Source organism: Hirundo rustica, chromosome 6 (genome assembly GCF_015227805.2).
Source record: "Hirundo rustica isolate bHirRus1 chromosome 6, bHirRus1.pri.v3, whole genome shotgun sequence".
Classification (NCBI taxonomy): domain Eukaryota; kingdom Metazoa; phylum Chordata; class Aves; order Passeriformes; family Hirundinidae; genus Hirundo; species Hirundo rustica.
The window spans coordinates 25,921,346-25,993,434 of NC_053455.1; the positions used below are offsets into that span (position 1 = coordinate 25,921,346).

General features: G+C 39.8%; 1 long non-coding RNA gene across 1 annotated transcript; it reads left to right on the plus strand.

The window, feature by feature from the left end:
• The first annotated feature begins 22,324 nt into the window (after positions 1-22,324).
• On the plus strand, positions 22,325-33,554 carry LOC120754179 (uncharacterized). Its single transcript, XR_005701335.2, has 3 exons — positions 22,325-22,415; positions 29,721-29,838; positions 30,221-33,554. It is a non-coding gene; the product is annotated as an uncharacterized LOC120754179 (long non-coding RNA).
• Positions 33,555-72,089: the final 38,535 nt, after the last annotated feature.

A 72,089-nucleotide genomic window follows, 5' to 3' on the forward strand; every position in this document is an offset into this window, starting at 1 on the left:
CACTTTGAGAGAGGAGTCTCTCTAGAGTCTTATGGAGACATTTGCCACAAGACAAAAACAGTCTTGTGGCTCCCAATGTCACAAATCTGCAACTGCCTGGAGTTTTTTGCAGATTGTGCAGTCCCACCTAGTAGCAGCCTTTCCCTCGGCTACTCATGGGCTTCTCAGTGTATTTGGGGTACTATTTTAGAATGCTTCTTCTAGTACAAAATAAGGATTCTCTTCTATCTCCAAAATTGTCTCTATCTCAAAAGAAATAGAGACCTCCTTTTACCCCAGGAGCCAAGGGCTTCAAATCACTTTGTCTTTAAAATCATCTTTGTCTCAAAGGCTGAGACCTCCTTTTACCCTAGGAGCGAGGGGCTTTGAGATTCTCACTTAAATCTCAATCATAAAAATCCCTAATTTGATTAGAACCAGCATTACCCCAAACAACATAAAGATGTTACAAGAAACAGTCCATTTCTCCATAGTTTACCTGAGAGAAGTCCAGTTAAAAATGTCCACATCCTCAATCCCTTTTCTAATAATCTTATCAGTTCTTTCACTCTTGCTCCACTGACTTCATGCAGTGTCGTTTCTACGTCCACTCTGTCTCTTTCTCTTCTCTCTCAGGGAAGGGTTAGGCCTTGGAAGCTTCATGTTGCCAGGAAGGAGTTGAATCTGCCCAGGCCTGCAGTGGCCATGTGGTACTATTTTTGCCAGGCAGGTGCAGCAGTCTCTCTCCCCGGCTGCATCTCAGATTGCCGGAGCTTTTCCCTTCCACGCCTTTCTTCTCTGCCTGGGAATCACTGGAGGGGGCGGGCAGGGGGGTGAAAGCTCTGCCCACCCCTCGGTGACAATCGGGGCGGCCTCGGTCCAACCGGGCCCATGGCTGCTATCAGGGGCCCGGCAGAGATCCCTCCCTGCTCCAGGGGCTCCGGGGAGGGTTTTTCCAAAGTAGTTGCTGTTAAGCTGCAATCTCTCCTCCCCTGACGGGAGCCGGTGGAGCCCGGCTGGGCCTTGGAGCAGCTCCCCACCCAGGAGGAGGGGGCAGAAGCGGAAAACCCGACTCAGTGTTACCTGCTCAGCGGACCAGGAGGAAGAAGACTGACCTGAACAACATTAGGATTTATATGGGTACTTCCCAAAGTTGCATTCAACATTCTCAGTGGTCAAAGCAGATGCCAGTATTTCAAACTGGCTTCTGATAGGTCCCTGTCCTTCCTAAAACAATTTCCAGGGTCCTGACAGGGTAATACTTTACCTTCCTCCCTAAATAAAAACCAAACTGTGCCAACCCATGACAGAAGGTATGAGATCCATGTGATAACCACAGAAAAGTAATAGACTAAGAGTAAAGAAGTTATGAGAGAAAATAGAAGGATAATAATTAAAAAGTAATTTTTGTTTAGTATGCTAAAGGTAGGTTCAAAAGTGCATTGTGCTCTAGTTTGTCCTCTCCACACTGCTGGCAAGTGGAAAGTAGTTTTTAAAGGGAATGCTGCCAGATCAACACTGAGCACCTTTGGAAATTCTCTAAGTCATATCTGGATCCTGTGAACTGAAAACACATCTCATTTTGCCAGAAACATGACTGTGACCTAGGAAGATGGTAAGTAAGGGGGATTTAGATTAACCTACCTATACAAGCATACTGAAAATGCAGCAGGTGCAACTCTACGTTAAAAAAATTTTTTTGTTGTCTCTTCTCAAGAAAAACTCTTTAAACCAACAAAGAAACAACCCTCAAACAGAACTGCAGGTCAAAATGGTAAAATGGAACAAAATGGAGGGAAGCTATAGATTTATGAGACATTTATCAGATGTCTGCTGAGACAAATTCAAGACTTCTGTTTTCTGCTCAAAATTTAAAAATAAATTATAAAATGTATGGCTGGATAACATTATACTAAAAACACATCAAAATTTTTTACTTGACATTAGAGTTGCTCTACACTAGAGCTGATCCATGGAAACCAACAGAACTTATATAAATCCCCCTCCAAAATGTTGTGTGCTAAGTTGATATAAGGTTGATTCATAAGGTTGATTCCAATTATTGTGGTTTTCCAATCTTCCATACCAGAAACTGTTTAAACCCAGGGATATTACTACCGCCATTAATGTTCATAGCTACAAGCTGAATCAAATTGCTGATGGACTTCAAATATTATTCCTACCCATTTTATTTCTTTGTATCTCCATCCACAGATCATAACAAAGACCTGTTAGAAAACACTGGAGAGGGAACTAGAGGGAGTATGGATGTGATAGATTGATTTGTAAATTAATTGCAGTTCTGGACAGTGCATATTTAGAGGCAGGCAGATGAAATATGTGTTGCCTGCAAATAACCTGCTTACCACTCTTCACATTCTCTTTCATACAAAGGCATTGCTGTGGAGAGGGAAACTGGCCACTCCACTGGTGACCAATACCTACCAGTTCCTCCTGGGCTTCTTGGAAGACACTTTATCTGGGGTCTGGCAGCATGATCAATGCAGGAGTGATGATAGGGAGACATGCATTCAAACCAAATCACCTGATTTACTACACTGAAATGGCTGTATACTGCAGACACTCCCTGGAGAAATTATTCAGGATCCTCGTCATCTACAGTGAGTATGTTAAACCATTCTGAATTTTATTTGGGCCATGTTTTACCAGTGGCAGCTCTCCATCACTGCTTTAATTGTCCGTGCTTTACAGTAGCCATGAATTTGTGCATGCATCATCTGTGCTCTGTGAAGTTGTGGTGGCATTTCTGAAGCATGCCTGAATTGAACTTTGCCTGAATCTCTGTGAAAAAGAGACCTGTGTGAAGCATTATGTGCCTTACCAAGTCTCTAAAAAGAAATAAGTACAGTCTCAACCGTAACATATGAAAGCTGACCAGGAAAGAGAGGATTAGTGGTGACTTAGCAACTATTATAGCTCTGCAACCAAATCAGTGATGTAGCAGCACATTTATGAATATGGCTTCTTCAATTATGGTTCTGTGTTTTTTATCTGTGGAGCAGCATCCACACAAGTATAGCTGAAACCCAGCAGAATATGATGCTTGACAAAGCTACCCAGCTGGGGAAAAGCAGTGAGTAATACAGATTCTGTATTGGCATAAACACCACCGCCTCACTTTCAGATTTGAACAATATTTTGACCTTCTCATCACAGAACTTTCATCGATTTCCTTTTTAGCTTTTTCTCTGATTTTTGTTACTTGAGTTACATCTGTGGCAAGAAGAACAGAGCAGAACCCACGATAATGATTTGAACTGGGAATTAAAATATTTTGATGGATAAACATCTAAGTTGAATATGCAAATTGATTTTGCAATTCATGGGGCATTCATGTCCCTACTAATTCTTTAGACAATCAGAAAACTAGTGTAATTCCATGGTTATATTTATGGCTATGTAATGGGTTATACACTTTCCCAGTATATCTAAAACATCATTAGGAAAGTCAACATTTCTGTAGAGTAGAGAAAGATGAATGAGAAAGGAAATGTGCATGTAATTTAAGTTATGTGTTTATATTCAACTTGGTTTTTGGTTGTTGCTAAGAGCTCGCAGAGCTTTTTGAAGCCAATGGGAGATGAAAGTGCTCAGCGGTGCTGTAGCTTCATTTGAGTAATCTGTGAACCTTTCAGGCAGGAAATAAAAAGAAACTTCTTGTTTTGTACAGATCCTAATTGAATTGTGCACTTATGTTTTTTTACCTGACTACAGAACAGGGTTTTAAATGGGCTCAAAAAAAGATCAGACAGTCTTTTAGAGAGGTAGGTCAATTGCTGGTAGTCAAGTACAGTGAGATAAGTGCCACTTCTTAATGCAGAAGTTCCTCACTACCCATCCGCAGAGGCAGAGGTGGTGGTTGGGGATCCAGCAGTGGCCTGCCTCAGCCCCATCAGATCCCTGGTGTCCTGAGGACCCTCTGCTGTCAGTGGTGTCCATGTCTGCCTGCACACTTCCTCCGCAGCTGTGCTCAACAGGTCAGGCGCACGCGGATGAGGAGTGGCTATCAGTGCCCATCAGCTGTAGCGGAATTCACCATGGAAAGGGCAGAGCTCAGGCAAGAAGTGAAAGCAGGTACCTTCAGATGGCTTCTTTGAGCACTGTTGGAATAAATGCTGCAAACAGCTGTAAAGTTGGGCCCTACCGCTTGACCCAACATTGCTGTTAACTCTGACAAGGAAAATGGTTTCTTGGTTCTATTTTTAACTTGGTAATTAGTTCATATAAGAGCTTTTCAAAAAACAACTTTATATTAAAATATCTGTGGATATATGTTAGAAATTTATCTGAGAAATATTCTTTTTTTGGGGGGGGAGGGAAGGGAAAGATTAAATGTTAAACGAAGCCACAGAGGATATCTGCATTGGCATAGATACTGCATATACTGAAAAATTAAACCTTGCCCTTTGTCATTATCAGAGTTTTAAATTCTTTATGTTGGCTTTACTGAAGGATATGTCTTTATAGACAAGGAATTGCCCCTCATATTTTGCCTGGAACAAAGAAAAAAAACCTTTCTGTAAATAACAGTTTTTATGTTGTTGCTATAAAATTCTATACAGCTATCATATTTTAATTTTTATTGACTTTTGACTTGATGAGACATAAAACCTCAAAATGGAAGATACTTTCTGGAACTTAGTGTCTGAGGTGAGTTTACTGTGCAAATTGCATAAGCATCTACAGCATCTGTGTTGAGCCAGAGCACCTTTGAGATGTACAAGCCCACACTTCAGTTTTTAAACCATTTTGAGTTGTCTATCAAAGTGCCCACACAGCCCACCAGACACTTGCTCCTTAGTGCAGAAAAGGGGGATTTCAGGAGCACTGAGATGGTTTTTTATGTCTGCTGGTTACCTTACAGGGACACAGGATTAGAGTGACTGAGCCACCTGATGTTTGAAACCTGTGAAGCTGCCGCAGAGTGCGGGACTGGGGCAGCCTTGTGCCAAAGGAGTCAGGTTTACTGTGGCATGTTTGTGTCCCAGTCATCACGTGCTTGCACATGGCAGCCTGCTAGTGCACTTTCCCATGCTCTGAAAGACACAGCCTGCTTGTGTGTATGCAGCTTCCACTGTGCAGTTTTCTCCAAGTTTCTGTCTTATCTCTATATGTCCATGGGCTTCAGAAACCAACTGGCCCTTTTCTTGTAGCAGCAAGCTCTGCTCCCTCCCCTGGGAATGCTTTTGGCTGCAAACTCAACCAATTTGAATCTGCCTTACAGCGGGGATGTTTTCTAACTCTGTGGGGGCTTGTTTGTCTTTAGCTTTTTGCCTTCTCCAGCATTCAGAAATAATTAACAAGTAATGAACAGAAAATAAAAGGTGCTTGAATAGCACAGCAGATGGGGTAGACTATACCATTTCTTTTCCTGGTTCTCCCTTTATTTTATGATCATGGGGGAGTTGTGCTGTCTCTTTCCCTCCCAGTCTTTATCTTGCCTTATTTGTTCAGATACTGAATATCCCATGTTAAGACCTGCCTCTAATGTTTCAACACAGTGTCTAGATCAAATGAGCTCCAATTTGTAATGGAGTTTTCAGGCTCTGCTAATGGATATACTGGATTCACAGGCTGCACCTGTGCTATCCTGAAAGAATGATCTTGATGGAAGATGATCTTGGCAGAGCTGGCCAAGCAGACAGACATATTTCTATCATGCTTGTTCATGCAGAGGAGACATCTGGCTTCCTGGCTTTCTTAGCACCTGATCTATTAACCCATACACCACCTCTGAAATTAAATTGATAACAAGGAGCCAAACTCCAGTGTCTTTTTATGGACCTTTTGGTTGTGGAGAGAATAACTAATGTGGGATACTGTAAAAGGTGATCAACTGGTTGATGATTACATGGGTACATCTGAAAGCTGCTGGTATTGCTAAGAATATTCTGAAAGGATGTTTCAAGTATGAAAGTTTTACTATTTTTTGTAGCAGAACGAGAGTTGCTGAATTGCTGTTGAATGTCAGGATGGGCATTAGATCTGCAAGAGGTGAATATGGTTTTAGTTATACTTAGCTTTAGCACAGGGGACAAGCCAAAAGCAAATGTCTTAACTGTATTTCTTGACACAAGGGGAAGCACCTGTGCCCGCAAAATCACTCTGCTCCCCTTTGCCTGAATTCTTACCTTGAAGGCCTAGTCCTTCATAACACAGATAACCTTTCTGTGTTGAGGTATCATCACATACAGAAGATTTGCAGATGCACAGCCTTTGTTCACACTTAGAGCACTGGGAGAATTCCAGTCTTTTCATGCCAGTGGTGACAAGAAGATTGCTTTGATTTACCTGTTACCAGTTATGACGTAGGCTGAAACACCTTGTCCCACAGGGTAGCACTTCCATAGCACACAGGCTTTCTCCTTACCATGCTTCTTCATTATATGGCTGCTGCACTCTTTTACTGTTCTCTGGAAAGATTTCTCCCTTGTGGTTTCTTGCAGTCTACAGGTTCTTGCTATCTACAGGACTTTCTCTAGAGCTGCATGCAGTTTGTTTTTAATAAGGAGTAATGTATACTGAAAGGACTTATAAATATTCCAAGCCTGTGATTCTTAATTGTGTTTTGTGTATTTTTTGAAATACTGCTATCGCTCACACCCTTTTTGCTTGCAGAGTTGTAGTGTATTATGTGGTAGCAATAAATGTTAAATAACCTGCCTGCCACCCAACTGCACTTTGTGGCACTTGCATAATTACAGAGGCTTTCAGAAATAACCTTGTAAAGCTCTGATTTGGTGGCAACATATGAACATTTCACTGTAAATACCCTTTCATTACACGAGATTTCGTTACCAGAGGTTTCTACTCTAATATCCTCTCCTTTGAGAATTGGAGCCAACACTACAGTAACCACATTGTTAGCAAGAGCAACATGAGATTAAGACTGTGGACTCCATTGATCTGAGAGCTTCAGAGTAAGGGTGCTAAATACACTTTAATAAGTGGGAGCTCATGTTGGCTCTGTGCATAATGACTGCACAGAAGCAATTGAGTTATGTTGCCTCAAGCATAGTAAAAAAAAAAAAAAAAAAAAAGCACATTGTAAGATTGATATCAGATTATTTGCCATTATCCCTTTTATATGTGGGTAGGCTACTAGTCTCCTGTGGGTGTCTTCCTTGCAGATGCAAGTGTGCACCAGCTGCCCCTCTGCCTGTGCATGGGGCTCCAACTGCCCAGCACCTTAGTGGGCTGAGTGTTACACTTTGAGCTAGTACTCAGGCTGAAAAACAAACGTGTTTTACAGTTTGAAAGATGCAAATGTTTATCAAACACCAGGCATGTGTGAAAAGCACAGAACCCCACAGCTCCCCGTACACCTTGCTAGCAGTTTTAGCAGGGGGCTGGGATATGCAGACAGTGCCAAGTGCCAAAGTCATGGGTTTTATTGAAATTCTGTTTGCACCAGACCAGTGTTGGGTCCACTAGGTGCTGCCTCTTTTACAAAGCTACCAAAACCAGATCTCTTGTCTACTAATAAGACTCTGTTAGTGTCCTTGTCACTCTAACATGTGCAACTTTGTAATTAAGAGCTCTCAGATGCTGTATTTTTTTCATTGATGTTTCACTCCCTTGTATTTTTGCTTTGTTTCCTTTTGTGAGTTGGTGAGGCAGTGCTGAGCTTAGTACTAGCTTCCCCTGAGAGTAAGCATTAAACTGTTGCAAATGTCTCCCTCAAACCATTAATTATCTTAGAATAATTCATCAGTGAATGCACTTGCTTTATGCCAGCTCCATTTCATTGGTGAAACCCCATCTGAGCTGGTGTGCTCTCCCCCAGCCTGCCCGTAGCACCAACCGTCTGTCCCATTTGGTGGAAGCGCCGTTTGGTGGTTTTCGGGTTCCTGCGTTGGAAGGACTCTGGCGCTGGTGCGGGGCAGGTGCCGGCTGCCGCGGTGGGTTGGGGGCAGGCTGGGAAGCACGCAGGGCGTTTCTCTGTGGCCGCCCGTCCCAGGCACAGCGCTGGGCCTTGTGAGTCACACAGCTGCCGTGGCTTAGTTTCTGCACTTCAACTGCTTCAGTACGTTTGTGTATATGGCCCAGCAATACTTAAAGCAACACAGGTTTTTGAAAAGGGTTGAGTGAAAGCTACTGCTAACTCTGGATCAACACAGACTGGACTGCAGATTCTCGTGGGACCACGTTCCACTTTTAAGGGCTGAACTGAGCTTTCTGGGTTTTGATCACAGCATCATTTGTAGTCTTCATACTCATTTCATAGTTTTCTACTTTTTTTTTTTCTTTTTTTTTGTTTTTTTTTTTTCTTTTGCTTGATTCTACATCTCTAGAAGCTACTAAACTGACACTGCCTGGAGTTCGTCTGTCCAATGGGAACACTTTGAGGACGTACCTGAGTCAGAGAAGGAAGAGCTGTGGCGGGTGGCCTCTGAGAAAGAGACTGGGACAAAAGGTCCAAAGAGGTTTGAGACTGTGACTCAGTCTCCACAGATAGCCTTGCACAAAGCTTCGCAGTCACTGTCCCTTTGGAAATATATTTTGATTGTGCAAGGCTATGGGGTGCAGCCTTCCTGCATCCTCCTCAACTTTCTCTTTCCCCTCCCCTTCTTTCTCTCCATCCTCCCAGGATACTGCCAATGACTCAACCTGGTTCCTGCAGCAGGGCTGCTTTCCTGCAAGTCAGAGGAGGGCGTGCAATCTGTTTCACTAGATGCCATACTGGCTTCTAAGGGAGTCTCTCTTTTCATCAGACTCCTCAGTCAGATGTGGTAGGTTCAAAAATTCTTTGTGGTGCCTTGGAACCTCTCTCCTTCCTTCACCTCAGAGCCATCCAATCTTTCTGCAGCCTGCTATCAAACTGCAGTGCTACAAAGGGAGGGAAAAGGGTGGGATGTATTGTACATACAACAATTGCAGCTCAGCTTTTATCCTATATGTGTATATATTGTTTTCAAGTCCGTGTGAATGAGGAAGTTCTAATGAAATCTAAAAATACGAGGGACGTTGACCTTCAAGAGATGTTTCCTATTCCAGCTGTTCAGCTCAGTCTGTGGTTGCTGCTGCTTTTCCTGACTGCAGAGAGAGAGGCTGAAATGAGCAATCAGCTTGTTTATGGCAGGTTTTAGTGCTTCACTGGTATAATAAAAGAGGCTTTTGCAGAAGGAATTTGGTTCTCGTGTACTTCAGTGTTTTCTGCTCCATTTTGCTCCATAAAAGCCAGGCTCTTGTTTACAAGAATTAGCAGCTTCCCGAGGTTTCTGCTGATTTTGAGGAATCAACCCCTTGCAGTTATGTGACACCAGCATGTGGCTTCCACTCCACCCGGTGCTTGCAGAAGGACTGTTCCCTACGTGCGGTTGAGCACTTGGATTAAACACCTGCACAAAACAATTGGCACAACCCAAAGGGCTGTTAGAGGCTCCGTATCCTGTTTGGGAATCACTTCATCTGACATTAATGATTCTTCTCTGTGTGCAGACTTTTAAAAAAGAAATCTGTTTTTATATATGCAATTAATCCGAAGCAGTCGGTGTACACTCTGTGCTGTTATACATCGATAAGACAACAACTTTATGACTTTTAATTCCATAAGATGGGTAGTATTCAAGACAACTGCATTTAGACAACAAAATCCTTGCACAGGTGGTAACTGTGACGTGCATATCCCCCTGACCATTTACTTTTTCTCCATTTTGGAATGAGAGGGAGAATGTCATTTAAAAGGCATTTATGCATGTGGTCCCCACATGACATAGATATTAGAGCTAAATTATTTTCATGGCAGAGATTCAAAAATGGAAAATTTCCAGTAGGCTTGTGTGCTGATTCAAAAAAGTGCTGCCAGCACTTGGGATATTATCATGAGCCTTGTGATAGTTAATATTCTGTCCTAAAGCTTCAGGTTTTCTCTTAATGTGGGTTTTTGAATCTTAAGTTTCCTTTCAAAAAAGAAAAGCCCATTTCTCTCCTAGTTGCAGAGAACACCTTGAAATATCATTTCCCCTCCCAAGAGCCAAAAAATATCAGGAGGAAGGTAGTTTTCCCAGCTCTTTTTTTTTTTTTTTTTTTTTTTTTTCTTTTTTTCTTTTTTTCTTTTTCTTTTTCCTCCCTCAGTCTTTGGAGTTTTTGATTGCCATTTTGCCATTTAGCTCTTAGTTGTTTGGCTCTTTCTTGTGGATTTCAAGCGGTGATAGAAATGACCAGTCTACATTGTGTTTGTGTATTGATGCTTCAGATGAAGACAGAACCACTTTCTGATGGCAGATAAATTTTGCACGAAGAGATGCTATTTTACTACAAATAATTGCTGTTCTGTAGGTTTGCTTCATCACCACCTCCCTTCACATGGAACCAATTCTTATCCTAGGATCTTATAAATGCATAGTGGCAATTAAGTTTCTTTTATTCTGTCATGTAATTTAGCAAATAGTAGTCTCCAGAAAGAGATGAGCCAGATGTCTTGTAGAGAGTTCCACCTGTGTAAAACAGCTAAGATGACAATAATGGATCCTGAACTCTTCTTACTACATTCACAAACGTGGTCCTACATGGTCAGTAATATTTTCACCCTGTACTGGAGAAGTAAAAAACTGTTGTTCCATTTTTAGCTGAAATCTGATTTCTTAATTTTTACTTTTCTCTCTTGCAGTTTTGGTTCAACTGCTCTAAACAGAACTGTATAACTAAAATGCATTTTTAGTTTAATATTTAAAATAAAAATGAATTGATGGACCCTACATTTTGCTTTAGAGTCAAGCTATTGAAATCCAAGGCCACTCACTAATTAGCTACATCTTGTGAAGAAGCAAACCTGTCTGTCATCTATAACCCAACTATTTTCTCAGCCCAGTCTAATGGAATTTTGCCCCACTTACACTAAGCTGGACTGTGCAGTCTGTCACTGCTTTGGACATGGTGCTGAACCACAAAATATTTATACAGATAGTGAAACAACATGTCTGAGGCAAGGTGTCCATCAGGAAAGGCCTGTAGATGGTGCTGTAATATAACTGGAAAAATGCAGTTTTACTGTGAGGCTGGATGGAACTGTATTAGTCCTCAGAAGCTGAACTCAGATCTGTTTTGCTTCATTTCATACCTGCAGGATTTTGAGTTCTAAGTAACCACAGCAAACTCAGTTCACTGGAGATGAAGTGGTACAAGAACCTGCAGATGGGCTCAGGTGCCCTGGCATACCACCTTCACCATCTTCCCCATACTTTGTACAGCCTGAGCTCCACCTCACCAGACTGGCATCATGAAGGTATTGGGGAAAATCGTGCCATTGACTGATCTGCCTGCTTACATCTTGGAAAGGGCTGGATGGCCTAAAATCCAGAGTTCTTGTATAAGGATAGACTTTCTCCAGGTGAAGGAAATGGTCAAAAGAACAGAGATAAAATTATTTGGGTTTCCCACCAGCCTAAATTTTTACCAACTTGGCCCTCCTATGAAGCCTCCCAGCTCTAACCTACAGCTTACACTATGGTGGGTCAGCTGTGGCTGTCCTGACTGCAGGAGCTGGGGAGTGCCAAGTTCAGCAATTAAGGAGATTTTAGGAGAAATAATTTTGCTGAAGAATTGATTCTGTGTTGTTATGAGCTTCCCTCAATAACTGCAGGCTTGGTGTCTCCCTCCCCAACTGTGAGTTATTATTGGATTCTTTACTCTCTTTCATAAACTGCTGATTGGTGGCAGATTGTTTAGCAGCTGCCACCTGCTATAGTGCTTGTTGAATAAATTTCCCTTTTTAGTTCTAGAATAGCCTTGGTCTGCTAACAGCTCTGGAGGCATTTCAGGAGGAAAGGGAAGGATATAATGTTGGGGTTTTTTTTGGCAGGGTTCGGTATTGTTCCAGTGAAATTCTTCTGGGAATCTTGAACCCCCAAAAGAAAAGCATTTTTAAGTGTTTATAACCTCCTCTCTATCCAGGGGTGATTTAGACATGTACCTAAATCCTACTTTTTTTTTTTTCCAGGATGTAAGTGCTTTCCTGGCCTGCAGTTTCTGGTCATCTGGAGTCAGGCTTCAGTTCTCCACTGAAATGGGGCTTTTGTGAATCCTAAATGGCCATTAGAGATTGTTCTGTGATTGAGATGATACTTGAATCCCAGAGAGATTATGTAATGCCTTGTAATTTAAGGAGAAACTGTAAGGAGAAGACTTCTCTTTTGAGAGTATTTATTTTGGGATGGTAAAGTTGTGGAATAAATTCTAGAGGGGATCACTTCTTTGCAGTCCCATCTTGGTACAGGGAGAATTCTTGTGAGCTCTGGTCTTCATGCTCACCTCAGTGGGCATAAAGCTAATTATCATCTGTATCTGCAAACCCATGTATCAGGAAAGATCCTGGTGACTTAGAGTGCAAAGAGAAGTGAGGAAGATGCAGCAGCAGGTGTGTAACGTGTGCTATACATACAGAAGAGTGGCAGGGGTATGGCATGGTTAAGAAGACACCCATTTTTCATCCTGTATCTCTCAGTAAGTCTTGCTCAACAGGGTAATATCTTCCCAGCAGGTTCACCCCACTCAAAGCAGCTCAGGACCCTCATTTTCCAGGAAAAATTAAAGCAGTTCAAGTAAGAAATTTGAATTTTTCCAGCATAATGTCTGAGAGGAAGATGAATATTAGCATGCAGCTTTCCATGTGTAGGTGATTGGCCAGTTTCTTCCTCTTTGCTGTTTGTCTGTGGTAGAAATTGAAGATGTTTAAATCAAGTACGTGGGTGGTGTGAGCAACTGATGGATTCCTCTCTTGTAACAGCTGTTGTTGCTTTTGTCAGGGAGCTTTTTTAAAAACAAGAATAGGAGGGGGTAGTGCCCATTGTTCTGGCCAGAATCCAATTTGGATAATTGCATTCTGCCTACCTAAAATTGTAATGGCATGTTTATGTTTCCCATCTCCATAATGCCTGAGGAGCCTTTGCTTGAAACTTGCTTAAATATGAAGTTATTAGTTGAGTCATCAACATTAATTTTATTCTGTATTTCAATCAACAAATAATGGTTCTTATTTGGTGTAGTACAGTTCTTTCATATTAATACCATTTTAGTGGATCCACACTAATATTTTATTTTAATATTTTTAGTGTAATTTCAAGGTGAATGTCTCTAATGGTCTGGTTTTCAAAGATAGGAACACCCACTGATGTAACTTGTAGTTATTACTGCATGCCTATCTGGAAGTCAGGCCATTCATGTTCAATAGTTCAAAACCACCATGAGCTATCTTGGATTGCTGTGATACAACCACCCTACATTTTCTGTTAAGCTGCTTTTTAAACCACACATATTGCAATTTACTGAGGTAGTGCTAAAACAAACATCTAAATGGGATTTAATCAGTTATTCAATGTCTTGATCAAGATAACTGATTTTAAATCTCTCTGGATTCGAGGAAGGTGTATGGAGCCAAGCTCAGACTCACAGATTGGTTAGTTTATCTCTGAATTTAAACATAAATGAAGTAGCACTGAGCATGTCTTCATTTTAATGTGGGTATATGGAGGGAACTGCGTATGCAAATTTAGAGTTTGCAGGCAGATTTGACACTGATTTAAAGCTTAGATCCAGAGCAATGGATGGATCTTAGTTTTAACAAGTCTCTCTAATGTATCCTGTTGGGGGACTTGTTGGATGAACCATACCTAGACTCGTCCTCCTGGAGTAGATTCAGGTTGCAGACCTCAGTGAAATGCTCTTCAGAATAGCTTCTGTAGAAGATCATTCTTACATCCACTGAGGTCTCCACCAATCTGGGAAGTCCTTGCTGAACAGTAGGTCTGTCTCAAAGGGCCTGACAAGTTTTTTGCTATGTCCTGTCCATATCCTTCTCCTGCAGATAAAGCTTGCATGGTGCTTATCTTGCAGTGTGGCTCTGGGCTGTCCCTCTTGGCACCTGGAGAGACCATCCTCTTGCATCTCTTGCCTTGTGGGGTGGGTGCTAGACACACATTCACATCCTTCTCCAACAGTGGGTGGATTGCAGAGTGTGGAATTGCTCTTCCCAATCCACTTCCAGACTTTCAGCCTCCTCATGCTGGCTGAGATTCAGGCAGTTGGAAAAGCAATCTGCATAAAAGAGCGAGGAAGCCTTTTTAAACCTGTCATCTTCATTCATCGATCAAAGATTATGATCCTACTTTCTCATTGTTTTATGGAGAGCATTTGTTTGTTTACTACTTTGGCAGCTATCAGTACATAAGCAATGCATATACTATAAATATCCCCATTATCCAAAGGCCCAGCTCGGTGAGCACTGCCAGGCACCGCGCTCACTGCCATCAAGTTGATAGAAGCACTCCAGACAGTAAGTGCTGGACTCGACAGGGTATTCATATTTCCATCTTTTTCAGCATGAATGGCAAAAAGATGAAATCTGTCCTACTCAGACACCTAAGAGAGAAGCCAGTCCTCCACTGCTGAAACGTGTTGGTGAAGGACGTGTGGGAGGCATTGCCAAGTGAGGGCATGGAGATCAATGCACTTGGCAGTGGCAGCACTGGGTGGTGTAGGAAGGGGCAGTTGGAGAAGTCAGTACCCTGAGTCAGAAAACAGGCTGTGAGGAGCATGAAAACAGCCGAAACAAAGCTCAGAAAGAAGGTAAGAAAGAGGGGAAGGACACTGGCAGAGGGATCCCTGCAGAGCTGAGTAAGAAAGGGAGTTAGGGCTGGCTGACAGTGGGGAAGATCATGTGGTGAGTGAAAGAGGAGGTGATAGGAAGAAATGAACATCTAGTTCTTTCTTCTTTGCAGGGCTGTGCCCCATTCTGGGGATTGTGAAGTTTGGGGTCCTTGCTACGCAGTGAGCATAGTGGTGATGCCCCTTTCATGGTGAGGTCCCTTTCATGGGGCTGCCAAGGCCAGTGCTGGATTCTTTGAAATGATTCAAACATAGAAAAGCTTAGTTCTTTTTCACACTTGGTATTCTTTGTCAGAGGGATTTTTCAGATGGACATTTTGTTGTTGCATGAAGGAATAAAACCATGCATTGTGCCACAAAGATTAGTAGTCAGACCTGTTTATTCACACAGCCGTCCAACTGCTGTTATTTGCATCCATATAAACAGAAGCTATGCTAAATTCTGGCCAAAAATCAAAGCCATTGTGAGCTGCCTAGAAGGCTTTAGCAGATGGGAACCATATAAATAAAATGTGATGTCGTTATTAACTGGCCCAGCAGTTCAGTGCGTTTCTAACAATGATTATTTGGAATGGCATGAAGACTGTTCTATCTTGAAGGATGAGTTTAACTTATCTGTCAGACTGAGGCATTTTAAAACAAAATGTACACTCTTTCCTCTTCAGGGGCAATGATGCTTTGAACCCCATTGCTTCCCATAGTGTATGGAAAAGGGAATTGCTGCACAGTTTGGATTAACTTCTGTGCCAGTTACATTAGAAAATTCACATTACAACTCTGTATGGCTGCTTTAATTTACTTCCATCCTAGTTCAGCACCTACTCTCTTAGCCCTAGCCCCAATAGTGACAGACTGTTCTTTGCTCCTTTGAGATAAAGATAGCGCTCATTTCAAATGGAGGAAACTTTAGTTGACAGTGATCTGCTTGACTCTTTACAGCAACAGTATGTCCTATATCAGAACAAAATAAAGACTTGAACCCACCAAATGCACCAGCATTTGGGTGTGGAAAACTCAGGCTCTATACATGTGAACCCAATGAGCAGAAAGAAATAAATCCATTTCCTTAGTGTGATCCATGTTTCCTGTCCAGTTCTAAAAGCCCCAGTTAGGAAATACCTCACAGGCTTTTCCTGGGGTGTTGACCAGTCCTTTAAAGTAGGCTGAACCAATGAATGATAGCCTCCAAACAGCTGTTTTCAGTTCTCTCACGCATCACGACTCCCTCTCCTTCAGGTCAGACCTTGCGTTTTCCCCAGGCTTTCTCTTTCCTATTCATGAAGTGGTTGTTGCTCTTCACATTCTCTTCTCTATCTCACTAGCAGGAAAGAGAGCAGTTTTCTTGGGTTTTAACCCATTTTATTGTCTGGGCATAGCTGTTCTTTGTGCTCCATTCTCACATTTTACCAAAGGCAATGCTTTCCATTGCTGATGAGGCCCAGGTTGTGTCAGGTGGCTGCTGCACAATTCTATCATTTAAAGCAGCTGAATTGCCTTTCTGGAAGATTTCACTTTCGTTGAGAGAATTGTCTTGTCAAAACACAGGTTGAGAAAGTGTCAGGAATGGCAGGCTGTAGAGGGAGCCCAGCATAGGGGCTGAATTACTCTTGCCTTTGGTGCCACTGGTTCTCAGGGATTGTTGTTGTGCTTGGAAGTGTGACACTTCCAGATTTTAAAAAGCCATTTTGATGGCTAACGTTAGACAACAACCCAGGAATACAAGTGTGCTCCCACGTGATGACTGTGAACTAAATGATAGCAATATGTGAGCTCAGGAGAAAACACTGCTGAGGGTGGATAAGGAAAGCACCACCTTGGGCTCTGCTGTTCTAATGTCTTTTTATAGAGTGATTATCAGCTGATCAGACGTACTACCAGCTCCTGAACCATTGCCATCAATCCAGAAATGAACTTCATCCAGTCATCTCTGTATACCTTCCATGTATTTCCACATGCTTTTCTCATGGAGCTTAATGTATGTGCAGGTCGAATATTGGGGAAGTGGGTGTGTAGGGACAGCAGAGCAGGACCCAGACTTGGAAAAGGCTGTATTGCATAAATTGCCATATCCTTTAGCCTGTGACTTGACTGGTTTTATCTTTTTTCCAAAAGTGCCTCAGAAATAGAACCAAAAAGACTAGAGCTTCACTGCTAATAAGAAAGCAGGGCTGACTCACTAGTAGTAAAGGTGAGTTATGTAGTTAGGGGATCTATTTATGAGTTACTTTTCCAGTCACAGACACATTAAAGCTCATCCTCACCTCCAAGGCTGTGGAAGGTATCTTGCCATGATCACTGGTCTTGGTGCTGGGATAGCGGCCCGAGCGTGGGCACACACGAGCACATACGCACACATGCACAGACTAGAAAGGGGAAGAATATTTTTATGACATTATTTTTATGGTAATCTATTTCAATGGTTAATTTAGTTTAGGGCACTGATTTATAACAAGTTTATAGATCTCCTTTACTATTCTTTGTTGAATTATGGAGGTGGCATGTGTGAAATGGAAGTACTTGGCCTATTGTTCTGCTTCTCACGCAACCAGTATAGTTGAGACAATAAAAAGACCTATAAAATTAATATATACAGAGAGAAAGGGACAGAGACAGAGAGAATATGTAATGCTCTAGAGTCTGATATCACATTTATCTCTCCCAGAGAGGTTAAGACTCAGAATTTACATATAGAAATACCAGGAAGATCTTACCCTCTTATGTGGAGAGAAATGACTTTGAAGCATCCATGCTATTATCTCCTTTATTTATAAAGCCAATTTTCATGGTGTAATTTTTTGTGGTTTTTTTTTTAGGCTAGAACTAAATTGCTTTGCTTACAGCTTGGAGCTAGGCCATCTATTGCTAAGGACTCACTGACCTGGAGCTATTAGGCAGGCTTTTATGGTGACATAACCACACTAAGATTTCAATTCCCAGTTTTCTTTATACTAGTGCAATATATCATATTTAAATATACCTGAAGGTGAACACATGCACATTGTAATGGGAAAATATTTACACATCTCTCAACAAACCTTACATACTAACATTTATTAATTGTGATAATAGCATTTTTATCTTACCTATGCTTAAGTATATTCAGTGTATACTGCTGACTATGCAGAAGCACTTGACTCCCTATTCTACCTTCTCTAAGGCTCTTTCTGCTATTTCAGGCCATTGAGAAGTGCTTCATTTAAGGTTTGGTATCTCAGGTGTTTTGGGACTTACTGGTTTTCACTTCATATTTATAATAAAGTACTGTTTCCTGGTAGTCTTACTTTTATCTGTAATCGTATGAATAGGAAATTGGGAATTTTTTACCTAATTTTGCTTTAGTGCTTTCTTTAGTAATTATCTGCTATGAGATGGTAAGGAGATGAAAGCAGGTATAAAATACATAAAATAGTACAAAGCACATGTTTTGTAATATTAACAGAGTTCGTTTGAATGACTGACTGTTGATTTGCTCTTATACCAGCAGCAATAGCAGGACTCCTTTTTCTCCCTTGGTCAGAGGGATGCTAAGATAATTCTTAACCAAAATTTTAACACAACCTTGGAATGAAATATGACCAAGGCAATTAATCCATATTAAAATGGTGAAACCACTTCAGAGCTGTGGTTATCTTGTCCAAGATGTGCAAATCTCTCAGCTCTCCAATGATGTATTTGCTAACTGCTGCTATTTTAAACTCTCCTCTTTCCCCAATCTCTCCTCTTTGATTAGTTTTTGCTATGTTAAATTGGGTAAACAAATAGGTACTGGGTTGATAGTTGTGAAGCTGGTTGATGCCTTGTCCTTTTAAGTGCCTAAAGGACAGCAGTCTTCTTTAATAAACCTATTAATGCACCATCATTCCTCCTACAGAGTATAAATATATGGTAATATGAGGTCTGTTTTCTTGTCACTACACATCACCACTTCTATTTGAAGAAAACAGAATAAATGCACCAAATATAATATTACAGTCAAATGGAAAGAAAATTCCTGGTTTCTACTGTCAAAAAGAAAAAGCGGGACAATAATTTGAATAGAATTGCAGTTTATCCTGTTTGGTGTTAAAGAATACCAATTTATCTTATAAACAACAAATAATTTAAAGATTTCAAGAGTTTTATTGAAGTTTAACAATTCTATGAATATTTTTGTCCCCATTTGGTGTATCCTTCGTCCTGCTCAATAGAAGCCTGTGTTGTCCACACAGTCTAGATTGAAGGGTACTGACACTGACAAATTTTCAAAGTGCTTATTTTATATTTAATAAACAATCTCCTAAAGTTTTGTCTCTCCAGAAACAAAAATAATAAACCTACAGAAGCATTATTTTTGGAAATATACCCTAGGAAAGAGAAAGGGGCTTATTTTCCTGACAAAGTCAAAAAGTTGGAGAGAAAGACCAAATAACAGAATCTGGCTCAGTGCTCAGCAAAATTACTGGAGAAGACTATTTGGTAATAAAAAAGAAAATACACTTGGGCTCTACATCATTCACAGATACAGATCAGAACAGCCAAGAATGGCTCTTTTTTTTTTGAGAAGGGGTTGTTAACTAACAGTTCTGTAAGGATATTCACTGATGCAGACAAGTAGAGCTAATAGTGGTACAATAGAACGGCCTAATAACTTTTTTTAAGCCAAGTCAGCTTATTATTTCCATCAGACATTGAACTTCAAATATTTGCAGTAGTAACATCACAGACTACAGGCATAAGTAAGGCAATATTCAGGTAATGCAAAGTTTTATCTGAGGGTAAATACCTGCAGGTAGCATCAAATTGGTACAAAAAGCTTAGATTGTCTTTGCCTGGAATATTTAATTTTATTTGCAAGCACGTGTCAACGGAACAGTTGTGGATTACTTTTCAAACGTATTGTGTCCCACACATTCAAGAAAGCATTTTATTTTATTTTTGAAGCTGCTAGTTGTTGAATGCTAAAAAGAATAGCTGCACTCACATCATATAAGGGAGGATACAGTTTCTCCTATATTCTGCAGATATGGAATTACAGCCTCTGGTAAGGATTGTAGTACCTTCCAGGTGATGCTAGGAAATTTAAGGATACAGAACCAATTAGCTGAATGCCCCATCCAATGATTAGGTTTGTTGACCTTGCATCACGGCAATGTGTTACTGCAAGTGGCTGGAAGCTGGGCAGAATCACTCAATTATCGGAAGGCTGGAGACTCTCCCTATTGCGGAGCCTGTGATAAGTAAAATAAGGGGCCTTCTGTTCAGAGAATGGACTGACTCTGAGCCTCTTACATCCTGGCTGAAGTGGAGATGGGCTCCTACAATTTTTGTGAAGCATTAATACAAGCTAAACTTTCAAGAGTGCTCAAACCTTCATAGGCATGCCTCCAGTTCCTGTGAGGGTCTGCAGTCTGTGTACCTTGGCAGCTGAGTTGTTTGTGTGTCTGCTGAACCCACTCACCACAGGAATGGAACTTTAAATTGTGGCTTGAATCAGCTGTTGGAAGGAGTCATCAGGGAAGATGAATGACCTCACTGTTAGCTGAGATCTTTGCACTTAGGTGTGTCTTTCAAAGTGATACGTACTTGTCTGTCCTCTCTTGCTTTCGTATCTTTTTGCTTCTGAAAGTGTCAAAAGCTATTATTTTATCCTCTGTAAAAGTTTTTGCATGTGCAGTGGGAAGAAGATGGCAAAAGTAAATTGGTTTCACTCTGTCAAGGAAAATGGATTTAAAATATCTATTAGGGCTGAAGAGCACTTATCTGAGCCTCTTATACATTTCATCTTGTAAACAGCTTGATCCAGAAGGGCAACTGACAAGTCTTAATCAGCTGTCTTCTGCAAACCCTTTACAGAGGAACATGGAAGGGTTACAGTCATTTTTGCTTTAGTTCTGGCATCTGTCAACTGCCTTTGGTGCAGTGTCCAAAGTAGCTGTTTATCCCTACCTAGCCATGACAAAAGCTGCCAAAAAGCCTTCCCTCTGGCTAGGTCAGGAGCTTATTTCATTTAGAGTCTGTTATGCTAATTGTGTACTGTGATAACAGACACTGTGAGCTAATCACTGTCCACTTAAGCAGAAAACCACATATTCTTCACACCTATCTGAATTATACTGGAGCGTTCCTTTTTTGTCTGTTGTAACTTTCCTTTGCAGTAGCAGATACAAATGTCTTTCAGGTTGGATGAATGGTGCCTGCAACATGTTTCTTTTGACAGACAGTCTTTGCAGCTGAAATTTGTGTGTATTGTTTCAAATTTCTCCACAGTCTTCTCTGTAGAATTCTTTGCAGAAGCCTTTCGACAAAAACTCTGGCCTGCAAGGGGCAAATAATGTGAACACATTTCTAATGAGTAATAATTACAGGTTTAAATAGCTGGCACAATCAGTGTTCAGTGATTTCATTATTAGATGGCACCGTAATTTATGCTAATCCTGATAACGGTTCCGGATGAGAGAGGTCCAGACACAGGCGATTGCACTGCAATTATTTACACCCTGTATTTCTGAAACAATAGATATGGTAATTTGGAAATCAGATGACTATGATTTCATTTATTCTGGTAGGAAACACATGTAACAAGTTGTGTCAACAACATAAAATTAAATAGGATTATTTGATTTTCAGTTCTAGGTTTATTCCTTGTTAGCTTTCATTGCTCTAGATGACCCATGAATCAAAGGAAGTTTATTTGGGGATACCTGGAATTTTAAAATTTTCTACCCTTTTGCAAGTCTTGCATTTGGATATATGTTCTTAGTGCAAGTGAGAACAGGGGGTTGAACTTCATGAGTGTGCTTTCATGTGGCTATCACCTTGGTAATTACTGCAAACAAAGCCAAACCTTTCAATCTTCTCCAGCCGTTCCTAAGTGACTGGGGTACTCCTTGTACAAGTAAGCCATCAGTAAACTGAATTTTCAGATCAAGTCATGCCAGTGGGGTGGATGGGTGGCAGGACATCAGGGAGTATTTCAGAAGTGTTTCAGAGGGGAAAAGAAGTGGAGGCTGGAGTGATTTCAGTATGCAGAATATCGAGAGAGCCTTTAGTAGGAGAATATCTACTTCAGTCTCAGGTTCATTCCTCAGCACCTCAGCTGAACCAAACAAGTCAGTTATACTGTTCATGTGCTACGTGCTTCATGTGACTGGAAGATCAGGTCTCTGGTGTAAATAAGTGAGGTAATAGTCTGCTGATTGTTGGAAGTTCCTGAACAATCAGGACTCTGGTCTTTCTGCCAAAGTATTATTCACTGTAATTAGGACAATGAGCAGCACTAAAATTCTATTCACTGCACCTCTCATCTGTTCCTCTGGTGAACTTGTGCAGTCTTTCTTATAACTTCAAATCTGAAAATTGCTGTTGATATTAGTGAAATAGATGTGCATGTTTTAGGAAGGAATTTTTAAATCCAAAATGTGGTCAGGATACTAACGACCAGTGTGTATAGCTTGTATTACTTTTCTGGGATTGCTGGGACTTTGCTGAGGGAGGGAGTAGGAGAAGGCACGCCAGTACTGTAGCTATTCATGGAAAAGAGACAGTGAGTGCTGAAGATCTCATCAGTTTGCAATATTTTTATACTGATGCATCTTAAATAGTTGTAGGAGAAGGGAATACAGGTGACCTCATCCCTGATAAGTAACAGCTGTGTTAATTACCCAATACAGCCTCACCCCTGATGAGTAACAGCTATATCCAATAAGGATGAGTGAGATAAAAGAGGGGGGTTAGTGCGTAAGGGGAGAATCCTTAGGGAGGAGGATCTTTGAGGACCACAAAGGAGAGAATAATGAAGCAGACTCCTGGGGAGAGAGAATTATGGATGCAAGGTCAGTCTGGGAGAGAGAATTATGGATGCAAGGTCAGTCTGGGTCTGCAGTTAGAGCCTGTTGTTGGAACCTGCACTCATAGTCTAGCTGGGTGAAAGCCTGCATTTGGAGTCTGCAAACTGATTCCTGCAGTCACAGTTTAGCTGGAAATAGCAAGCAGTGAGAGGCTGCCAGGGAAACGTATGGTAGGGGCTTGCTGCAGCCAGAATCAGTGAATAGTTGGAGTCAGGATGGCTAAGCCATGAAGAAGAATAAACTAGGACACTTTTTATGCTGTGTTTAGCAAGAAGTCTCTGTCTCAGCTCATTTTTATCCTCTTATGAGAGGGCTGTTGCAAAAAATAGTCTCTACTATCAAGTCTTTTTTGTGATGTGGCAGAAGGTCTGGATTGGCCCTTGTCATATGCAGGTGATTGGCAGTGCTACAAGAAATGGGGGGTATTGGGGTAGCTTTGCCTGCAGCTTAGCAGTGTCAGGGCTAACAGGACTACTGTCTGTCTGCTCCCTTATGCTCTTACTGGCTTTCTTTTGCACACATACAGCATCCTCCTGCTGTTCCCAGCGTCCTTAGGCAAGTAGCAAGGTGAGGCTGGCCTGGGTGCTGTACTTTGACGGCTTGGCTGCTCCTGGGAAGCTGAGGATTGCTTTTGTTAAAGTTGAATGCCCATATAACTGTTAACTCCCAGCAGAATGGATGGAAGGTGACTGCTGAACAAGCTAGTGTAATCCACATATCTGAGACTGGATAGTTAGAGAGGCTTTGGTAAACCTTAACTGAACTGCTCAAGGTGTTTAAGCTGAGACATCTCACAAGAAAGGCTCTTGCTGTGGTTTTAGCACTTGCTACTTTCAGCATGACTTGGATTTCTGACAAGACATTCTTTGTGGTATGTAATTTTCTATTTCTGACCATAGCTTACCCTGAGAGGACACAAGAATAGCAGCTGTGAAACAAACAGGTGAAGCCTCTTACCCTAGCTTTTTATTTCTGCCAGCTTTAGTCTTTTAGTATTTTGGACAGGTGAAGCTACAGCTTAATTCCCTCTTTAAATGAAGAAATTTTCTTATGTGTAGTAGAAATACAGCTTGCTAGAGGGAGAGACCTGATGGCAGAATACAATGTGTTGTCAGTGTTAGGATGGTAGCTGTCAAAAGCGGACTTCATTGTAATCAGCTTGTCTTAAGCTTTACATGCAAGACAATTTGCATTCCAACTTTGACTTGTAAGATACCAAACCATACTTAAACAAGGAACAGTCCAGGGTCTTGATGTCTTTCAGGAAAGGTTTTTAATTTATGAGCTTAATTTATAAATACAGAAGTTACACAGAGCTGCATCTTCATTCCACAGGATAATATTCTGTGTTTATGTGCTGAAACCAGTGGATGTAAACCACTTCATGTGGAGACCTAGAGCATGCAACCTGCTTTTGTCATGGTTAAGCTAAACAAAGACTTAACTGGAGGAAGCATCTCCATTCTGGTGTTGTTTTATGTGGAAGTTACAAATAACTTTTTTGCTGTGTAATCTAAGTAGTTTTTCAAAATGCTAGTGTTGCACTATGGATATTTAAGATCACATCGTTAATCATCTTGGGGAGTAACAAAGTTATCTAAGTTCACTTCCTAAAGTGGATATTAATAAAGAGCAGAGAAGAAACAACATTTTAAAATACAATATTAGTAAACCTTTGGACAGGAGTAAAGATTAATTTGAAAGGACTAGGTACATAATAAAAGGGTTTCCTAATGTTGTGGAAATGATCAGGGGTCAGGTGTGCAGTGTGGGGAACAGAAAAGAAATCTTATGGATGCAAGTGGTGGTGAGTGTCATGCAGAAGACTACTCTATGCTAAAACATCACTAGATTATCTTAGTTGTGCACTCATTTGGAGAACCAAGATGGAAAGCAGGATTAGGCTGGCCTCTTGAGCTGTGAGTAAAAAATGTGAAAAGCAAATAATTTTCTTAGGAGGAAAAGTATAAATCTTACCCTTGCTGTCTCTGCTATTTATGTGAATTCTGGCAGGAAAAAGTTGAAAAGAAAGCCAGCTCAAGGAAGTCTAATCTTCCTCAAGCTGAAGAAGACAAGGTAGTTGCTAGGGTTAGAAAAAAGAGCTGATTTCACAGGGAAGCACAGGAGATAGTCAAGAGGCTGTGGAGGCAAAGAGACACGTGGTAGGGAGAAGCAGTAATTTTTCAGTTGTTTGCCTTTGTCTCTTGTGTCACATAAAGATGCCAAAATAAACATCTTTGCCATACACAGTGGTCAAATTTTCCATGTGCATCAGCTCCACTTGGTGTAAGTGCAAACAGCTGTGATGGAGAACTGGGAATATATGTAGATATTTAGGGATGTTCAAGAACTTATGAGAAAGAGAAGGATAAAGTCTACATTAAGAATGGAATAAGTTGCTTGCCTTTGACCCTGAACACCTTTGCAATCTATGAAATTAGTAGTATTGCATTATAATCTCATTTACAAGGTTTCCTCAAAGACAAAATAAAAAGACTACCAAGAGTACGGCCTTCAGAAATGAATAGAGTTTAGCTGAAGCTGAAAGGCCTTTTTTAACTTTTGAAAGAGTGTCATGTACGTTTCTGGCTGTTTGAGTGATGGAAAGGACTTCTTTTTTTTCTCACAGTATTTGAAAGTGAGTCAGGAAAATGCACAATGCATTTTATATGAACAAAAAGTATAATAGGAACTTTTAAAAGAGTGCTCAGGTGTAAGTCATCAAAAATGTATGTTTATATATTTTTGGGTGAATTTTATTAAAAGAAGACAACTGTTTGCTCAAGTGCCATCTGCAGTGGGTGAAGTAGAAGGAAGAAGTGAAAATAAATATTTTGTCTCTCTATTTTCTGATCATTTTATGAGAGAAGAGCTGCTATTTGTGGAAGACTATCTAAGTCTCCATGTCTGAAATGCACATCAGAACCCAAGCTATTTCTACTGTGGACATCCTGAGGACCAGTTTGATTTATTTCTGATGGTTCTTTAGGACTGGGTTTGGCATTGGAAGACATTGGACAGGATTTGAGGAAGGTCTGGTGAAAAACCCCTCAGCAATACAGTACATGTGCCGGCTTTTGGTACGGCTTAACCTGGCACTGCTTCAGTTTGCTTCCACTGACATCAGCTGCTGATTTTCCTCATGCACAGTGTATGCAAGAACACATCTGAGCTTTATGTTCAAGTTCTTTTGTTACCCAAATCTGTTTAGATGAAGGGGAGATTGGGCTATTGGGAGGGCAAAATCCACCACTCTGCTGCTTTGTCCTTCCTTTGGACAGCATTTTCAGGGCAAGAAATTGAAACAAAAGGATTGCTAATAATTCAGTGCCGAACTCATGCATTCTTTTCTGTAGTGGCCATGAAAAATTTTAAAAAATGGCAGAAATTGTTTGAGTTGAACTTTTCCCCCCGGGTTTTTCCAACTCTTTACAGTATTACATATTGTGCTTCTCTCATCTCTTTGAATGAAAGCAACTCTGTTGTGGGTTCTGACTTCCTTACATCCAACTCTTTCTCCCATCCACAGTCTTGCCTGGATTGTAGACATTTTGACAAAGGAACATCCTTTCATCCTGTGCCTTTATGTGTCTGTCACAATAGGATGCTTCCACCAGACTGTGGTATCCAGAAGCTACAACAGTGCAAATAAAACATAGCAGGAACCTCAATACTCAATTATCCACCATTGCTACTCAAAGGAAGTCTGGAAATATGGCCAGGATGTACCAAATCCTAGCCTTGGGCAACCCCAGGATACCATTGTTGATGCTAAAGTGTTGCACAGTGAAGCATCTGTCAGAGAGGAAGAAAGGGGGAATGAGATGAAATGTTTGATTGTTGTGTAAACAAAAAGAAAAAAATGAAGGTGTGGTACAGAATTAGAATAAGTAAATATGATGCCACATTCGTGAATATTGTGCAAACGAAAGCTAACAATTGATTCTATTTGGAGTCTTTGACTTTTTAAAGAGAAAACATTCATAAGTTTTTTTGGTTTTAATGACTGGTTTAGAGCAATTCAACAGGAAATCATGTATTTTACAATGTATTTTATATTTTTTTAATAGTCAAAAATGTGTTTCTCTTGGATTTTTTTCTCCTGTCTGTCTTTAAGAACCCTGATAGAAGTTCAGAGCTGTAGACTGGCTCACAAACAAGAGACCATTGCTGCTTTAAAAGCAAATTAATTTTAGTACAACTTATTTTTGATGCAAGATGCGCTGAATGGCTCTGAGAATTAGTAAAAACAACCCTTTGAAGTCTTGAATTTCTTTATTTCAGCATCTAACAGGGCCCAGTTTTATGGAGATGGAGGTTTGTGTACTTCATTTCAAAAAACCTGAACTCTGTAATTAGCATTAATTATCCTTTCTGGAGAGGCCTTTGGAAAAAAGCCAAGGATTAACTGAAAAGAGGAACCAACATGCCTTCTCTTCAGGGGTTGCCTGAGTTCAGCTTGGAGAGATTCTTCTGTGGAATGTGAGGCCATTACACTGGGCAGTCTCCTATAGGAGTTGGGTCTTTTGGTAAAACAGCTACATGTTAACATCTGGGCTTTTTTGGGCACTTTTTTTTTTTTCTTCCTTTTCCCCTTAACCGTCAACTGGACTGGAGGCTCTTCGGTGTGGAGAACAGGCCTTCCTAACTTCCTCCAGTAAGGTATTCCTCCCACTTTGTTGTGATATCTATCTGTGAAATTTCTTATGTGAGCCTTACAGTATTTATTTAAAATTTTATTTCCTGTATATACCACTGACAGAAGTCATATGAATGTGATGTTATTTTAAGAAGATAAATATTTAGAATTGTCTTCCTGTGGGAAATGCATTTAACTAGATTCTTGCCTCTTAAAACACTTATGTTAACTTTTGAAAGTGTCAATTGCACCTTCCACTCTATTAAGTTGCAGGTATATTATATATCAGAAAACAAAACCATTCAGGATTGTACAGAAGAGTGCCCAAAGCAGAGCTATGGCAGAAGCACTGAAGAAATCTACTTAAGGCTTACTATATAAAAAGTTATTTTGAATTGTTTGTAGTATTCTTAAATATGTAAGAGTGATTTGTATTGCATAAAAATTTTTAATGAAGTAAAGATTCCCCCTTTTCTGTAATAGCAACTCTGTTCTAGAAATCTGGTGACATTCTCACTGCAGAGATGCTCAGAGGAATTTTGAGGACTGAGAAATGAAACTTCTAAAAGGCTTTGTGTGTGTATCACCTGTGCTTAAGGGACTTGAAGTCTTGCACTTACTGTGTGTCTCAGCAAATAAATCACATCGAGTGACTGCATAGATCAAAAGTAGTTGTTTGCATGGCTTCTGCACCATATCCCCCCCAATCTCCATTCTCACTTGACAAAGGAGAGGGGCTGCCCTCAGCTCTAATGCAGTCCATGGCTGAAAATTAATTCCCTTTACCACTTTTATTCACATCACCTAATCAACCTTTGTAACACAAATACTGGAGTGTAAACAATTCTCTAGATAATTCATTATGTTTTCCCTTCTCTCTGGAGGAATACTTTGCCTTTGTTTTTTAACTATAAAATCTCTATACTAATTTTTAAAGTGCAGAAACATTGAAACTGGACTTCAAACACATTCATGTAGAATTGTCATGGTAAGCCATGCTGTCTGTGTTGCTTCAGTAAAATACATCTAAAGTGATGCTTTTTGGAGTGGAGGAAGTGTTATCTGCTAAACCCTTCTATGAGAGGATTTGGAAGGATCAAGAGGAGCCTTTAGGAATGGTCTACCGAAAGGATTTATTCATCTGAGCTGGGAATTGCATTTTACTACCCCTTAAATGTGTTTTTTTTTTTTTTTTTTTTTTTAACCTCTGATCACCTCCCTTAAGAATATGGAGTCCCTCTTAACTTGTTCTTTGTTTTTTGTCTTGAGTCCCTGCTGTGGAAAGGTCTAAAATGACAGCAGCTCCAAATGAGAAGGCATCTTTAAGACCAGTCTTGAGAGACTTTGCAGAACAAGGCTTCAGTGATATCACTCCTCCAAATTTTTCATCTGAAGCTGTTTGAGTAGTCATTTTCTTGTTGGTGGTTGCCCATTGGTTGGTTTTGTTTTTTTTTTTTTTTTTCCTCCTCTTCCTTCTTACCACCTTTCTTCTGGCTACTGTACATTTACTCTCATAAAATCACAGAGCAGCTCTATACCTCGGTGGCTGCACTATTTTAAAATTTTATGTTTGTTAAATGCTGTTTGATAAATATTATAGGAACATTGCTGCTTCTTTGCCTGATACGAATATTTGGGTATCAATTTTGCCATCAGTAATAAGATTGCCTTTGGGGGTGGTTTCTCTTACCCAGCTGAAGGACTTTTACACTACTGGAATGATTGAACTTGATGATCTTAGAGGTCTCTTCCAACCTGGCTGATTCCATAATTCTGTTCTATATTTACTGCTAAAAAATAGGGATTGCTGTTTACTGTGAAGTGACTCCTTGCTACTAGGTGGGTACACTTTCTTTGATACCTATGCTAAATTTATAACTCTGTCTTAAACACACTGAAATTTGCCTGAGGCACTTTTGAAAGCTTTGCTAGAGCTCAATATAGTTTGACCAGCAGAATGGCTAACGCTTACTTGGATTTCTCTTTACATGTGTCTTGGCATGTGCCGCTTTGTGGTTTCCTTCATCAAAGTACTGTGTTTTAAAACTGGATTCCCATCCCATGTTAGGTAGCTCTGATCTCACTAGGGTATCTGAGTTATTTTAATATCAAGCTATTTTTTTTTTTTTTCTGGAGTGGATTTCTAACTATAGAATGGCTCATAAATTGTCTTTTCTTAAGTAATGTTTATTTAGCAGCAAAGAAAATGGAATAAGAGTAATTGTTAAATGGTGAGTATCTGTGCCTGTGAGTTTGCCAGAAGGGGAGAGGCAGAAGAAGCATAAGGGTGTGAAAGCTAGTACATGCCTTTGGGCAATTTTTTAGTCAAACTGTGTAGGTTTCAGATGGTCTTGGTTTTCATCTCACAGTTTTCAGTTTTTCCACTATGGGAAAATTGTTCTAACCCAGGTTGTTTTGCTCTTAGAAAAGTGAATGTACAAGTTGTGCTAGATATAATCAGTACAGAGAAGTGAAAAGTATCTGGAAATAGGAATTGTTCATGCTGGTAGTCCCACTTTTACTTGACTAAACTGGTTGTGAAACTGACAGGATGCAGCAAAGGATCTGTGTGTTGTGGCAACAGAAGCTGACAGGAGTGTTGCTCTGCTGTGCTGAAGCTGTTTCTTAAGCTCATCCTTGGCTTCTTGCAGGTGCCACATCTTTGTCATCTGAGCAGAGGATTTGTGGCAAATGGGTGTGATCAAGGCCTTGGGCTAACATGAAGCCAAGCTCTGTCAGTGTACGTGGTCTTCTGGAACTCAGCATCAGGTGAGGATGGATGTAGCTGCAGTGTTGACAGATGTGAGGGGTGGCAGCGTTCTGCCAAGATGAACACAGGCTCTCTGTGTAAGATGCTAGTTGTTATGTACTCTTCACCTCACTAAATCTGAAATTCCTCCAGCTGTGAATGCCTGTTAGGGTCTCCTGAACAGATCTTTCACGCTGGTCTATCTCATAACAGTGCCAGTGAGTCCTGACAGAGACTCCTTTAATTCCTGCTTGCACTGAGTGCAAAACTTTCCTGCAGTAGTTTAGTAAATAGATATTTACTGAAGGGTTACTGAAAAGTCCCAGTGGGACACTGCTGGGAACTGGTGCATTTTCTGTAGAGTAAACAATGTCAGTACCAACTTCTATGCTTTCTCTGCAGGGATGCCCTTGTTTTAGAGACATTCAGCCCTCCAGGTGGATCAGTCGTCAGCCTGTTGGAAGTTTCTATCGAGATAGGGAATTTGCTGACTGGTATTGTCACATCTGTGTTCTTTTAATGACCTGTGTAACAGTTTCAGAGTGATTGAGTAGGGCCTGAATTATTTACTTTTCTTATTCTACTTCACAGAACTTGGTTGTGTTTTCCTTCAAAGAGGTGTTTGTCTAACTCACGTATAAGGAGAAAGTTTCTTAAAGATTGGGTTTGTGTTGTGGCATAGAATTCAATTTTATAAATATTTCAACAGACACTTATCTCTTTTGATGCCGTGCTGGTGGGTGTTGCAAAGTTGGCCTATGGTTGCTATATGTGAAGCCTGAAGGAGGAAATCTTGTTTCTCTGGAAGGGTGAGAATGAAATTGGATGCAATGTCACTCCAGGTGAACAGAACAGCTTTTGGTAAGGAGAACGCGAGTATAAAATGCTCATATAGATTAAGTCAAGACACGTAGGAGAAGCAGTGACATATTTAAGGTGGTTTATGTCAAACTTCTGTAAAAATACACAATGAACCCAGGTATGTATGGTATCACCTTTGACTGTCTGTTGCTTGCTGCCTCTCCTGGGCACAATTCATATGTATAAATACACCAAAGTGCTATATCCCGTGGAAGCAAAAACAGATGGCATGGTTCAGTGTTATATGTGTTTCTGAAGCACTCTGTAACAGCATTAATTGACCTAAAAGCCAGTCTGTGATGTCTGTCAGGATGCAGAATGTATTTTGGTAGCTTTCTCCCTCCAATGTTGTGCCTGTAGGTCCTACCACTTAGTATTTTGTTGCTTCCAAATGTAAATCAAAAGGCCAAAGAGTAAAACTGGAGGAGATATTGCTTGTCTCAAGGGGTCAGAAAACCTTTCCACATTAATAAATGGATTGCAGACTATGCATCCTAGATAACTCTCTGGCTAAGTCATGAAATAGTTATTTTTTGAATACTGATTTCCATTTCTATGGAATTGTGGTAAGTTTGAGGGGCTTTTTTTTCTGAAGTAACTACTTCATTATAGACAGTGTAATGAAGTAGTTATTTGTAGTGAATGCTATCTGCATGGCTGAAAGGCAGTGGGTTAAACCTGGAAGTTTCAGTTTACTTTTCTTTGTGAAGCTTGCTGCTTTGGTTTTTCACTCGTATACTGTGCTATTTCAGCTCTCAGGAATCTTTCAGAATCCAAGAACTTGACAGAATAGCAGCTCTGCTTTCATCCTTTGTGACATGACATCAAAAAATTCAGATTTAGTTTCAATTTTTCTGTGTATTTTGGCCACTTCAGAAGGAATAAGCAGTGGTTCAGGTATTCAGTTGCTGAAATTAGTTCATTAATTTCCACCTAAAAATTAAATGGAAGTGAATGTCCATATTTCCCAAGACCATGAGAAGTTGGTCATAGCCAGAGGGTTTGACTAATAATTGAGCTTGTGGTGAACAAAAATAAACTATTGCAAGATGCCTTAAAGCTGTGGAAGCTATTAAGACAAAATTTCTGTTAGGCTTTCCTGCTGGAACATCAAATTCCCCCAAACTGAAAACTGTTGCTCTTGAGACCCCTCAGGAGAACAGTGAATTAAGGTCTCTATTTGCTGCATGGTACTGATGCAGGATTTTGGGAAATGGAAAGTATTAGCATTGTATTCATTACTATAGTAAGAAAACAATGAAAATATTCAGGCAAAGCATGGAAAAAAAAGCGAAACTTGGTTTCAGTCATGGGTTTTCAGAAGATAGTCATGGAAGATAAAAAAGTTTTTTAGCATATCAAACTGAATGCTTGGCAACTGTTGGTCTTGAGCAATTCTGAATTTTTATACAGTGCTGAAGATGCATCTGAGACTAACAATTCCTTTGAAGGGTCTGAGCTTCCTATGGCTGTTGGAAGAAACCAAATATTTGGTTTCAGTAGCTTTAGTGCATGTTCTTCTGTGTGGGCCAAGCAAAGTCCCAGTTCCCTGAGCTGTAATTTGCTGGCAGCAACACTTTGATGTTTCCTCAGAAGAAGTAAGGAAAAGTCTGCCTAAAACTCAATTTTGTGAGTTGGAACTTTTGTTCCTGGAAGACATCAATGCAAATATCTGAGTATTTTACTTTCTATCAAAAAATGTGGGCTGAATTGACATCCTCCTGGAATAAATCAAGTCTATATATGCTATCATAAAAAGAACTACAGGAATTTTTGGTTCTTGGCACAAAGCCATGCAAAAGGTGCCTGAATCTTTCTTTTACTTTAACTGCATTCTTTCCATAACACTTGATCAAGATAAACTCCCCATTTTTTTGTTATTGGCCAAAAGTCTATAATTTGATTTTCAAATACATGATTTGTTGCCAAGCTCCTCTATTTATCTTTTGGTCATATTTTCTTCAGTTATGCAATAAATATTTAATTACAACCGTCACTGAAAGTTTTCTGCTTTACTTTTGTCTTGGGTACCTGTGTTGAAGAACCCATGACAAGTAATTGAAGTAGTATCTAATACCTGATGCATTATCCCGTGTGATGTGCTGGGGTTTACTTGTTTCAAGAAGCCCACCTCTCCATTTGACTGTAATTCACATTTTCTAATATAGACTTTAATTTCACTGTAGAAGTCCCTAATTTCCCAGGTATGAACTTGGTTTCTCTTCATAGGTTATTCTCTGTTCACCCCAATGTGGCTGAGGATGGAAAAGAGCAATAGCCTCAAAATGTGGCTGTGAGCTAGACTACCTGTTTTTGTAGTTATAAAGATATTTCTGATTGCTTTGGATATCTCTAGTATGTTTTAGCTTGTATCAGTATGGACTCCTAAACACCAACTGTAATGAAGTCCAAATGTAATGCACTGTAGAAAATATTTTAATTGCCTTTATCTAAGCTTTCCTCCTTCTGTTCCCCACTGTTATATCCTGGGGTTTTGTGATAACTGGCTTCCTATTCTTCCCTCCCCTGTCTCTCACCTATCTTGATTTAGAGAGAAATATTTTTTTACCTTTATCTGTTTTGCAAAATTTTTCCTATCCACTGTCTAAATATACTTCTAATTTCCTTTTAAGATAATACCCAAATACATAAACTACTTTCTTTTTTTTTTAGTGATCTGGTATCCTGGAGTTTTACTCCTGCCACCATTGGTTACATCAATTCCACCTTCACTTGTATATATGTGCACCTATTCCCACCTGCAGTAGATCAGATTCATGTTGTAAATCAGTAGACTTACATATGAGATGTGGAGACAGGAGGGTCATTAGTTTAGAAGATTCAATTCTACAGCCTAAATGATGTAATGATTTCCAAAGAGCTTTTGAAAATAATTATACAATAGTACTCTGGTTTAATTTTTTTCCCAAACTAATGACCTTATTTTAAAATGACTGTTCTGATAAAGATGTATTGTAAGTAATGTAAATAAATAAGCCATTTGATAGTGGGATGTGGGCTACTGGTCAGTTAACTTTAAAGTGGTAATGTTTTGTTTACATTTGTTGGAATAACCTAGACCTAGGATATAATTTTCCTCTCACAACTTTGACATTATGGAACTTTGGGGATTCTCTGTCTGCTGTGTGTTTCCATTAGGCACAGAACAAGAATATTTTTGTCAGTGTCTCTTTATTTTTAGGAGATGAGACAATAGATGTAGTAAGAATTTGTGGAAGAAGGCCAGGTGATAAGAATAAAAGCCAGGGTCATGGCAAAGTGTACTAGTTTGAAGCAGGAGCTGAACATCATGTTTGGGACTAAACTACCCCTTTAATACTCCAGTAAGGAACAGTGAACCCAATGAGAAAAGGACATGTTTTCTGAACCCCTCACCCCCAGCTGGCTGTTAGCTGACTTACACAGATCATCAGCTTCAGAAAATGCTTTTTAACTTGATGTCAGTGCCTGTTTTCCAAGTTCCAAGCCAAACTGGAGAAAGATTATGTGTGGGGACCTCAAGGCTTTTTGCTTGTCTGGGAATTTTTGATTATTTGAATTTGTCTGTTCTTTCTTCTTCTCCCTTAGAGAAAAGGCTTCTTCCTTCAGAGGGAAAACAATCCTGAGTGTAGGGGGATGAGGTGGCCAGACGGAAAAAACTGTTGTGTTTGAGTGTGGATAATTCCAAAGGCTGTCTGTGTTTCCAGCTTTAAAAAAATCATGAACTGGCTTCACTTTCAAACTTTCCGTATTTTGGTGCTGACATGATTTCTTCCTAATTTCCAACCAGTAATATTTTTCCTGTTGACTCTGTCCTCATCAATGTGAACCATGGTTTGTTTGGTTGCAGTTTGAAGTTACTGAATTGGTAATTTTTCTTATACACATATCCTTCCTTCTGAGCCTTTACATTTGCATTCATTCTTAAACAGTTTCTGCCTAATTAAATCAGATCTATTCAAACTCTGAAAGAGAAGAGCAAAGGTCAAAAAATGTCAGACACCTTAACAACCTCTATTAAATCTTGCTAAACTGAAGGTGCTCTTACTTTCAGTCCAGAAATGGAATCTTAGATTGCAATAATTGATGTGAACTCCCAATACTTAAATATTATTAAGAATTCCACTGAGCAAAAGAGGAAAGAATGGGATAAATGTGCGTAACAGAAACTGTTCCTTAGCCCAAGTCTCCATACAGCACTGGGAAGAGAAGTATTTTGTCATGCTGTGCAGATTTGAATGTAAAAAGGGGTAGAAACTATGTCCACCAAATTTACCAAGTCTTCTCTGGGATTTATTTTTAATTTAGAGAGAGGAATAAAAACCCCACTTTGCTACATTCAGTCAACATATCAAAAATGTTCTCTGTATATTTGGAAGAGTTTGGTAATCTGTGATGGGAGTCAAGCTGCTTGGACCTGAAATGCAGCTAGTAGGAAACTGAGACTTCACTTAATTTTAATTGGCATAGTTGTCCTGTGTGTTAAAAATAGCAAGTTAGGCAAATTGAAGGCTCTTGCATCACTATTTGGTATGGCTACTTCCCTGGCAAGTCTGAGATTTGGTGTTCAAGTTGCTTTATAATTTTGCATTTAGAGAGGGAAAGATCTTGCCTCTGGAAGTGGTGCCTGTGCCCATAAAGAACACAGAAGAATGGACAGAGTCTTCTAGTGGCTGGAATTTGAAGACGTACTTCAGCCAGGAATAAAGTAGATAACTCAATTCTTTCTTTTATCCTCATTTTCCCAAGTCCTAAGGTATTTAGTGAGTTTGGATAGGAGAGCATTTACAGCTGCTGCTCTGTGACTGGGAGCATTCCCAGCTTCACTGACCACTCCTGTTGCTGGATGTCACTAGAAGCAGCTGAATTTGCAGCAGGATCAGAACAAGTCTCTAAAACCAAGTAAGGTGATTGCCATGTATGCGTGAGCAGATCCTCCAGGGCCCAGCCAGCTGAAGTGAGAGCTCAAGAACTCCTTCCTTTGAGAGCACAAGAGCTCATTTAATTTCCAAAACACACCCATAATAACCATTTTTTCATCGTTTAAGATGTTAATGCATGCATGAGAACATGCAAATGACATGAGCAGCACTCTGCTTGACAAGCTCTAGTCTGCAAGGATGAAGACAAAACACAAGTTATGATTTGAAGCAGATTAGAGTTTTAAAAGTGGAGATTTCTGGGGCTTCTTTTTTGTCTCTCTTTTTAATTTTTTTTTTTACTTGAATTTCACTAATATTTTCCTTTCAGGAAAAGGATTGAAAACTTGCTATTTCAATGGGGATTAATTGGGCAAGCTTTGGTCCATTGCCCTGCACTTCTTGTCATCCTATTCGCTTTTATTGTTTTCAATTGATTTTGGAATTTTTCCTTTTCTTTTTTTTTTTTTTTTACATTTCCTTTCTTCATATTCTTCTCCTCTATGTTTCTTCATATTCTTCTCCTTTCTCTTTCTTCCCTGATTTCAGGACTTGACTTGAATTGGAGTAATTTAGGCAAGTTTTTGTCATTTGCACTGCCCCTAATTTCATCTCAGTCCCTTTGATTGTAATCACGCCATATCTTAATTTTTCCTTTTTTTTTTTTTTTTTTTTTTTTTTCCTTTTTTTTTCTTTTTTTCCCCCCAGTTGGATTTTATTTGACCATATCTCCTTTCCAGGCCATTTTTTAGACTTTGATTTCAAGACTTCATTCCCTTTCCTGAAATGGAAGACACTTTAACAGAGTTAGAATTATATTCCAATGGTGTGAGTAGTGAAAATCTAGAACTTAGATCATTTAGGCTTCAAAAAACAGTGGAAGAATTTTTTCTGAAACACTACGTTGCTTTTCAGAGCTTTGAAGGCACAACGTCACACTAAGGCAATAAATTCTTTGTGGTTCTCAAGACAATCAGGAAGAGCTAAAACATCACTAGTGAATTTAGAAAGAGTGGTGATAAATTCAGATGATCTGTGAGGATTAACGCATTCCTAGGTGTTCCTACGTGATGGCGGTGATCTGGAGGAGTCCCTGGGCGTGGGCTAAATTGCCCAGACACTGGAATCCTCTTCCACTTGAGGTAGTGACAGCAGAGAAAGGAAAGACTGAGTACATCTAAAAAAATAATTTTCAGCCCATGCAGTCAGTGATGTGTGAGAATGATTGGAGTAAAATAAAAACGTTTTCTGACAGGAAGAAATGGATTGGTTATGTGCAGAAGTAAATCAGCTGCATAGAAGTTGAGTATGTGGTGAGAATCAGTTATGTGGAAAGCAACACTCCCTAAGTGACCTTTAGATCCACATTGCTAAAGGTTCATCAGTTTGAAATTACTGTCTTGGATAAAAATGGCAAACTTAGCATGAGCCTCTGAAAATATAAAAGTATTTAAAAGTAGCTTTCTGCCTACTTGGATAGAGGGCTGTTAGTAAAGAGAAAACCAGCTTGATAAAGGTGAAATGAAGCTGCCTCATCCAAGCATGTATAATAGCTGTTGCTATTCAATACGGCTGAAAGGTTTTTCCTGCAGCTAATGGAGAATTCAGCTTCTAGGGTGTCACTAATTTTGAGAGTGATTTCAATGTCTTCAGTTGTCTCACACTGAAATGGGATGTGCAAATATTCTTTCATGGTCTCTTGTTTTCTTGTGTGTTAAATCCAAAATTACTGACCCTTGGTGCTAGGACCATGTTGCTGATAGTTACTTAAAAGGTTGCCTGCAGAAAACCTAATTTCTGTCTCAACTTCAGAGTCCCATCATGTAATTGAATGTGTTTTCCACCTATAGACACTCTTGGCAAAAGTAATCTTCATTATGAGACTCTAGATTTTTTTAGTTAAAAACAAACAAAAAGTCTAAAAAACCCCCACACAACTTATGGCCTTTTCTATTCTTATCATCCTGCATTTCAGGTAATATTTTCTTATATTCTGTTTGGGTATAAATGGAATTTTAAGCACCATGTAGTGGTAACTGGCTAAGGCTCAGTTGCACATGTGATTTCCACCCTTGTGTCTACTGGTCCACTGAAATAAATACAATTTCAGAAGCATTAGGAACTTTAATACTCTTAATCTAGACCAAAGTATTTATGCGTTATGAAGGACAATGAAGCCCAAATATTTATTATAAGTGTCAAAACTTGACTGTTGTGGGATGCTTAGAACCAGTGTAACCTCTTTGAAGCTGCTGGCATGATTCTAACTTTTCATGGGGTGTATCTGACTTACTACCCATACTTGCAAAGAGGGGCAATGACAATCAGCTTCACACCACTTTTAATTCTTCTGTTTGAGCACTGCACTCTGGAGAAGCGTGGGGTTTATTTTAAGTTTTTTGACTCAATTATCTTTGTGCACTTCAGATACAGCATTAATATTAAATGTTTGTACTACACACACGCTGAGCACGCTCTTAAATTATTGCATACATTGTAAAGTTCAGTATTATTGAGGAGCTCTGCTCCACTTGCTTTTTACTTTAATCAAAAAGCAGAACTGTCTCAATCGAAAGCTGTTTCTTAAATTTTAAAAGGCTATGGACAAGATTCATCTTTATCTGGAGCCTGGATAGGATTCCTGGAAATGTTAGATCAGTTGTTTCTTAGTGACTTCATAACAGAAACTGTGGGCAGCAGCATTTAGCTCTTACCCTTTTCTGCTCAAAAGTTTCATGCAAGGCCTTGGCTAAGGCCATGGGTGTGGAGAGCCAGCACAGGTTTGATGTATTCTGGAGCACAATGACTAAAGCTTTAGTTAGACAGGTAACTGTGAAGTGTAGGAACAAGAGGACTTTTTTGCCTCCTGCTAAGTAGAGGTGCTCTGCATAGGGACAGCTGAGGGGGAGCCAGAGAAGCTCAAAGCAATCAGAAGTGTCCCATGAACATCTTAGCATGACCCTTCTTGCAAAGGAAATATGTCCATCCCTGCTGCAGGGTGCTGTGAGAAAAGGCAGTGTGACTTCATTTCCCCAGTTTTGTTGATATATTTATTATCTGCTTTTAAACAAGACCTAATAGCTTTTCTGGATTATCCACTACCTCTTTTCTCATTTTCCTGCTTTTCTAGAGCAGGATGCATGCTGGTTGCCTGTTTTACATGCTGCCAGGGACAGTGCTGCCATTGTTCATTGGTAAGCATTTTTGTCCATAATTCTCTTGATGACAGTTTTCTTTGTTAGGGGTCTGAATGAGTGGTAAGAATATTTTAGGAGGTGGATGTAAACTTACCTTGTGATGTAGGAAGAATCTGATATCCCTGTCAGCTGCAAGGATTATAAGGTTGCTAAGGAGTGTTATTTTCCTTGCTTCATCATTCTGAAGTGCCAGGGCCCTTGTGTTAAAGCAAAGTATGTTCTGCAGCTTGCATGAGTTGCATGCATTCATGAGTTTTTAAATGTATACTTAATCTGCATGTTAAATATTAAAGTTCTCCATAACTGAGTTACTGGGTTTAAAATTGTACGTCTCAACATAGCAAACTGGTTCTTTAAATGACTGCACTTTTATTGTCTTGTTATGCAAAGAAAAAGATAGCAAGCTTTGTTAGAGCCCCTGACTGTCTAGGAAATCTGAGTTGATGGGCTTGATATCCCAGATTTTCTTTAGATAGTTCTCTTGCAATTCAAATAATTACACTGCCCAATAAAAACAGAGAAAAAAAAACAAGTTTCAGAAACAACTATCTGAGTTGGCCAGAGGGTAACTACTTTCATTATACACAGGGGAAACATGAAACCTGTTTGTATTCCAGGAAAAGAAAGGGATCAGAGTATTCCATCATATAGATGTAATACTGAGACAACAGACTTGGCCTCTGTTAAGACTCTGTTAAGTTTTCTTAGAGGTCAGACAGACTTTTTTTCTCCATAAATGTAATGAATGGGGCTTGACATAATCACAAGAAAGGATTTAGTATTTGTCAGTATATTCTAGAGGCAAAGAGGGAAAACCTCTTAGTATTGAGGATAGTAAGGTATGGTTTCAGGGTTAAACCTGTTTATCCTGTCTTATACTGGGATGAATGCAGTCTAGTTGATTGCAAGGGAATTTGAGAACTAGTGTTTCAGCTTTGGCAATGGAGTAAGACCTTGGCTTTCTACATTCTAGAGCCAAAGTCACCTGGGTCTTGTTTCTTTGGAGACTTAACCTGCTCTACCTCTTGAAACTGGCCTCTCCAAAGTTTTAATTGTCATGGTGAGAGGCTTTTTCATGCAAAGTGAGAGCTGAGAAAAATGCCGGACTTCTTTGCAGCAGATCTAATATTGGTGTAGTCTTTGGATTGTTTGTGAATGGTAACCTTATGAAATCAGGAGGAATTATCCTTCATTGTCAGCATGATCATCATTGTGTCAGTGATTGTTCTTGGAAATACCCCACGTGGCTTGACCCTGACAACTCTGCATAGGGTGGTGCAGTCCTTCAAAGACATTACATTTCTGTAATGGCATTGTACAGGTTTTGGGAAGAAAGAAGCTATGTGATTATGTGGCCATGTTTCCTTCTGTGACTTTATGCATAAAGTAGCTTTTTATCTTCCTGACTGCTCCAAGTAGGAATGATATGTTCACAACTTAAGACCATTAAGAAAGAAAACCAGCAGAAAGACTTAGAGTAATGATGTTGGGGATGAAATAATTGATGCAATGACAGAAAGAAGTTATTTTGGTAGCGGGTGTTTCCAGCAGCATTGACAAGTGAGTGTAAAGTTCCAATGACAATGTAGTTTTAATACCTTGGCAACAACTCTGGTAGGTTGGCTGAAAGTGGCAGGCGGAAAAGAATCCCTCAAAGCGGAAGAGGGAAGCAAAAAATGTTTGCAGTTTGACTGGACTGATTCTCTCCATTTCAGCTGACACTGGAGGTAGAGTCAGAAAAGACAGACAGATTCATAGAAACACTGCCATTGGAAAAGACCTCCAAGGTGACAGAGACTGACCTTTGACCAAACACCACCACACCAACTAAGCCATGGCACTAAGTGCCACATCCAGTCATTTTTTGAACCCTTTGTGACTCCACTGCTTCCCTGGACAGCCCATTTCAATGCCTGTCCATCCTTTCAGTAAAGATATTCTTCCTGATGTCTAGCTTGAACATCTCCCTGTCACTGGTTGCCTGGGAAAAGAGCCCAAGCCCCACCTGGCTGAACCCTCCTTTCAGGTATCACTTGTGGAGAGTGATAAAGTCACCTCTGAGCTTCCTTTTCTTCAGGCTAAACAGCCCCACATCCCTCATCTGCTCCTTGTATGACTCACAAGAAGTGGGAATTTACACAGAGAGATAAATAGCTCAGTACAAGTGAGGTGCATTTGTGACTCCTTGTCACACATGGCACAATGGCAGCAGAGGAACTTGGGCAGCAGACTTTGAGAGGTAGTTTGCAGAGGAGAAGAAGCTGGACCTTCATTCCATACCCAGGGGAGACAGTCTGGGCAACCTAGATTTGACTGATCTGAATACAAAAAGAGTCAAACATTCCAGTGTTGGATTCTCCCCTTCATTTTAAAAAATGAATTTACAGACATTGAACCCAGCAGCTGAAAAGCTTGCTGAATGAGGTTTTTTGTAGATAGAAGGAAAAAAATCTGTATTCTGAAAAAAACCCATTATATGTGCCAGCTTGGACAGAGGGCTCATGAAATCACAGGGAACATGAACGGAATGTAGCACTTGGGTTGTCCTGTCAGCCCACCTTCATTTTGTTACCACTAACTGCCTCATTTCTGGCAAGCCACTACACAGAATTGAGGAGAAAAAAAAAAAAAGGACACCCCCACCCCAAACAAAACAAACAAACAAAAAACCCCACCAAACCCAAACAAGCAAAACAAAACCCCAAAACAAAAAACTCCATAAAAACATTTTCTGCTAGGTGAACTTTGTATAAAAAAAGGCTAGAAATACCGTGCTTGATTACCTGAAAATGCTCATGCTGCCTTGGGGCTGAAGAGAGTGGCTGTCATCTTGCAGTGTGATTTGAGGTAGGATTAGATCTGCTGTAGATCAGCAGCCACTAGGCTGACTGTAATTCCATAGTATGTGGATGTTACAATGGTGAATTGCTACATGCTTGACACTCCTGGGCAGTGGTGATGGATCTGCTGGAATACAATCGTTTTGCGGTTAGATCTGTTTCCTCAGAAGGAAACTAAACAGAGCGTGAGAGTAACAGAAAACTGCCTGCGAAATAACCTCTGACAGTCTGTAGAGTTCTGTGACATCCTTATGTTCCCACCGCACAATAAAGGGTGTAGTTTGTAGCTGTTAATGTGGGTGGAACGATTGTTAAGGGTTCTAAATCCTCTGTGACGCAGCAGATGCTCAAGGTGTAGGTATCTGTGTATTTGTTCCCACTTTGGCATAAGGAAATGCTGTTACGCTCCTGGGGAGAGCTGGCCCAGGGGACATGAGTGGTGGAGAAACAGGAAATCTCAAGTTTCCTGGGCAGGATCCCAGCTGCAGTCTGTGGTTGGAGAGGGTCCAGCACACATGCAAGGTACCACTTCCCTGTAGTGTTTCTTGTCACCATAAACAGAGCACTCTCTTCTGCAGAATTTCTGCAAAATTTTTTAGGCAACAGGTGGGACTACTTCTTGCTTAAAACTCTTCTGACAAAATGAGGGGATTAAAGAAAGACATGTCCAAGGTACTGCTATCCTTCCTTTAGATGTAAATCAAGGTGGTTAATATATTTACATAAAAGATGTCCACCTAGTTAATCAAGCATCAAGGTGTTGATCAAGTGAAGCATTTTCTAGCAACTTGGCTTTGAGATAAAATAGATAATTGTAGCTGACCTTCAAGCAGGAAAGAAAGTGGCAATGCTCTCCAAATTAGTGCCAAGTATTAGTCTCCTTTAAGGGATCAAGTAGCAGCTTCAAGTTATTACAAAGAAGATGGACTGGACAGCAGTTGATCTATTCATTCCTTCAGTTAGTCACCAGTGAGATGCTGTGAGGAAGCGCTGACAATTTCCAATTGCTTCTACTTTGCATGACCTGATAGTAACCTGACCAGTTCTCCTTAGGTTCCCCATCATTAACAGTCATAATCTCTGTGCTCTGGGACAGGTAAGTCATGATGAAGATACACTAAATCAATTGTAATGATACTAACATCCACTATTGATTTTGTTTGTTTGTTTGTTTTCTGTCGATTCACACATATATTTTGCATTGGAAATCCCAGCAGAAGGAAGTCCTTGGTGCAAAAAAAAAGGTGATTTGCACAGAGTAACTCTCAGGTTTTACTTGAATTTGAAAACTGAACTTGGGAAACCCTGGTGCCACTATCTGGCTGGAAATATATTGGTCATGCTTTTCAGACAAGAGTGTGGTGAGTTTCAATCTTTGAATTCAGAGCACAGGTAAGTCAAAGGAGATACTGAAAATTTCAAGTGGACTGGACTGTGTTTCCTTATGAGATCCCTTAAGAAGAATATGCTATAAGCTATTGACCTGAGGCACCTCTAGCATTTTAGTAATAGCAACTGTAGGCAATATAAAAAAGAGTCTAGTTTAATATTTTTTAAATATTAGTCTCTCTCCTTGGATGTGTATCTGATGTTATCTAAAATATTTACTTAACTGAATAGCATGACTAATTTTGACTGGAAGGAAACTCCTGCATAGTAAATCCCTGTATGTGAAATGTAATGGATGATTTGACAGATGAGAAAACCCAGTCTGCACAATTTTTCAAAAATCTCCACATTCAAGTCAGCCAAATTCAGGTGAATACCTCTGTCAACATTTGGTCTTGGTCATCTTTTCTCTTATTTCATTATTTCCTGGGCTTAAACCTCAACAGTATTTAAAATGAAAAGGGCAGCTAGAGATGCCTGGCTAGTTAGGAACAACAAAAGCCTATCAGATGACCTGTCAAATGCAATACCTGGCTAACTTCCCTCCCCTTCCAAAGCTATCTGGGATAGATAAATGTCTCTTACTTTATACGTCACCTTTTGAAAAGAAGACTTTCCTCACTGGGAGAGAAATAGTTGTACCTAATAATCCAGCTATAGCAAAAGTCCTTTCACCCCCTATGTCATTATGTGTAGCTATGCTAAGAGGATGAATACCCTATAAAAAGTCGGCTTTTGTGGAACTCTGCATAATATTCTGCTTTAAGTCAAAATTCAGAGAAATGTGACAGGCTATAAAGTACAATTAAAACTGAGTACATCAGTGATAAAGAGCCACAAAGCATGCATAATCATGAGATAAATGACCTCAATGGACAGATGATGATGAGCCAAGGAGAAGCCAAGGTCAATTATCAGAACTTCTAATTTTAATGCTATAATTAATAATGAATATTTCAACAAAGAATGTTTAAAGAATAATTGTATTCTGGTATTAAAACCTGTTAAACATTAAACTTATGCAATTTATGCAAATGAATCTGATAAGAAGAGACAATTAAGGTTTATAATTAACAGATAAATACAAATGATCCAGTGATGAAGGCCTTGGTTTCTCCTCTGTCTTATGAGACAATGTAATTGATTTTTATAAATGCTAATTTATATGCACTGCTAGCCATTAATACATTGAAGAGATCATTTATTAAATTAAAGATGAATAGTGGTGTATGCAAAGATAGTACCTGAGTTTTCAACATTCTAAAGATGAAAAGGAAGCAGAAAAAACCCAAAGCTTTGAATGATTTTGCTTTGGGTTTTTTTTCCGCCAAACAACTTTTGACATGCCAAGTACGAGGTATAGGAAAAAAAGTTTAATGGAGACAAACAGTCCTTGTTCAGTAAGTCTTTACGTGACAGTAAGAGGGATTTTTGGCACAATGCTTGCCTTTTAACATTTGTTCTCATGGACTAGAAGTAATGTGCATTCTTATTTTGCTTTGCTGTGCTCTTTCTTTGTGTTCTTGTATGAGAAGATGGCACGTTCACCCTGGAATGAAGCTGTTTTTAACGGGGCAGGGGGAGTTTTTCAGGAAAAGTGTGCTAACTTGGCATTCTCTCACAGTCACCTCCTTGTTTTCTGAGGTATTGACTCTGTGCTCTTTTAAGAGTTACTGACTTCTCCTCCTTTAAAAATGTATGATGGCATTTTGCCAGGCCCTGTACTTATGAGTACATATAGTAAGCTTCTCTCTTTTCTTTCATTTAAATCTCAGTATCACTGGGAATTCTGAACAAGCTATAAAAAGGGATGCATTTTACATTATATTTTGTATCCACCCTCAGAACAGTATGGCTTTTTAGCTTTGCAGGAGCAACTGCAAATGCTAGTCACAATTAAGTGTGGCTTTATCTTTGGCAACCTTCCCTTCTCTTCCTTTATTTTCCAGGGGTGAGGTTTTTGGCTGAACTGCAGCAAAGCAGGTGCTAGCAAGGCAGCTCCAGGAAAGTGGCTCCCAATGGCCCAAAGAAAGTCCTAAAGAGTCAAGGGAAGGGAAATGAAGAAAGCATGCTGGAGCAGATTTTATTACCTCTACGATAAAATTTCAAACAAAAATACAAAAGATCTTGGCAATATCTAAATATAATTACAGTCTATTTTAAAGCATGCTCAGTAATTTTTCCTCCTGTTTTTTTTCCTTACTTCTGACTTCTGTGGCATTGTAGTCTGTGCTGAATTGCACTCTGTGGAATTGGCTCGGGAGGTCAGTACTACAGGAGCTTCAAAAAGTATGGAGACTTTTGCAGGAATAGGCCAAATTTGCACCTACTGATGCAATCAGTAGAAAATCCATGGTCTTCCATTTGGGAGCAATGTGGTCTGCTGGGTTCAGTGGGGCTTCTCGATCTAAATCTGTGCAGAATTCTATTTAAAAAGACAAGCATTGGTTTTCTGCCCCCAGCAGCTATGATACATTCCAGGGTATTCTTCTGAATGCATTTCCAGTGCTGTTGCAGCCTAATAAGGAAAAGCACACTTATCTTGTCTTCTCTATATATTCACTATATATCAGAATTATGGCCTTCTGCTTCTAGATGTCAGTACAATGTGCTTCCCCCAGTTTTTGATTTCCTTGAACAAAAAGCACTGTCTACTTTTGTGATAGTTCTACAGTATCTAGCATAGTACTGACATAGGCATTGTAGAATAAATGTGTCTAATTTCAGTGGTACATTTAAGAAGTATCTGTTCCCTGATTGTTGGACAACAAACCCAAGTGGTAAGGCAGAACTTGTTCTCCTGGGAGTTTCATATCTTCACAGAAGGAGCTAAGAGTGGTGATGGCAAGCAGTTGCCCCCCAAGCCTGTTGCCAGCTCACTGGGTACACCAATACATGGAATAAGAGAATGGCAAGCTACTTTTACTGCACCATTTACATTGCTTTTTAATCCTATGTAGTCAAAATATGTAGACAGAAAGTATGATTAGGGGGAAAAGATGTCAGACTTATTCTCACTTGAAGCTCTTGGGGCTTCCTAAACTCCTGGTATGGCCAGAGCCAGCTGGAACAAGTGTCAAATGGAGGAGGGCAGTGTCCCTGTGCTGGGCACTGGAGCAGCCTGGCTGGTGGTGGGCTGCAGCCTTTTATGTTCTGCCAGGTTTCAGAATGGCTTTTGTTGCTGTTGCAGTGATTCAGCACTTTGCAGTGAAACCTCCTTTCACTGGGAAGTTGCAGATTGAGTCTAGCAACAAGTGCCAATAAAGGTCTAGAGAATAATTCTCTTGGGAATTTTGAGCATAGAGCCTTTTTTATTTTTTTTATTTTTTGCTGTTTCCCAAGTCTTTAATGAACCCTAATATAATTAATAGATTTGTAGTGAAAAAGCTTGTTGCCTTTGATTCCGGAGATGAAAGTCCAGACATTTCTGAAACATTTAATTATATAACAGATGCTTCCCTTGTATTAAGATTCAAGAATCTGGCTTTGATTTAAACAAAAAAAGGCGATTTCAGGACACATTTTCTGAATTACCTACTATGTTTTCTATTCTTTCCTCTGCTCCCCCCAAAAGGTAATGGTTTTAAACCTACCCAAATTCGACTGTGATCACTCTTACAGTCTCTAGAGCTCACGGCCTCTTCTAGAGGTGAGTACTCCCTGAAAACAATTGAGCGAAGACCAAGCTGAGGTTCCTATCCTTCCCTAATGATACAGGTTACAGCCGCACTGAGGATGTCTCCTCCATTTCTATTTTTATTGAAATCATATAGTAAGGACTATTTTAAAAAATATTCTTTCAGAAAAATAGTGCTGTAAGATCAAGGCTTTTTATTTATCTGAACTGCTGTAGAGCAATATATGATTATATGACAATAGCCATAATGAAAGCATTCTAATAATCTGAAAGATTTTCTCAACCTGTTGGATTCTTATATGTATTTTGCACTTACCGGTCCTTTACATGTTTTGCCAAAGTTTTTTATTACTTGATGGTAATTAAAGTTGTAAGTGATTAAATTTGGAAAACATCAGCATTTTTGGAATTTGTGATGTACATAAAAATATTTCAGAAATTTCCTGGGAAGTTGGAAATTGATTTAGATGTTTTTGGGAAACTTGTTTGAAATTCTGTGAGTGTACTGGCAATTGTTCATGCTATTTCAGTTTTATAGTTTACATAATCCATTTGGAGAAAAAGTCTGCTTTCTTCATTTCAGCCACCAGGAGACACTTGCTGTACAGAAGTGATAAGGTATTTTAGTTAATATAAAGGAAAAGCTGACCAGAATAATTTGAGGAATAAAGTACAGGTGACAGCATTGAAACTGTTATAATGGGCTGTATTTTAGCCACCAAGTAAGCTGGAGGGAACTTGCAGAGGTCATTTAAGTCAGATGCACTGCTCAAAGCAGGGTTAACATCATGAGTAGCTCAGATTGCTCAGCCTGCACTGATCAAGCATGAACAACATCTCTGCAGAGGGAGATCCCACAGCCTTGCCAGGCAGTCTTTTCCAATGTGTTACTACTTCTATTGATGTTCTTTCCACCCATATACCCCACTGGTATTTCTCTTGTTGCAGCTTGTGACCTTTGACTCAAGTCTGTTGCTGTGCAGCTCTGTGGAGGAATCGACTCTGTCTTCTTGAGCTGCTGTAGGTAATGGAAGCAGCTAGAGTGCTGCTTTAGCATGCCAGGAAGAAATGTCAAATAGTAGTCCTTGAGTGCAACCAACAGGAGGGCTTCCCTAGAGTAATTGAGTGAGAGTTTTGAGTGAGAATTTCCATTTCCAAAACAAACTTTACTTTTAAATTCTATTTTAAAAAAAATTATCAAATGGACTCTTAACATTTTGGAATTTCCTCCTGAATTAAAAATAAGAACTTTAAATGTTTTTGAAAACTACTTATTCACATGTCTGAAAATCCCCAGTATTTTTGAGGTTAGGTAGCTAGGTACAGACGCTTTTTTGCTAAGGGTGGTAACTGAGTGTGGGGCAGCTTTATTACACCTTTTTCTAATTCTTCATCTTTTTACCAAGGGTCTGCAGCTACAGTACAGAGCCAGACCAGCACCAGCTGGGACCAGAGCAGGATGGTTATACCCCAGCAGAGCATTGCTTGGCCAAACTACTCCTCCTCTGAGGAAAGGCTGATGGTTCCAGTTGTCAGCCAGGGCTAAGGGGCTGGTACAGCCCCATGTTAATGCAGCTGTAATGTTTCTGGCAGGTGGGCTGCTATCTCTGTGTGGCAGAGTGCTTGAAGGGTACACATGGCCTGTTCATAGGGAGCAGAGCTGTTTGTGAAATTGGGACGCCTGAAACTCTGACAGAAGCTCTGTGTTCTGTGCTAGGGATTCAGCTTTTGGGGGGAAGAGCCTGCCACTTCAGGAGAGCACAGCAGGGCTGCAGCCAACTGGCAATGCTGTAGAATGGTGATTTCCCTCCCAAATTCCTGTCCCAGAGCCAGGAATTGCTTTTTCCTGCCCAGCTGGTGGCTGAGCTTTATTCCTTTGCTCATTTCCCTACCAGTAATGCTCATGCTAGGGACATGTGTGAAGAAGCACGCTGAGGTGAAAGTATTGGGCTGCTCTCTTGGAGGGCATCAGGGCTGACTGCAAGGGGCTGGCATTGGGGGGGAATTGGGAGCTCTGAGCCTGGGACAGTTAAAGAGGGTAATAACATAAAATAGTTATCCAAGAGATGACTTGTTCTCAAACAGACTTTGATGTGAGTTTTGCTGGTGTTTTCTTCAGCTGGTCTTTGCTGGTTTTTCTTTGGTTCTTCTGGTGGACTTTCAAAAGACCTTTTGCTTTCTGAATGACAGCCAGCTGCTCATTGCAAGCTACCAAATTAAAAAGTAATATTGAGAGATGTTCCCTGTGTGGCACAGAAAAGCAAAAATAATTCTACTTGCAGGCAATAATGCTTCCAACAGTGAATGCTTCACTCTGGTTGGGGGAGGATCTTCAAAGCTTGTTTATATTTGTGTTTCTGTCTAAGCATTGTGGTTTTGCCTGCAAAGAGATTTTGTTCTCTTTTTGGCATGAATGCACCAGTTTATTCAGCTTCAAGCAATTTTGCTGAGCTGCAGCACAGGTTTGACTGATTCTCTCCTCCTACAGCATGGCTGTAAATCACTGTGAGGTGCTGCTAAAGGCACGTCAGCCCTGCAGAGGGCGAGTCCTGCATGGAGAGGGGGGAGAGGAGTCCTCTTTGATCAGTCTGGCTCCAAAACCTGAATATGGCTTCAGCTGCAGGCCAGAGCCATATGAAGGTGGAAGTTCAAATTCTTCCTTCCAAGGGATTGCTCTTGTAGATGCTTCATGAATGTTCAGTGTTCAGTCGTTAAAAATGTTACCTGCAGTACTGCATAATTTGGAATTGCACTGGAGATCCTAAATGTCCTGTTAATTTATGTACCAGCAAGCACAGTGCTGTTATGTTAAATTCAGAATGAAAACAGGAATGGAAATATGAACCCTTGAGGTCAGCATGAATCAGATGGGTAATAAAAAGAGGATTTGATTTGTTCCAAGAGATTTTGTGAATTGGACTACATCTGGCACTGATGATATAATCCAATACCTTATTAGTTTTTTCAGTGAATTAAATAGCCAGTTTTTAAGAAATGATTGTCTAAAGAGGAAATACTGCTTGTTAAGAGACTGATACCTAGACAAATTAATTAGTAACTTGGTAAGGATTTGACATGATATCTTTTTCCATTTAGCAGGGGAGAGAAGTAAGGCCGAATTCGCATATGATCTTCATCTCTGTTACAATGTCTCTTAAGGTTGCAGGCAGTTCTTGCATGGGCTGGTTGTCTACTGTTGGCTATCAGCCAGGTGTATTTATTTATTTTTCATATTTAGCAGGAAAGAAACACCACAGCAAGGAGGCAGAACTTTTGACAAATACTTGAACCCAAGGCCTCCTAAGTTTCAAAACCTAACACATTGAAAAACCTGGCCTTCCTTTTCTCTCCTACGATTGGATGAGTAGCAGAGATGCAGAAACATCCATCAGGGAGTTCGTAGCTCCGGTCTTATGCCACTGTTATTTTCCCTGTTGTCTTTCAAACAAATGGCTTTGGCAATGGGCCAGGAAAGATGTGCCATTTTTACTTCTGTGAAGAAACTAGAAAATAAGTCAAATAAATCCGACATTCAAATATAGTTGTCTGTCAAACAAGTCTGACTTGGTTTAGAGTCAGGTCCCTTCCCCTCTGTTCCAGCCGCACCTTCACGCTGTGATATGCAGGTGTCTGAATCTTCAACACTCTGCCGTGTTCTTATACAGGCAGTTTCTACACCCTAGCACTTAATTCCTTAAAATGATTGACCTCTGCACATTCTGTTACCAGTTTCCACAAGATGTGCATTTCTTAGTGGTGTGTTTGGTTTTTTTTGCTTGGTATACCACCTATTGACTTTCTTGCTGGTTGGTTTTAATTGGGTTGTTTGATAGCCAGGACTATTTAGCTTCAAGTACTTGAGCAGATGATTGGATTCTTTAAAGGTTAAAGAATCCTATTTATTCCCTTCCACAATAGATTTAAATCTTTACTCTTCTTTATATAACCAAGAAGTTGTTTTCTAAAAAGCAGTCTGTGGAAAGCATTGTTAATACTCACCAGGTGTGAAGCATGTGGTGACAGCTTTGTTCTTTTAGATACATGTAGATGCTTAAATGATTTTTATCACAAATGAAAGCATCAGTACTAGCCTTTAAATTTTCAGCTTGTTATTTTAGAATGCCTAAGAGAAATAAAAACAAGATAAAGAAGTCTTTGAGTGAGAAAAGTTAGAGACCTCTCTTAATTTTGGCTCAGCACTTTCAAAAAGTTTCTTTCCATCAAGGAATTAACTGCTTTCTTTAACATCCCTTGCAATTCTTCTTGGTCTTTTCAGGAGGGGGAAGATAGTGTGCTTAAGCCAGTGGCTTGATGCTGATGTCTGTAGCAGCATGTATTCTGCATATTCTGCAGAGTCTTGAAAGTGTGCTGAGCTCCTGAAGGGATCCAACATACATAATCCTTGTGTATTTTTCTGCAGGAGCTCAAGGCAAAAGCAGGCATTTAGGAGGGGCTAGAAGACGAGCATCTGAAGCTCATCAGACAGCCAAGCTGAGATATTTTAATATATGAGAAGGAAATTAAATTAAATATTGGGGAAAAATATTTCTTTTTTAGCAGTGTTCTAGTCCATTAGGGCAGAGGGAGTGGCTGTTTATATTGGAGCTCTGCTTTTTTTTTTTTTTTTTTTCTTTTCCCCTGTGCACGGGGCTCTCACTTGAGGGTAATCTTTGTCATAACTCATTAGTTCTTATCTAAAATCAAACTACTATACTTGATTTTAGATGTGTAATGCCCTGCTTTTAATATTGTAACATGGTTTCATTGGTCTAAAGAGCTGGAGAGCAGGAAAGAGGAGATGGTGAGGACAGAGCTGTGTGAGTGCCTCCACACATATGCAGAGGGAGAAGCCAAGTCAAAACTGGGGTGTCTTTTTATTGCCTGTGTGATGTCGGGATCGGTCCTGGAGGCTGCTATTGTTATTTATTTATTTACAAAGAAATATACTGGAAGACAGGACTGTAAATGGGCCGGAGCCATGCTTGGATGTGGAAGAAGTTTTGGAAACCAAATCTAACTTTGCTATTAATTCATGCAGAACTGGGCTTTGTTCGCTGAATCGTTTGCTTGAATGCTTGCTGGCATGGCTGTGTGCAGGTACAGGCTTCAGGTCTATCTCTTCAGTTGCTGGGAGCTGCCAGTTTTCTCAAGGACTTTCATAATGAAGGACTTTTGCTGGAAAAGTATGCAAATTATGTGAAATTGCTGAGATGCCATTTTTCTCAGGTGCCAAACAGCTCAATGACAAAGTTCATGTATTGGAATATAGCTAAGAAGTTATGTCTCATTAATGAGATTGTAGTGGCAGGGTTTTTCGGGCTTAGGACAGAAAAATAAGTTATGTGAGGTTACAGTACTAAGAGTCAATATAAGGAATAGCTTTTGGAAAAAAAAAATCTGTTCAAAAGTTGCCCATACAATTCCAAATGCTACCCACTATATTGTGTGTTGTTAAACAAGAAGCAGAGAGTTCTGAAGTGTACTGACAAGCAGAGACACTTCCTTCCCTATGCACTATGTGCAACAGTTTTGAATTCTAGAAATTCAAATGAGGAACGCAGTGAGGAAAACCACCCCAAGTGGTCTAGTAAGCCAGAACTTTGGCCTGCATTGCATGGGAGGCATATGAAGATGCAATAATATTTACACAGACTATTATTCAGTATCTAGTTACATGAAATGTATTAATCAGCACTTAAATCCTTCTTACCTGTTTCTGGACTCACCTGAATGCCTCCATAACTTATGCTTAACTAGTCTTGTCTGGCTCCCTTCCTTGGCTCTAGGTATCTACAAATGAGCCCCCTTTTTGCTGGAATGCTGATCATGAGGGAAGCTGGGTCAGATTTCTAAAGTTTGCACTGTGAGTGCTGCTTCTAGATGCGGCATGTGTTTGTAAGTGAAGATATCCTTGTGCTATGGCACTACCTAAGGCAGGAGTCCTGTGTGTGTCTGTAGAAGGACCATGCTTTGCAAAACGAGAACAGCACACCAGGCAAGGAGTGGACGCAGCTGCCTTTTCTGGGATCCTGGAGGAAATATGTTTGAGGTCCTCAAGAAGAAGGTAAGTTTAAAACTTAGATATGCAGGAGATGAGTGGCACTTGAGGTGGGAGTTAGGGATGCTAAAGTCCCATTTGGGGTCTCAGACTGGACAGTCATTTTCCTGTGCTCTCTTTACAGAGCCTGGGAAGTGTTGTCTCCGTGGAGCATGAAATCTGCTGAGATAGCTGTTGGAAGGTGCATCGTAGATAAATTTTACATTATTCATGTGTATTCTGTGGGGGTGTTAGTACGGTTTGCCATGAGCTGCTCATCCAGTCAGTGCTGCTGTTTAATCTGTTTTCTTCTGGTAAGGTGCTTATAGAGGTTCAGAACAAATGGCTGTTTTGCAGGGAGCTACACAACGGATAGGGGAAACAAATCTCTTCAGCCACTCCTGTAAATGCTAATGAGTTCAGCTAGATAATACTCTTGTTTTTAATTCAGATGTACTGCTATATGCTGGTTCCCTGAGCGCTACTTGTACAAATTTTATCTGTCTTGGTAATAAAACAGACAGTAAAATGGGTATTCTACTTGCTAAATTCCACAACTGCTGCTGTAACAATTAAATTGCAGTAGGTACAAACAGTGGTGTGTGCTGGCATGGCTACCCAAGCTTTAGAACCCTCTCAGACACAGGCAAGGTGCCAGAAAGCCAGTGGTTGCACCTACTTCTGCAGACTGTACGTAAAGTACCAGTTACACTCCTGTTATCTAAAACAGAAGTACAACAATGTCATTAAAAGGGTTATTGAAATTTGGCATTCAAAGAATCCAGCTTTGAATATCTTTATTTATCCCTCCATATCCATAGCTGGGAATAGAATCTGTATTGTTCCATGCTTCTCACGTGAGGCTTGGAAATGTCATCCTCCCCCACCCCTTTGTGCTGCAAAACCTCAGCATTAGAAACAAATCAGAGCAAGGCAAAGAAGACCAGGACACAATTCCTAAATCTGTCCTAACTCAGGCAAATTGTTTAAGTCAATGTTCCTGCTAGCTGTGAATATTTTGATGCTTAATTGCCCAGCCAGAGATGTCTGTAGTCTTGCTTACAGCAGCTGGGTTGTAGAACAAGCAGCACTTTGACATTCTCTCTCTTTCCCTTTCCGCAAACAGAAGATTGAAGAGACTTCAATTAGCTGACTTATTTTGTGTGTGTGTAAGTTTATTCTCTGGAAGATAATGTCTTGGTCATTGAGGATGAAATTGCCAAATTGTAATTTCAGTTTTAATTATTTTTTTCAGTGAGATGAGAGAAACGAGTTGGTTTTTTGGTGGGTTTTTTTGGTTATTCCAGCAAGAAAAAAAGGTGGAAGGGGATGTTGTGGGGTTTTTGGGTTTGTGGCTTACATAAAAGCTTTTCCCCACTGTTCCTCTTTCACACACTTGATGGAGTAACAAAATCATTCTCTGTACATAAATGCAAAGCATCTCCAGCTTCCCTTGGTTTCAGCAAGAGTGCTCTACATCTCTGGAGTACTGATGTGTAGGAATTCCAGGCTGCAGTGATTCTCAAATGCTTAGTGAATGCATCTCACAGTGAGCCTTCACAGCTGTTCCTCAGTTTCCCTAGCCATGAAATGAAGATAAGGTATCAGGAAGATGGAAGAGCTTTTTTTTTCACAGCCTTGAACAGAAAGCACTCATAACTGGCAGTGTTTCTTACCTTTATTTTTTTCTCCTGACTTGTTTTTGAACCTGTTACCTAACATTTTTTCAGCAATTTTTACACTTCTCAGCCATTTTAATCTGAGCATGGAAGAGACAGGTATAACAACCTGTCTAAAGTACTTTCATAACCATATGAGAAATAATGTTGAAAATTATTAAAATTAAGGACACACATTGTATACCCAGCTGCCAGGTCAAGGCCAGAGCTACAGGAAACTTTAGCATAAATATTAATATAGCAGGCACTTTAATTAGCTGTGCCCTTCAATCACTTGTTATTTGCCCCCTTGGTCTCCATCTTGAGCCTTCATAGAATAGGATGACCCCTACTTGTCAAGTCGGATTTCATTCAATTTATCTAATTACTTTTGGGACCCTTTTAATACATGCTCCACAGAGTGCTAAGATTGCCCAGCTCTCTCTCTATTCCTGGACTCACATATGTAATACAGGATGCAAAATGCACATCAGAACTCCTGCTTAACATATGCACAGCTTGCTTTAAACTGCACCTCTTATTAGCGATTCCTTGCTTCCAATCAGCTGAAATAGCTGGGAGCAACTGTACTTAATTTTTCTCATGTTAATGCTTTGCCTTTTTATTTCTTTTTCCCTTCAAGGCTGTTTTTGCTCCAAAGTTAATGGGAGAAGAACTGGAAAATATGTCTGAGAGCACACCATAGAAGTGTAACCGTCAGGGAGGTGTTGGTACTGGTGTAAAAACACTTTTGTAGATCTCGCCACATGGCAGTGATTCCCCCACGATGAGCTGCAGCCACAGTCACATTGGTGGTCTCTTCCAGCTTGTGGATGCCTTGCTGGTCTCAAGCAGCAGTGCACATTTCAGCTTAAAATAAAAATAATAATTTTCTTATCCGTTGCTCAAATTCCTTAAAAATAGTACACAGCCCCCAAGCTTTCCGCAAATTGCGTGTTGAGTCTGATCTCCTGTAACGTTAAGTACTAAGGCCTTATGTAACCTCCAGATTTAAAACACCATTTTCTGATTCAGTCCTGGATAAATATTGATTGAGATCATATGCTGAGCTTTAACAAGTAGCATCCAAACACACCTGATTTTAATGAAGATGACAGACTCACATTTGACTATTTTCTAATCTTCCTCCTTACAAGGTTAGTGCTGTTTTTAAGACAAGCCTATTGTGAAAGGGAGAGGCAGAGATAGCAGCAAGGTGAGTGAGTCAGATTTACCACAAGGATTAAAAAAAATAAACCTTGAAAGCAAGGGTAATGTCTTGTGACATGCAAGATTTATTCTTTTTGATCCAAAACCTCTTGTTTCTAAAAATAATAAGTATTGGAAAGAGAACAATTTGCTTGCTGTGAGGGGAAATGGGCCAGCTGCTTAACAGGACACAGCAATTCTAAACAGTCCTAATCAGGAGGGGAAGCAGAATGTGCTACTCAGTTGAAGTTCAAGGGCAATTTATAAAGGCAGAAAATAGTATCTATTACTCCAGACAAAACATGACTAAATTAAAAGGGATTATATCTTGAGTGTGTGAAAAAAAATTCAGTAGAATTACTGGGACCTGGTAGTAACCAGCTGGAAACCCATAGCTTTTGTTCTGGATCATTTTGCATTTAACATTTTAAATTGTAGATTTTGGAGGGTTCCGCTGCATTGGGCCATATCCTTGGGATGGTGGGTTTGCTTGGGCCAATGAAACCTGCAGAGGTTTCTGCAGCCTCATACTGGCTGATGTAATTAGTAAGACTGGGTGTCTTCATCTCTCTGGGCATTTTGGTTCCAGCCATATTTTTTACTGTAATTAAGAGGCAACAGCAACGTTTTAATACATTTATGGGTCCCTTCCTTTCAAAAAAGTTTTGCTTTTTGGCTCCTACGCCATTTTTCTCCCAATCCCCCACCCCACACGCTCACAGAGCATAACCCCAAATCTCAGCACTTATTTTCTTAGCAGCTTTGGGAAGTGGTTGATCGTGCAGAAACTGAAATTCAAAGGGTACAATTCCTGCAAGTGAGGCACAGACACTTACAAAATGTATGAACTGCGATCTAAGAAATCTCTGGCAACAAGGACATGCTCTCTCAAACATGGTGTTAGTTAAGGTTTCTTTTGATACTTTATATTACTTTAATGCATTTTCTAATGTGTTAGTGGAATAGAAGAAACAGAGTAATATCTCGGAATGAACTATCTTCAACAGTCTTTTCAGTTTCTAGTTATTCATAAAGTGTTTCTGCTGTGAAGATGCTGTTTTATTTTTGTGATTGTCCTGGTTTGGGACAAATTTGGGAGAAAACTCCTGTATAGGATCCCTCCAAGGAAGCAAACCCACGTGGCCCCTCCCTCCAACCGGTCCGGAAAAAAAACCCCAAAACCCTCTTTGGAGAAAAGTGGAAAAAACTATTTTACTAAACAAATGAAGTGCATACAAGTATAAAGAATGAATAGTATGGAACAATAAAACCTCTCATTCTGGAGTGAGATGGCAAATTGAGAAAGTCCTTGCCGTGGGTGTCGCTCGGCTCTCTCTCAGTCTCTCCTCAGTCCCAGTCTCTCCGGCGCTGCTGGAAAATGCCGAGGTCCAGACCCCGGTGGGCCGCAGGTGCAGCCCCCAGTGCTCCCCTGGGTTTTCAGTCCAGAGCAGGTTTAAACAGTTCCAAGAAAAAGGGAAAAAAAAACAGTCCAGGGAACTTCTCTGCCCTAGCTAGCTGAAACTAACTAAAAGCAAAAAAAAGATCTCTGTCCTGCAGTCTCTCCAAGCCTCCGCCGAACACACTGTCCGCAGAAGAATGTGGAGGAGTCGGGCAGTTTTCTCAAAACAAACTCCGCGCTTCTCCTTGCTCTTAGAACCAGTCTTAAAGGCACAGGACTCAATATACAGCACAAACAGAACAGACGATTGGGGATACAGGCATCATAAAGTTACCCTAGGACATTGATATTCAGGCTGGTTTCTTAAGTATGACTATTTTTTGCACAGAGCATATCTAAATGTATGCATATTTATTACGACATGTCAGCATTTTATGAAGCAGTTTTGATACTATGTTCTGCATTCAGACAGTCCTGCCAGGCTTTCTAAGGGCAAAAAGGACAGGTGGGAGGGGGTGGAGACATTATGTGATCTTTATAGAGAAATTATTGGATGGGTGGAGGATGGTCTGCAGCTGAAATTTCCTGAGATACTTAAGAACTGAGTAAAGATGGTTGAATGTCCTTTTAAACAGAAGAACGGTTTCCCAAGGATTTGGTTAACCCCCCTGCCCTACCCCATTTTCTGTGGAGAAGTGTTGCCTTCTTTAGAATTCAACAGAGAACTTCTTTCTCTCAAAAAACCCTTGAAATATTAGTATGTTGTCTTACAGTGTTTTCTAAGCTTCTGTTTTGTCCTCTGTAAGTCAGTGCCTCATCTCCTGTCTGCAGCTCTTGCTTTACTGTGGTGTGAGTGTCTCCAAGTGGAAGGTGCTGTCAGCTTAGTTAACAGGGAAGATCACAGAATATCAACTTGTCATCTGGAAGATAAAGGAAACAAAGAAGTATCTGAATTGATCTCTGAGGGAGTATTTCCATGCCACCTTTTTTATATTTGCAAGTGTTAATTTTCAGGCTAGAACTGAGAATATTTTTGAGAAATGGAAACTGAATGTCCAAATGCCCAATAGTAGACTCTTTTTTATGCTCCTACCAGAGCAGTGGTAAAGCCTTTGGACCTTACTGAGAGGCAGGTTTGGTAGGGTCTGATTCAGTTTATTTTGGAGGAGCTGAGTCAGACCCTTAATTAAAAGTATTGAGAGACTTTTTAGTGCTAAGGAGTCCAGTTTCCTGCAAAGAGCTTGCAATTATGTTCCCTGCACAAAGGCGTGTTTTACCTTTACTTCAACGCTGCGAGTCAAACCATCCAGTCACAAACAGTTTCAAAATTATCCCTCCTTCTTTGCCATTTTATGGAGCGCTGCTAATACGATGGAACGGGCACGAGAAGACTTCCCCGTGCCAATTTGAACAAAAAGGGTTTTGGCTGCCTTTCAGACTGAAAATAGTAGGTGCTTACATTTTTAATCACAGCATGAGCGAGAGCTCACGTACACACATTCACACACAACACGCTTGCTCTGACGTGTGAATGTGGGTCTGGAGGTTTGTTGTTGACAGCAGGGTCACATTCAACAGTGGCTGTCTGATCAAACAAAAGTAGGCTACAGCATGGCAAACAAATTGTGCTCTGGGTTTCTGATCTATCAGCAGCCTTGCCAAAATGCCAACTAGCTGAAAAGGAGACTGCATTGTTTCTAATGAAACATGCTGTGCTCACTTGTCTAGTGTGTGCTTTAGGAAGCAAATGCAACTGGTCCCCTTTCATTTGCACAGTTCCCTCTGTGCGGCTGCCTCCTGTTCCTCACACATTAAACAACTGCATTGGATCTTTCCCAGCAGCTTTATGTATCATTTAATATTTACAAGTGGGGAAATAACTTCTCTATCTTACAGATAAGATGTGCTGATTTCTGTGCAATTTGTGGTTACCAAAAAGCTACACTTCTGGGAAGAGAGAAATCTAAAATGAAGCATTGTGTCCTCCTAAGTAGCCTCATTATTGTCTTAAAAACAATTCCTTGCACACACGGAGATAAATCTATGTGTATGGGCTGTCAGATTCTTGATTAATGTAGGATGTGTACAGAAGGTTATTGGAATTGTTTTTGTTGTTGCCTAATTGCAAATGAAATAGAGGCACTTCCTGCTACCATAATGTACAACTCCCTGCCAAGAGACTTGTTGTAGACCAAAACTCTTATGCTCAGTACAGTAAATGAGGATCTTGTTAATTGAAATGATTCTTATTTAACTGTGGAATATATCAGCTAACATTAAAAAGGCATGATCAGATCTCCCTGTGGCCTCCAGCTGACTTATTTTTAAACCTCGAAAATTCTAGATGGGGAAGTTGATAAGGAGAAAGCATTCATGAACAGTAGATGATACCAAAAGAATCTTGCAAGCAGGGTCTGTGTGTGCTGAACAAATGATGCTTGTGGGGGATGGTCAACAGGGACTAAGGAAGGATAGCAAAAAATTTCAGAGGTTAAGTAACCGTGATTTGTGTGGAAATCTTGAAATAACTGAGACTGTCTAATCTAGAGAAATTAATAACAGCCTCAAGGTGGATCCTTAAGAACGTGGTACAAGTGTGGAGGGGAAAGACCTACACGTGTCCCTACCTGTTGCAGCACTGTGGCTAAAACACAGCATGGGAGTCTTTATGCTAGATATTAAAGATATTTTTCAAGCTACATATTGTCAGGTATTAGAATGGATTATGGTGGTCCCTGTCACTGGAGGTTTTACACTTTTAGAGTCCCATAGGGAAATGGATTGATTATTCTGGAGGAAAGGAAAGAGTATGGACTAAGCATCCTCCTGAGAAGCTCCTGGTTGTGAAAAGGGGTGTGATTTATACCTGGTGTTTGTGTGACTGTCACAGCTGTTGCTACCAGAGCAAAAGGATCAAAGTCAATTTTCTGTCCCAGTTGTACCATAGATGTGTTTCTGAGTCAAATAGCATCTTCAACACTTTCCTTCAGAAGAATTACAAATACTGCTTGAAGTGACAGCCTGTAGCAGATGGTAGGGTTCTGGAGGTGACTGCAGCAAAGATCAATTTCTGCCTTTAGAGGAGGGGCTGTAACAATTACAAGCAAATCAATTTGTAGTAAACATTAGTGAATGTGGAAAATGTACATATTCAGGGGTCACCTTTCAGAATTGCTTTCCTCTGGCACTTGGGCATCTTTTTAAGAAACCTTCTAGTGTCTAGGTGCATTCACAGTGACAGCAAAATACAGCACTCTTCTAGCTATTTACTGATGCTGGCTTCAGCTGTTGCTCTTGAAGAGTCTTTCTGTGATTCGTTATGGGAGCGGGTAGACGTTATTATGATAATTGCAAAGCAGTGTGCTATTTTGTTAAATGCAGTATATTCTTCGGGAATGTATTGGTTTTAGTAAGGCTGGAGAGATGAAAACTCTGACTTTTTCTAGTACTTTATGCTTAAATTATGAAGTCACTGGGCCTGCCATGATACCAGGTTTTGGGAATGAGCTGCTGTGATAATGTAGTTTGCTTAGCAACTTTACAGGTTAGTCTTCTAAGCAAATATATTTCTCTGTGGTTTTTATCCAGGTGAAAAAGACATCAGAATACTTTGTTTCTGCAAAAGGCTATCAGCAGTGGGGTTTTTTTGTGTGTGTGTGGTTTTTTTGTTTGTTTGCTTTTTTTTTTATTTTTTTCCCCATGGAAGATGGGCAGAAAAAGAAAAAAAAACTTTAAAATTACTGCAAAAGAGGGGAAGTTTTTATTTAGCGGCTTGTGGAGTACCTGAGGTGCTTTCTGCTTTCCCATGGCACTGTATTGCCTCCCTCCTTATGTTTTGTTACTGCCTTTCTTTGTCCTTTTACTTTAACCAGATCTGAATCAACCTTCAGGGTTGTGCAAGGCATATAAAGTTACTGTTATAATTTTCCTGGGTTGCAAGTCAGATAGTCTGTCCTGAGTGATAACTCTATATAATGTAAATTAGCACTTTGCCATAGGGAGAAGCTGATCATCCCTTTTATTCCTCTAGTAATTAATATTAGGCTGTTGGCCCATCTTAAACTCAGATCTTAACCTTTTTCTGGACTCTTCCCATTTCTATCCCTACTTTTCTATTACTGTTACTGGATTATAAACAGTAAGGGGCCTCTATTTATTCAGTAGGTGTGAGGGCCCACTGTTTTACAGCATAGTTATGTCAGCTTCCACATTGCATTTTGACTGAAAGCACATGGGCGTGGGAATAGGACAGGGTTCCCTCCTCCTCTCCCATCCCACGTGTGATTTGTGCAGTAGGCTGTCAGAGTACCTGCTCCTAATGCTCCCATAGCTGGACTGAATTGTAGTCTGGACTACATGCTCCACGACATACTTTAATAACACGTCATAGATTCCTGTTTAGTTAGGACACATATTTTAATGCAATTTTTTTCCATTTTTGTCTGAGAGATAGTCGGTGGCTGTATGGTTGGGATGTACTTTGGCACATGACACAGCTCAAGAGCATATCTGAAACCGGAGGTGAGAAGCAGTAGTGAGCATGCCACTCTTTGGCATGACTTTCTAAACTCCCTCTTAAGTGAGGGTTTGGAGCGCTACCTTTCTGACTATATCAAGCAGAAAACAATCTGCTTCTTACCTTTATTCCCTGCTGATCTTGTTTCTAAGCTGTGACTGTTTTGGAAAACAGAAACTTCTTTACAATGAAGAATGACCAGACATTATATATTGTACTCTTTCTCTGTATGTGTGCACATAAAACTATTCAATTGTGTTGTAACTTGGAATTCTGAATAGTATTCCTTCGTTAATGTGTTTAAAGAGCTTATGTTTCACACTGTGTTGTAGTGTACTGCCACAGGAAGGGTTTTATTATTTATTGAATTTCTTCCTGAATAAACATAAAAAGCCAACAAAGGAAGTATTACTGTACAGATAAGCAAGTGATGTTAATAATAAATATACTGACTGCAGATCACTATTCAGGTCACTATTTTACTGTTATTATTTTCCTGACTTCAGGAATAAAAGATAATTTCAAGACACTTTAAAAATAATTTTAATTTCTTTCTTATTGCATAGGGCTAGCCTACATACAAGTTGATACCAAGGGCATTGGAAGTATTTTATTTATAGATTGATCTTTCCACTTAGACTTGAAGTCTTGTCTAGCCAAAGAAAATGACTGCTGATGGCCTGTGAGCAATGTATGCTGTTGAGCTGGTAATGAACATAACTTGTCTGCAAATGTCAACCAGGATAAACAGTCTTTTACTCCTTGCAGGAATTGTGGCTGAAATACAGTTAAATACAGAGATTTCTTTGTACAGACTTTACAAGCTTTGTTTTCTAACTGCAGGCATTTGAGGGTGCTCTGCTTTTCCCATGAGTTTTGTCTTCTTCTCGTGTTGTTTGAGAAGTGTGATGGTCTCCAAAGCCCTTGGGTCTTTCCAGTGCTACACCAGTGGCAGACAGGGATGGGAGGTGATGCTCTCAGCTCAACAGGTGGACACCCTACAGCTGATAAGAACCATGTTCCCTTGAGACTGCACGCACTTTGGGTGATCCATTTTCTAAGGTTGCTCTGGCAACCCAGGTATGCATGAACAAAAAAATATGGCTATTTCTTGTTAGATATATTTAGTTGCCTTGGTAACAAGAGAATAATTCATCTGAAATGCAACTGGATAGGATAATTGATATATTTTGAGGAATGCCTACAGGCAATAATAGGGATTTGTCTGCCACCAACGGTTCCAAGACTTCAGAAAAAATAAGGTTAGGCTCCGAGACAGGAACAAGTGTGTTTTCTATGAGTCTGGATGTAAAGGTAATACTGTTCTTTCTCATGCCTCTGGGGGATCCTTGATGGACTTTTCTGCAACTTTAGTGCAGATCAAACTGCATCTATGATTTCTTTTGAATATTTATTTTACACAATCCAAAGAGTTTAGAAAACCTCTGAAGTAATGAGCTCCCACTATTGTTTTGTTTCTTTGTTCTATGAATGAAATGCCTTGCAGCAATCTTGGAGGCTCCTGTATAGGAAATTCATATTGACACTGATGACCCATTAATACAGACACTAATGACTGACTACCAGGCCTTAAAGGCATTAAAGCCCCTGGTTGCCAAGCTGGCTCACTGTACTCCAGTCTTCATGGAAAATTTATGAATCTTGATCATCCAATATTTGATGTTTACTTAAACGGCCTCATGTTTTCAATACCTTTTTAAGTGTCTTCCAGCCCCTGTGCAGGACACAGTAAGACCTACTCCTTGGTGAATGAGAGGTTAAAATCTGATCCATGTTCATCCCCTTCTGCACAGAGGCTGACAGGAAGGGGTGTAAGAATGGCACGGGAAAACAGATGGGAAGAATGCCTGTGGGAACACTGAACAGATGACCCTGGGGTCCTGAGACTTGCTGGGTACATGCTGGAGCACAGCACTATCTGACTTCATAGCTGGTTAATTTTTTTCTTGTAACACTAGCCTTTTCACAGTGATGATTTTCCTGCTAAGCTGTTCTGCCCTAGGCTTTTTTCTCTCACCTGCCTCCAGAGTCTGTTCTTCCATGACTAGTGTCATGACTTCTTCTGCTCCCAAACAAGAGATAAAGCTGGCAACTAACTTAAACAAGGAATGTTCAGCCTGGTTTTAAGGGTGCTTATGTGAATTCATCAGAAGCTTGACAGTTTAATAGCATTTCTGAAATATAATCTCAATTTTCCCTGACATTTTATTAATTTCACCTTTTTCATTCTGGATATGGAATCTGATACCAAGAAAACTCTCTATTAATTTTAAACTAGCTCTGAATCAGGTAGAGCTCAGATATCTCAGAAAGATATCTGTTTTCCTGGAAAGGAAAACTATAACTTCTGAAAGTTTCCCAGGATTACAAATTCCAGCAATGATAGATCACAAGGTCAGTATGATTAGGGAAAGGAAGTATTTACTTTATTATAGCAAGGCACCAAATGGTGTATGCTTTCACCTTGAGGACCCTAGACAGAAAATGTTTCCAGAAAAAGAAAGTTAGAGCCCTAATGAAAGTAGAAATACTTTTCATTCCCTCAAGACACTGTTTATTGTGTTAGTATACAATCCATCAATGCAGTAAATAGAGTCAATAAATAAGGCAGTTGTCTAACATACTTCAAGATTTTGTGCTAAGGGAAATATGGTTCTCTTTCTAGCACAAGACAAGATCTTTTCTTTAGTCACAGACAAGGACAGCCTGAATGGATAATGTCTGTACTAGAATCCTTATAATGAAATTTGCAATTGGTCAGCCACTGAAAATCCTTCTAAATTTATCTGTGTTGTGCTGTAAACTACTTGAGCCTGAAAACTTTTGACTTTTAGAATTCACAAATAACTTTTCAAGCCATGAAAATAGGCAATATTCATTTATTTTTCAAGGAAAATGTTCAGTTTACACTGGTTGAACAGTTATGAGTATTAACTCTGTAAACCAAAGCATTAAAAAAATGTATCTCAATTGAGGAATTCTAATGCAGTAAATGGTGGGTGATATGTTAGCTCTTGTTAACCTCTCTATTATTGTATCTGATCTATTACTGTCTGTTTTCCTGCAATAAATAAGCATCTTAGATTTTAATTTTCCTGCAGAAAAAACTACTATAATATCAGCCTAAAAATACTCAGGGTTTTCCTTGTTTGATCTGCCCATGGACAACCTCTATGAAGTTTGCCTTGACTATTTGCATGGGAATGAAAACTGGAGCATCTTATACAGAAATCATACCCAGAGAAACTACATCATGCTTGCCTCTTGAATAAAGCTGAAAAGTACTGTTCTTCCTCCTCCTTTGGCAATTTCAGAAGAGTTCCTGACATCCAAACAGCTGTCCAGCTGCCACATTTAAAGCTAATTAGCGCTAGACCAAGTTTCAGTTGACATACTGTCACAGGCTGTATTATGGTCTCCTTCACTATGTGTTTGATAAATGTTACTTTGTAAATGGATGATTTTAACACTACTTTCAGTTTATTTTTTTCTCTAAAAGAGCATGTAATTGATAATGCTGGGATGTGTGGCATGCTAACAATATACTTGTTATTTTGCCATTATCTTCCCCATCCAGCACATTTGAGAATGACTACAAATTTCTATAACAGCCTCTTACATAGTGTGGAGTTTCCTGGGAAGTTGTTAAGGCTAAATCTTACAGAAACTTACAGCTTCTTCAAAGATGAATAGTAAAACAGTTATTTTGAAGTTTGGTTGTGCTGTCTGCCTTTCTCATCTCCCACAGCGGAAAAAGCCCCTGACACTCTATGGGGATTCTCTTCAAAGAAAGTGGAACATGATCTACACATGAAATTGTGTAGATTCACTGAATTATTAAAAGTCTGCTGCTTTCTGGCAGCAGGGTCAGAAATCTTCAGTCCTACTTCATATTTTACCTTTCTAGGCTTTCTATCTCTTCCTACAAAATCAGCAGCTGACAAAATTCAATATAGTCTCTGAAAGGACCCCTGAGCAGTGTTATTGTTTTCTTTGATTGCTTTGGAGATGTTGTAAAAGGGACAGGGACAAAATTTTGAAAATTACTAAAGTCAAGGGTGGCAATTTAAAATGTGAAACTCCTTGACTCTTTTCCAACTCCCTTTCAGTGTTTCCACCTTCTCTCTATGGTTTCCCCCTCTGTGGAAGCTCTGTGTTTCTTTAGTATCAAGAGAATGGTGTCCATTGTTTCATGGGAACTAGTTTCTGTGCATTAGAGATAGAAGGAATTCACTTGCACTACAAGGATTTCTTCTACAACGCTGCAGAGCAAGAACTGTATAAAACATCCTGCCTGTGGTTTGCCTACGTCTGGAAGTTCAGCTCTGTTTAAAAAGAATATACTGGGTGATGAAATTAGACCTATACTAACCTTATGATTAGGAATGTTGTTCTGGAGGAGAGCTTCTGAATCACTGGAAATGCTATAGCCAGTTAACCAGGTCACGAAAGCTCTTCCAACAGCTGATTGAGTTCTGTTTGAATATAGCTTTCTTTGTGGGTTTTAATTCCTGCTGAAAGGCTGTGATGGGCCCTTCCTGCTTTCAAGGCTAGAGGATGATCCTCTATCCCAGCTGAGTTCTTATATATTGTTTTGAAATTTATTGCTATTTGGTTCAGCTTGTTTTTGTGGTAATATCTTCTGTTTTTCATGACTTCTTTTCCTTTGTATTTTTTTTTCCCCTTGCTACCTGTTTTATAGACAGTGTACCTCTCAGTCATCAAGCTGTTGGGCAAAAAAAAAAAGTCACCTTAGGTAAAATGTATACCGTTCCATAAGGTATCTGCTGTGTATTTCCCTTCTCTGTTCAAACTCGGGAACCAGTTGCATTATGTCTTCCTTCTATCTCATCTGAGTTGCCTTCCCATGGAAACTGGGACATAAGAGAGAAAGAGGGAAGCAAGGCCTAATGTCCTCATGTGTGGAACTGGGACATAAAGGGGAAGAGCTTACAAGCTAAAGAAAAACCATGTATTAAGGTTCGGCAGTACAGCTACAACTTGATTTTCTTTGAAAAGCTTGAATGATAAGGGGATGGTGAAACCAATATATTGCACCTGCTCTGTTTGGAGATCCTGTTGTTCAGACACAGGATCAAAATGGATCAGCTAGATCTCACTAGTGTTTTGTAAGTGATCTTAATATTTTTTTGCATCTCTCTAAAAATCTTGCCTAATAGAATCCTCATCTACAATCTGACTCTTTCACATCTGAATTATATTGGTAGTTCATCATTGTTCAGGAGCTTCCATGCATCTCATGTTTTCTCCCTCTTTGGTTCTTATCTATCTATCTATCTATATATATATAGCAAGAAAGCTTGAACCCACATGTGTAACCTTGTGCTGGGTGCAATGACATTTTCATCCCATATGTCTCACTCCAGCTTTTAACATACTTCAACTGATCTTCCTCTCTATTGGAACCCTTATGTTCTGAGACAACTGCAAATTTTAATGCTGCAAACAAATTTTTGCTTCATATTAATTTAAAAAAATAGGAATCAAACTTATTCTAAGAAAAAGTAATGAGATGTTGCCTGTTAATTACCCTTCATCTCCAGGCTTCCAATTTTGCTGTAATCTCATCTTTAGCCAGTTATTCTCCTAATTTATAATCTAATAATAAATTAATCTCTAGTTTCTTACTTAATGATTTCTCTCTTATGCCACATCATTAAGTATTTTTACCAATGTCCACACAGATTGAATCAGCTGCCTCTCCTCAGTCTTAATAATTATTTACTTATTTACATGTTTAGTCTTGCCTGTTCTACTTTTACTAAACCTGTGCAGCATTTATTTCCACTTCCTTCCATGTCATTAACTATTCTTTCTATCAAAGTTTGCTCTAAAAATTGTGTACAGTTGTGGTCAGACTATGTAACAATGATTCTCTATTATGTTTCTTCCTCTTTGCTGTCCTCTGGCTGTACGATGTCTTGGAAGATGTGATGATGAATTCTATGGAGCAGACCTGCTATTTCTTTATGAGGCTTGGAAGTAACCCAGACTTTTGCAAGCTGGAATCTATGGAGGCCTTCAGCCTCTTTCTGTGGTAACACAGTGCTTGTGGTTCCTATTTTTGTTCCGTTTAGCCATTCTTCCTGTGCATCCCCACTCAATATTTCCAATATTCATGAGTTAACTGACATAAAAGTACTTGGTCTAAACTGTAGTTCTCTTTAATCTCTATCCTACTCCACCAAATTTTCAGTTCCTATCTGTACTTTATTTTTATTTATCTTATTGAACGATTAATCTATATAGCTTATTTAACTATATTATCATTGCTACCTTTTGGTATGTCTCTGTGTGGTCTAGTTCTGTTTGACTTCCAATAAAATTGCTAGCAGAATTATTCTCATAAGGTTTTGACATCAGTAATTTTCACATTTTACCTCTTAAAATAACTGTCAAATGAAAGAACATGGTATCAAAACAGCACTTGTTTGTTTCTGGTCAAAAAGATACCACATCAGGTCACTGAGTTTTATCTTCTTCGATCTTGTGTTGGAAGTGGTAATATGTTGAGTGTTTCCCATCCCTTCCCTGAAGTTTTGGAGAATTCTTTGCATTAGTTCATAGGTATTTTCAGAGTGTTCTCCAGCATTTTCAGCATTTTGTTGAGGGGATAGAGAGGAGGAAAATGTAATAAACTGGATTTTTATTGGGGGGGAGGGTGTCATGGGGGGAATGCATTCTTTGCCTAGTATCACTTGTACAAATCATAAACCTATAAAAAATAAGGGAAAAAATTAGTCAATGTTCTTAGTAGATTTTTGCTATTTATATTCTGGTTCACTATATATTCAAATGATTTTCAAGGTAACTGTATCCTGATTTTTAATGAAAAACCAATTAAGAAAGGAGATAAAATAAGGGCATGGTGTTTTCTTAAATCACAACTAAAGCAAGCTTGACAGACTAGTTAGTCATTGTTTGAGATGGAGAGAACAGGAGGAAGAAAGATATGACAGTTGTAAGGCTACCTGATCAGTTTGGGAACAAAAGTTTCTACCTGGTCTCACTCCATCATGCTCCAGTTTGGGACTTTATGAAATGGCAAAGTTTTCCCAGGATAAGAAAATCTTCTGCTCAGTTCCAGTTATCCTATTTTCACCCCTATCAAAGCTTCATAATTAACAGAGTTAATTTTGAGGCTACAATTCCTTGTTTTACATCTATTACCTAAGAACAAATGCCAGTTTTGGTTGAGGTTAAGTTGATTTTCTTCACAGTAGCCGGTGTGGGGCTGTGCTTTAAATTTGTGCTGGAACCACTGTTGGTAGTTCAGGGATGTTTTTGTTACAGCTGAACAGTGCTTACATAGAGTCAAGGCCTTTTCTGCTCTCACACCACCCAGCAGTGAGAAGGGTGAGGATGCACAAAAGGTTGGAAGGGGATGCAGCTGGGACAGCTGACCTCAGCTGATCCCAGGGATATTCCATACCATATGGCATCATGCTTGGCAATAGAACTGTGGGGGGAAGGTTGTCTGGAGACTACTGCTCAGGGCCTGGATGTACACTGGTTGGTGATGAGCAGATGTTTGCATTTGCATCACTTGTCCGTCTTGGGTTTTAGCTCTCTCTCTTTCTTTTTTCTTTTTTTGTGTCAGTTTTGAATTTTTTTTTTAAATTTTATTTCAATTATTAAGTTGTTCTTATCACAATCTGTGAGTTTTTCACTATAAGCCTTCCAATTCTCCCCCCCACCATCCCACGGGGGGAGCAGCTCTATGGTGCTCAGCTGCCAGCTGGGGTTAGAACATTTTAGCCCTTGACACAGTCCAGAGGGAACCGTGAAGACACAGGAGGAAAAAGCAGAAATCCCTGCCAAAAGACCTCAGGAATGATTGAGGGAAGATTTCTTGAGTAACGTGTTTAAATGCAGTTTTGAGATAGATATATGTTGGTGTGGTGCATAAATTATCACGAAGGCTTTCTTTCTGCAAAAGGGCAGGTTGTAATTTACATCAATAACACACAGTCAAAAGCTCAGTCAAAAAGGGGCTGATGTGGGGTTCTGAGCCATGGGTGGGGTGTGAGGAGCCCCAGGATCTGGGCAGGGACAGCCAGGCTTGTCATACCCTCAGGGCTGTGAGGGACATTGAGCCTGCTTGTGTGACCATCCTAGGCATGCTTATTTGAATGTAGCATTAGGACAGATACTGTGTATTTGAAATATAAAGTAAAATTGGGTCAATTCAGTCCTATAAGTGTAATTTTTGTAGTTTAGCAATCAGAATTTGGTGTCGTTTCCTGACCTCAGGGTGATACAGCACTAAGACTCATCTAGGTTCAGAAACTCCTACGCAAAGACTCTGATCTGTGGTAAAAGCTATTAAGAATTTAAATGAAATATAATCAGGATTTGGACGCAATGTCATGGAAGTATCAGTGAGACAGAAGCTCCAATTACAGAAGCCTGTATTTAATGTTGTAAGGGACTTGGAAATGTTATTCTAAAACTGAATGTAAGAGTTATATAGTTCAAACAAAATTATTTTCCTAGCTTATAAGGATCCTAAATTTCATGAAATTCAGGCCTATCTTATTATAGTTTTTGATCTTTCAAGAAAAAAGTGAAGAGAATGAGAATTCTTTTGCTTCCTCTTCTTGATACACTTTATCTCACTTGGCTTTGAGTTAAAACTGTGACATTCAATTAGGTGCTGAAAAAGTAGTCATTGATTTGATACAGAAAGAAAAAAATATGAATAATTTCACATAGAAATATAATTTCTGAAGGATTTCCACTTAATACCATAGTCTTTTTTCTTTAGTCCCTCTCCTGCAAAGATTTTGTTGGGAAAATTCCCATATTAATACCTATAAATTTAGGTATTAAACAGAGCCGGAGGAGGGAGCCTCTAATTGTTCTATGAACATACTGAAAACCTGTTGAGAATTACAGCAAACTAAAGAAAAAAGTAAGCATTCAGAGGCCTTTGATTCCTATAGCTTTTAATAGAAAAGTCCTCCATCTAAACACATTTATTGTAGTTATCGTTTTCAGTGACTCAGTGCCATGTCTCCACGAAATCTAATCCATTAAATATTTGCAGCTGGTGCTGCAAATGGTGCCAATACTGCCAAAAATCTCTTCCTGTCTTCAGACCCGGGCCTCCCTCCTTCCCCTGTCACAGCAGAGTGGTGCAGGTCCTTTTCAACTCGGGTTTGCCTTGCTTCTCCCCTCCTTTTGTCTTCCTTTCTGCCCTTTTCCTTCTTCCAAGCCTGTCCTGACCACAACTCCTGTTGCCTGCTTCATATGGCAGCAGTTTGGGGTGGGGAGCCTGGCAATGCGTTCTGTTCAAGGGACAGCAGTGAGATGGAGGCAGCATTTTTATCAGCCCAGATAAACGTGCGTGGAGGCAATCCACAGGAGGATTGTGGTCGTGTAGGTCAGTTCACTCTGCTTTGAAGAGTGCAGACACAGTGTACTCTTCACATCCTGAAAATGGTCTACCTATAGCTGATGAGCAGTCACTGCAGCTGTTGATTCCTCTTGGAGGCTTTACTCAGTCCCCCTGCATGCTGCTAAAAATAATATTTGAGCAAAATATTACTTAAAAATGCAAACATTGGAATAATTCAGAATGTGTGTATACTTTCTGGCTACTGTAGCATTCTGAATCTTCAAATTGCTACACCCATACAACCCTGCATCCTGTTTCTTTCTTCTTCAGCTTCCTGAGTCTGGGTACACAAAATGATATAAAATAAAGAAGTCAGAAAAGTCTGAAATCAGATTGCCTATAGGTTTGAAGTTATCTCTGCATATGGCTTGCAGTAGTTAAGTCCTTAAAACCCCTCTGTTTCTTGTTCTGTTAAACAAACCACTCACAATTATCTGACCGTATATAATCATGATTCACTGAGCAGCAAATGAACAGAAGCCTTCCACACACTGCTAAAAGGACTCCTTCAGTCCTTCCTCACCACCACAGGAATGACTTCTAGCAAGGATGAGCAATTACAGCTTAAGCTAAGGGGTTAAGGCACTGTGATTCCAAGCTGTAACAACTATTATTAAGGGCCTGGCATTGAAGGGGGATTATAATCTTTACCAGTGAAGTCACTTTTTTGCCTTCATTTTGCTCTTTCTTCCCACACTGATGTGTTGTTTTAATATCAATTTGTATTTTACCTATTGTGTGTGGGTATGGTCAAAGCCTTAGCATGCAGTGAAAATTTTATGCAAAGATTCCCTCCATCTGCTCCTGAACACTTTCCATCTTCTATTTGACAGGAAATATTTTCCAGAGTTTCTTCTTGCATGTGAGAGACACATGATAGAAAAAACTGCTCACAAAAATTCCAGAGAAAGTATTAATTTAACACTTGTTCATTTTGAGATTACAGGTGCCTGTTTAAGTTCCACCACATGTGGTTTTAGTTTCCTTTAGTTTATTTTTTTAAGGGATACATCCAAGACATAATGTTCAAATCCAGACCTGGGATCTTTCCAGGAACTGAAATGTTTTGCTTTATTCCATTGCTGAAGCAAAATATTGTTTTCCTGAGTTACAAGTGAACAAGAACCCTAAGGATTAGATATCAAATTGATTACTTCAAAAGTATGC